The following is a 72,089-nucleotide window of genomic DNA, read 5'->3' as shown; positions in this document are numbered from 1 at the left end:
AGCAGAGGAAACACTAAGCTTAGACCACAGAGTCAGGCTTACTTGAGCTTCTAATAACATGCCACTCACAATATCCACTCCTAGCACAAGGCAAAACCATCACTCAGGACTGGGAAGATGAGCCATTTTGTCCCATTGCCGGGAGTTGCTGCTTGGGTTTTGCACACATGAAGATATTCACATTTCCACCACTCATATTTATCAAAATGAGGCATTTACTCTTTTGGGTACTCTCATTGTACAGGAAAATTGCATCCTTTAAAGAGGCTATTAAAATCAAGACAATATTTTTAGCAGAAGGGACGTATCTCTGTCTGACCTCTGACTGCCACTGCCTTGTGATATCCCTAAAAACTCCCATTTTGCCTCAGAAGCAGGAACTTTATACCTTTCTTGTACAGACACACTATGCTTAGAGTGGTCAACAAAACACCTGAAAAGATCTATGATAAGCTTGTTTTCACCACCCATCCCCCTTACAGACATCTGTGCCAAATGCAAACACACTCCCTCAGGCAGGAATATTTGGAAACAGAACACCTGATGCAGCTTTTATTCCAAAATTGTCTCACGTGTGCTGAGTGTTAAAAAGAGCCATGTTGTGCCATGGCACCCGCTTGTCTCAGGAAAATTGAAATCGTTCAGTGTCTAACACTTTGAATGATTTCCCAACTTCTCACTTGCCCCATCTGCTCCTCTCAGTTCATTCTGATTTGTTTGAGCCTTTGTGTCTGCAGTGGCACCAACAAAACTGTAGCATCACTGCAAGTTCCTCTGCCATGGAGCGCTGCCAGGTTTGTCTCAAATTCTGCCTCCTCCAAAAGAAAAACACCAAAAATCAAGATCACTGTCCAGCTCTGCTGTCTCTCCCTTCCTCTAAATATGCACAAGCAGCTATCTGGCTTCAAAGCCAAGATCTACAATAATATGTCACCTATAGGATAATCAATGTTAAAATTATAAATCAGATGGCCACAGAATACAACCAAGTACATGAATGTCGTATCTCAGCCCCAATTAACTAAGGAATTGAGTCAAAATTATGTCAGTTTTTCTAGCATTTTGTTTCTTTGCTGTTAGCATGCTATTTGTAGGATCTTTAAGGCAAAAATACCAGCTGCTTTTCAACATATAAGAAACTGGGATTATAAATGAGACACAGAACTTTTAGTTAGATGGGAAAATTGATAAAAACAATCAGGAAGATAGACACATAAAGGGGGTTCTTTGTTAAGACAGTACACAAGGCAGGCATAGAGCAATCAGAGCTCTCCCTGAACTTCCAGAGAGTCAGGATACACCCACCCAGGGATCTGAACAGGCCCTGCATCTGCTGGAAGAAAGATGTTGCAAATAAGCACAAAAAAGTCACTGCAATCTGCCCATACAAGTCTCTATTGAAAGACTCAACTCTGACTGAGCAGAACCTTAACAAAAGAAACTAAAAAAACACAGTCACACACTTTTTCACCTGCCCACAGGCTTGAAGTCAGTGATCAGCAGATTAATGAGGGACCACAAAGACGCAGGTGTAGCCGTGGAAAGGAATTAGTCCAAGACACTCACTCTGAGCCACCAAGGACTGAACAAACAATATTGCACAGTGAAAAACAACTGATGGGGAACAGCACTCACAGCTCACACCCCTAATCTGTGTTCAGTGCCTCTGTGAAATTCACGCCGAAAAAGAGGTCAGAACTCTAAGATGACAGTGGTCTCAACTTGCCTCAGGTTTACTCTAAAGAAGGTCTCAAGCTCAGTGGAAAAAAATATTAAAGCTCTCCAAAACCTTGGTGCACACTTCTTCAAGGGCAAAGTACCAAAGCAACTCAACATGTGGTTTGGTTTGGTGTTTGTAATAAATGTTCAGGATATATCAGGATATTATCAGGATATATCAGGTAACCAGCTTTCGCTCCAGCAAAGCACACAATGAGTGTACCAGTGCTTACCCATGCTTGGCACTGGCTCCACCTTGCTGAATCATTTAGCTAGAATTTCTTACAGTAGCCTCAGTGGTATATTTTTTCCTTAGTGTTCATTCCTTTCTTCTGGTGAAGCTAATGAAATTTAGCTTTACAATTCAAAAGATGTATGGCTATACATCTTTAAAACTAAGTCACTAAATACACTGCTGCTGCGGCAGCATCCTGAGCAGCCAGTCACAAAGTTGAGCTGGTCCTGAATTCAGGGAACATCGTCGTTCAGCAGTCATTGGGGAGTAAATGAGGCAGAAAGCAAGTTAGCCAGGCAACTGCAGAGCCCAGAGCCCAATCAGATGTGGGAGCTGCAGGGGAAGCAAAGGTGAACAGAACTAGAGAGCCAGCATCCGACATCTGCAAGGTAAAATATGATGTTTGCAATGAATAGGCAGAAGTAGGAAGAGAAATCTCACTGGCAGAAAAAGGCTGGCTGGTTCATAAACTGCTCTGGCGAAATTCTTTGGAGGACTGAAGTGCACGCCATTGAGCGTGTTCATACTGCTTCTGCAATAAAGGGGCGGGGGGGAATAAATCAGGATACACACTGAAAGAATGAATTAACTAGCTTAGATGGACACGCCACTCTCCTTCAAAAAGCACAATTGCTCCAATCTCTGTTCCTATCTGTTGACATGTGCTGACAGGTTAAAAATGCTGTTCCATTCCCTAATTTGTACTTTGGAAATAAGGGCTATATGATCTCCTTGTCACTGGGAAATTCCTAGCAGCCATGATCTACAGCGTAACTCCAATGATGAAATCTTTGTCAGTTACCAATTTGTTTCACAACGTACCAAAAAAAAGTTGTCAGCCAGATGTCTCCAGACAATTGCAAAATACATTATTAATGAAATTAGAGTAGAGGAACCTTTTTGTATGGTTCTGTTAATAACTCAAGGCACAATTACAGTATCTGAACTTTGCTTTTTAAATGTTGCCACATGAAAACTCCACCATTTATTTGCACTTGAAGTGATAATCTGAAGGCAACAGAGTCTGTAATAAGTTAAATTATTAATAAAACTCTACTCCAGGTCCTCCCACTAAGAAACGTCATCATACCCTAGAACCCTGCAACAGGTGATGTTCTTGCTACCAGATTAATCTCTTATTTCTTCAAAATTTGTATACAGAAAGTTTCTGGAAGAGACAAGCACTTCCACTGAAAAACAACCTGTTCCAAAGTAAGATCTCCAGAATCAGAATAAACTGGGCAAACCACAACTTCCAGGAGCACCAGTGATATTCAGCCCAGAGGAGTCCTCCACATGGGAAGAACTCCTGGTCTCCTGTGACAAGGCACAAGGTGACCTGAGCTTGTGCAAAGTAAACTGTGAAAGAAAGAAAAAAATGCCTGATCACCCCATTTCACCATCATGGAGGAGCTGTTCAATGGGAGGAGGGGGTTGTTTGAGGGATTGGTACATGTACCTTTTCAAGCCTAAGTTACCTGTGGAAATCTGGCTCAGGTTGATAATGATCAAATCTAATTACAATCCAACAGCTGCTCAGTGGCCTACACAGTGTTGCCCACTCTTAAGATTTTATCACAAGTCTGATGGTATCTACCGTTCTTCTTAAGCCTTAATTCCTGTCATCACGCAATTACCCAAGATTCTCCACTTCCAATAAAAAAATGAATCGAGTTTCCATCCCATGAGCTCAGAACAAAGCTTTAAACATTACTTAAATGCAATATAATGGTTTCTAAACTAAAAAAAAAAAAAAAAATTAAAAGCACAGATTGTTTAAATTTGCAAGATTTTTAAACTGAAAAGGTGATGTTTTAAAGACTAAGTCAGGAGCTGGAATGGTTGTTTGACAAAGCTGCACATGAATCATCTTATTTCAACCTCTGATGCTCAGGATAGTCCAGCATCCAGTGTCAGAACCAACACACTCCATCAACACACTCTGTCCTTGCTCTGCAAGTTCTCATTTCAACACTTTATATCAGGACACTTTTTTCCCCTCTTTTTTAAAAATATATACATTTAAAGTTCTCCTGAGTCACTTCACAAGCACCTTACAGCTGTACAGCCAGATACAGATACACATAAGTATTTGCTAAGAACAAGCAACTCCAACAGATACATCATCACACTGTCAAACAGCAAGGGCAGAGCATGTGTCACTAAATAAGTGAACTAACAGGCTTAAACCAAAGTCACCAGTTGAAACTACAGCAAAATAAGTCCGCTGCACAAGGAATTACTTCAGTTTTCTATGCCTTTGCAAAACCAAGTGCCTTGCTAGAACTTTCAATCTTTCTTCCAACAGTGATGCCTGCCTCTTAGAAACAACTTCTCCCGTCTCCCATTTTCTAGACCAGCTCAAACACCTTTATCTCAAGAGAGCTGGATGACAGCAGAGGAGAGGAGATGGTGAACTACCCTGCACTGGCCTTTGGCTAAATTCTTCACCTTTGCATAAGATGCCCTTCTGTCTCGGAGCAATGGGCCAGCTGGCCCTGTGTACGGTAACCTTGACTCTTTGGCAATCACCAAGAGCAGACACATATGGCAATTATTCACCAGAGCACATTTCCACCCTCCAGACACCTGTGAGCCTGGCATTCCTACACCAGAAGCAGGATCGGCCCATACAATAGTCCTCAGTTCTACCATAAACTTTTCCAGAAGATTGTTTGGTCTGTGTGAGCTTTTAGAACCCATGACATCCCAAGGCAATGAGCTTTCCTGCATAAAGCCACCTCACATGAAACTTCTTACTTGTTCTATATCTGCTGCTTGCTCCTTCCACGGGACACCTTTCACTTCATTTACTGGAAAAGACAATTCTTTATTCAGTTCTCCATATGATTTTAATAGGTCTCTATCATAACTGCTCTCTTTTCTGGGCTAATCATCTCCTCTTCTACTACCTCTTTTTCATGCTGGGAGGACATGAAATCTTTGTCTAGGGTAGCTCAATCACATTCAAAAAATAGACATTCAGCTAAAAATCCCTCATGTTTCTGTAAAACTATTATTGTCTTTCCAACTTACTTGTCCAACCCAAACCTAATCCAGCAGCCCAGAATCTTAAAGAGCAGAATACTTACCCAATTACTCCAGTTTTCCTCCATATTATACTTAGAATACATGACTATACAAAATGCAAATTACAAAGTTCAGAAGGAAAATCAGATATCGATGACTTCTAAGTGGAGTCTCTCTGGCTTTGGATCAGGGAAACCTTTAGACCTGCCACATCAAACCAGCAGACTAGAACTTTGGTCGTGAAGTGAGACACGGTAACACTTCAACCCCAACCGCTGCGACAGCCAAGACAGTGAACATTCACTGCAACCCTTCTGTTTCCTTTCTACACTTTCTATACTTGATTCTTAAGAGAAAACTCAAATATGCATAATAAAAACTGGGACGTTTTAGACACCAAGCACAGCTGACCTTTACATAAAACTATCCTATTGCAATAATGTGCAAGAAATGATGCATGACTATCCAACACGTCTGTTACACTTTGTAAAGATAGCAGGGATGCTGAAAAGCTTTTTTTTTTTAATAGCTCTAAGCCAATTAATATGTAGGCTGCACCAAAGAGGGATTATGATTTGGGAAGCCAGTGATCCTCATGTCCTGATCTCAGGACACATTTTTCCAAACTCTTGCATGCAATTTACAATTACACGTCCACGAACCACAGCGCAACTCTTGGAAGGTTATTTGTGTGTGTAACTGCTGTACAAAACTTGTGATTTTACTGAAGTGACACCAGCATTAGCAATAAAGAGCAAACTCTCAACCCTAACCAAGGCTTGACTCCAGCTCTGCACTGTCCTGCTGTGGACCAAGCCACAAAGCCTTTACCTCATGAAAAATATTGAGCTGACAGAATTTAAAGCACAAATTTAAGCTCATTTGAAAGGCAAAACCATGTGTAGGCACAGTTATTTCAATAGTAAAATTGCAATTTTCAGTTTGGCTTCAGCTAACTGAAAGCATTTAAACATTAAATGTATATAAGCCAGTCCTAATCTGAAAGATGTTTCTAGTAAGGGCCTGTACCAGCTTAACAGTGTAGAGAAAAATAAATCAATTTAAAGTGAGACTTGTCCAGTGATCATGTACATCTCAGACCTATGACTGGAGGGACTTTGGTGTACTGACAGTAATCACACACTTTAACACAAGCCCAACATCATCTCTTCATCCACCAGACAAACAAAATTTCTACATTGGAAAACAATAATGACAACAAGTTAATATTTTCAGTAATAAGTTATCTTCACAAAGAGCACTTGACCTTCATTGTAATTTCCACACAGCTTGCAGTAAACCACCTGAGTGTGTATAAAATGTAATGAATAAAGAAATATTAAAAATGATAGAATGTTATTAAAGTAGGTCACAATTCAAACAGCACAATTACTGAAAAAATGATGTTTGAAACTACATCAGTCACAACACTTCTCACTCTGGATGAGCCACTCTATAATTTGTTTTGCCTAACAACAGCTTCTGTCCATATTCCCTCTCTCTTTATCCCCAAAGACTCCATTAACGCAGCCCACTGTGCCGCATGACAGAACAATGCCCACACGAGGCACAAAATGCCACAGATCACAGCCTTACACCTGGCCAACATAATATATTCATCAAATTCTTTCAAGCAGTGAAAGCATTTGTTGTTATTTTGTGGGTCAAGCCACACAGAGGCAGATGGAATGGGCACTTTATTTACATGTGAAGTCCCTAAGCCCATTCACTTTATTTACGATGGACAAAATCTGGCCTTACACAGTCATCTAAGCAGCCTTGGACCAAAGACACTGTTATTTTACAAAGATAAGGAAGAGCGGTTTCCTCCCAGGCTTCTGGATAACAATGAAGATTCATTTTATTCCTTAATGTTACATTCCACATACTCTGAACACCTTAAAAAACTCAGAGTTGAGGTTTTGATTCACATCCTAAGATCAGTTCAGTGTAACTAAGACCCACCTGTATATTGAAGCAACTCAGAGATAGTAACAGAATGAGGAGACTTCCCAAACGCAACTGCCCCATGAAACCCCCCCCGTTTTGCAGAACCTGCACCACAAGCCTGGGTAACACAGGTTGGAAGGGTCAGCACTTCCCTTTTAACCAGAAATTCAAGACCCATGGACGCAGATATTGGCTTTACCCATCCTCACACAGACTACAAAACAATCTACACTGTCCACAAATACATGAAAATGTAGAAAGGAAACCCTTGGCTGCAAAATGTATCACTTTATATGCTAAGTGTATTTTGAGTGACTTTGAAACAGCATTTTAAATTATTGACATTGATGTTATCATGAAAGTTTGAGGGGAAATTTCTATACAAATAACAAAAATCTTTCCTATGAGAGTATTAACCCTTTAAGACTTATTTTTTAATTATCTGTGTTGCACATGACTATTAGTGACAGGCAGCTTAGAAGTGCAGCATCCTCACGTGTCAGTTTCCAGGAAAGAAATCTCAGGACAGATCTTCCAATACAAAGAAGAAAAAAAAAAAGTATCTACCATTACATTGCTCTTCAATATATAATTTTATTAACGAAATGTGAAGTCTGGATGCATATCTAATTTTATCTCTCAGTATCTGCCACTGCTTCCTGACCTCTAAGATAGACTGCAGGCATTTTGACAAATGGACTAAAAGATAGCCCAGCAGATAGAGAGCAATCCTCCCAGTTCCCAGAACCACAGCAAATGCATAATCACTAAACCTCCAAAATAACATGACACATCTTCTGCCCCCAAGAAGCTCCTTTTCTACGCTGACTACCAAAAAGCACTGTCACTAAAATATATTTGCTACCAGACAATGACTTTTTACAGAGAAGATGTGCTGCTGTTTTGGTTTTTTTTTGAGAAGATTCAAGTTCAGATAGCTAAAAGGAAAAATCATCATTATGGAGAAGAAACTACTTTACACATCAGTTCCTTTCTCCTCAAACACCAGTTCCTTTTCAGTAAGATTTGTCTTCTGTTCACAATTGATGACTGATTCTTCTGCCCACTGGTCCCCATTCAATAAGGGGAAGAACCAGCACACCGGAGCTTAGGGAAGGAAAGGGAAATACATCATGGGGAACCCGAACTGAAGGGGGACTTCTCCATAGGAAGACTTCAGCTATTTAAATCGGAACCAGGCTTTGCTGTGTGCTCTTGCAAAAAATACCTTATCAGTCTCTGAAACATGTAATTGTAATGATTTCTATGGATTGATACAATCCAGTATAAAGACCACCCAGAGTTACAAGGTGCATTGTGTCATAAAATACTCAGCCACGATAATGAGGGTTGATTCCATTCAGAAGAACCTGTGACTAATAACACAAATGCAAACATGAAAAAATTCCAGGGAAGGGAGAAGTGATGGTGTGAGAGCACCTTTACCTACTGCTCCAAAATAGGAATTTAAGCAGAAAGGCAACACCAGGTAATGCCGAGCGTCTGGATTTCCAGGCTCAAGGCGGAGAGAAGCCGTGGCCATGGGGAGCTGCAGGGCAGGTGTGCCCATGGACCAACACAGCATATCCTGAGGGGAGGAAAAGCATTTCCTTCATCCTCACGATGAAGTGAAAGCTCAGTCTTTCAAATGAGATGTAAAATAGAGCCCTGACCATTCATCGTCATTAAAGATCCCATGACAATTCTTGCAAGAGTAAAAATGTTAACTAACATGTCCTGGCCAATATCCAACTCGGATAATTGCATTCTGCTTCGAAATTCCCCTTGTAGTTTCAATTGGATTAGTTTTTCTTCATTTCTCTTCCCTAAACCTCTCCTGCGTAATGTTTCCAACCCAGAATGGCTGCTGGATTCCACTCCAGAGGTGCGTGAATTATCAGTGCTGGGCAATCCCAAAATACATTTTGTGTACATTAGTCAGAGAAAATGCTCTGTGAGCTGGAGTAATACTCTTACCTCTCACTGAGGAGTATTTAACTTCTCAAATGAGAAATCCCACTGATGTTAGTAAGATTTTTTTTTTCTAAAATATTGCCCTGCATGGAAGGGTAAGGCTACCAAACCAAGCCTCCTGCCAACCAGAAAAGCCCTTTGCTGGGCCATATCCTCAGCTTAAGAAACTAAATGGAGTTGCTTTGACTTCAATAGAACTCTGCTATATTAAAACAAGAGTAAATATTCATACCGTATTTTTCCACTACGTCATTCATGTTTAAATGTTGCAAGAATCAAATAAGTTGGCTGTTAAATGCATCAATCTGCAGATATAAAAGAGGAATATAGGAACATACTCTCCTCGCTTTTAACTGGCTTGCACCATATTCATGCTATGTTAAAGGAAAGCTAGAGGTTCTCTAACTTGGCATACTGATGAAAAATGGAAGTGCTGTGAAATCTGAATCTCATGTTGTTTGTTGTGTGTATCTACTGTAAGTTCTCATAATACTATGGAGGCAAACTGAGAGGTCCTGGCCCAACGCATTTTACAAAACAGGAGGAACAAAGGTGATTTATGTGTATAAAAGCAAAAACTGACAAGCCTTTGATTTTCTTGTACAACAATCCCAAAATGATTGTCAAGACTGCTTAGGTTTCTCACCCTCTGTACTTCCTGCTATAGGACCATTTTATCCAAAATGCTGGTTTACAGACTCTGTGTAAAGGGTCATTTCCATCTCCTAGACAGGTTACTCAAAAGAATACTTCTTATTCCCTCTTCTAAGAACTCTTAGCAGCAGTTGAGAACGGCTTGTGTTCCTTTCCAGTCTGCTTCTGCCTCCCTGGTAAAGCATAAAACCACAATCATGCCACCTACTTGGTTCTTTAGAACATTCTTTAGGGCTTCTTAAAAATCCAAGAGATCAACTGTAGGCAGCCTGCAGTCAGATGAAAGGGGAACACAGAGAATATACTCATTTTGTTTTTTCCACCTTTCCTCCTTGTAGATGGTGAATTGACTTGATAGTTGTCACAGTGAACGGATCCATATTTGCCAGCTCCACTTCCCCACACCAAGGGTGGAAGGGGCTAATGTGGGATCTCCAAAATCCTGCTTCTGTGGCCACTACTCCCAGTACTAAGGGATGGAACCGATTGGTGAAATTAAAGGTTGGTACCAGAGTGTGGATATCAGGCACAAGCATGACTTGGGCTCAGCTCATGAGCACAGATGGATCTGCAAAGGAATTTTACAGCAGAATCAAATGGTTATAGAAACACAGTGCACATACAAAGTTGGCAAGGAGAAAGCTGATGGTCAGAAGTGACTGACTCTTTTCTGCTGCTTATGTACTGCCATTCTGGGTACCAGCCTTGACTCCAGCTTGGATCCTTCTGCACACAACAGTTGGCACCAACACGGGAAACCGTATCCATTCTCAAGCACATACTCAAATGTTCCCACAGTTTTGCTTCAGTGGGGAAATGGACTGGAGCTGGAGAACACTAAAGTTCGCATCCTTATGCTACATAGTGTTCATGATTATCTGGATGTTCTACAGTAAATTCAGGATCGAAATCTTAATCCTTTAAGCAAAATTCAATTTCAAAAGTGTACAACAGTTCATCAATGGCCTCAGTTTCATGAATAACCTAAGACTGGAGTAAGATGTGTATTTGAGCCAATCCTTCCTTCCCATTTTCATTTTGTTCCAGACTTCTCTATCTGGAGTGGAGACATTCACATTACTGTGCTCTGAAACACAGTACTTACTGCCACAACAATACTAGCATGAATACAAGAACAGAAGCTCAGGATTAGAGAGATCTAAAATTGGAGAGATTTCCCTGCCCTCCCCACTTCATCCTGATGAACCCTACCAAAACCTGACTGTAAACATTTTAATTCTCTGTCCCTTCGGAGGAAATCATTACAGAGGCGAAACCAGAGGTTCTGCTGTGCAATAAGCATCTGTCAGTCTAGCAGGCATCACCCTGCAGGTCACCCCACGCACGTTACCCCCCAGAGCAGAAGGACAGTGCTGGACACGGAGGGGTTTGCTCAGAGTACTGCTTGAGTCACCAGGCCAAAGCTGCACACAACATATTTTATTGTTTTATTTACTATTTCAAACAGACCTGTTCTCTCTTCCCTCCATGGTTCAAGCAGTTTATACATTTAATTCAATTTTAAGAGATACACGCTTGTTTACTAGAGCAAACAGAAACCAGTAATGAAGAGCTGTGGCTAGAGAGAAGTAAGCAACCTGCTCATCTTCCACTCCAAATTAAATTTTTAGCCCCAAATATTGACATTAGAAGGTAAGAAGCTTAGTTCCATGGCTGCTTTTCACACCTTCCAAGTACATACGGGAGAACTTTGTGCAAAAATCACTGAAGGATACATGTTGACCTGTGCTGTAATTTCAACATTATATCCCACAGAAACTACCATCTAAAATGTGTTGGGGTTCCTCAGAATAAACCTTCCTCACTCGATTTGCCAACACTATCAAACTCTGGAATCTTTTTCCCTTTTATCTCTAGTTTTCCCTGCCTTCATTCGTTGCAGCATCACAGACAGAGTAAACCAGATGCAGAAGAGAATGATGGTATCATGTACCACTGCACTCTAGTTAAGAAAATATATTCAAGCCGGAGACCCCATTGTCAATTAAAGAAAGGAGGGGAAGGAAGGAAAAAAAAAAAATAATAAAAGACCAGAAGAACCTGTTGCAAAAAAGAGAGAAAAATTATTTAACTCAGGTTAAAGCTTTGGGTCTGAGGCTTTTCTTTTTTTTAGATTTTGGGTTTACATTTACCAGTCACATGAACACCTACAAGCAGTTAAACACCACAATTTAAAAAGGACAATCAATTTAGCCCAGATTCCTCAAATCCAACATAATTATTTCCCATAGAACTACTGAAGTCTACTGAAAACGTAGCTGCAGCATTGGAGCGTTATTTGCTCCAAGGACCTTTTTAATATGGCTGTATTGTAATACTGCAGTGCAAAAGCCTCTCCAGTCAAAAAAGAAATTTAGCTCACAAACACAACTTGTGGGCAATGAATGATACATTTGCTTGAATTTGCACTCATTTAATAATAGCATTATTTAACAAGATCAGCTAAAATGACTATCCTCAAAAGACAGAGCAGTGCACCTCTTCTCATGAGACTCCATGGGCAGCAAAATGAAATTCATTTCTCCACACCAAACATTCAAAGCAACCAGCAGCACTTGAAAGACCATATTTAAAAGGCAGAAAAACATTTTGAGACTGACCAGATAAAAACAGCCCCTCTCTATACTACCCCCCCATTTTACTTTAAAGCTGCATTTCACTGGCAAAGAAAATTCTGTTCTTCCACTGAAAGAAACAACATATTTGTCATTACACTTTGATTTTCAGGTGAAATCAAGAACACACTGAATTTGCACACATTGGGAAACAGCTACTAAAACCTGGGTGTATGCTGTATCACATCACTAGTCAAACTCCATCTATCCTTGCATAATTATTTTTTCTACAAGGTTATGCCTAATTGCCCACTAACCTAACAGATTAATCATCTACATTATATTAAGGCGTTGAGAAAAAGGCTGAAGGGCAACAAAATATTTATTTGGGTTGCAAATACTAAACCAAGAGGGGACTGCTGGTTTGAGTTGCTCCTTCCAGGCTGCGCAGGCAGAGCTGGATCGACAGAAATCCCTGCTTCAGAGTCACAGACACAGAGAAACAAGAAAAAAAAACCAAACGGTGTCTCACGTTCATTCCCACTACGGCCGCGAAGATGCTCAATACAGCTCAAAGTTGCCTTTGCCCGGCTCTGGAAGTGTTAAATTATTCCACACGCCAGCAGCACGGCGGGTACTCTGCGCAGAGCCGCGGTTCGCATCTCCGCGCTGCCGGGTCCCGATCGCGCAGTTCCCGCCGACTTGGACCTGGCAGGAGACGCGGCGGCCCCGGGCTGGCCGGGCATCCCCTCCCCGCCTCCTCGGCGGCTCCTTCGCTGCCGCCCGCTGCGCCAGCGCCTCCCTCACGGCGGACAAAACTTTGCGCCCAACTCCGCCGCTACGCGCCTTGCCCTCCGCACCGAGTTACGCGGGCGCGGCCACCCCGGCAGCGGCACCCGCGGAGAGCCGGGACTCCCGCACCTGCGCAAGGCGGCAGCGCGGTGGGGTGGGGGTGGCACGGGCGACTCCCCCCACGCAGGGCCCGCGGCCGCTTGCGCGCAGCCCCGCGGTTGGCTCCGCGCCTCTCCGCCGCCGCCTCTTACCTGCAGCCGGCGCCGCTCCCCGCAGTGCCGTTCATCCTCCTCCTCCGGCGGCGTAGGGGTGCGCGCCCCTTCCCGGCCCTTCCCTTCCCTGCGCTCCCGCTGCTGGGCGCGGAGTCTGCGCGGGCGGACACGGCTCCCGGCGCGCAGCCCCCGGCGCTCTGCGCGCAGCGGCAGCCCTCGGCGGCGGCAGCGCCGGTCCCCTGCAGCCACCGCGCTACCGCATTCCCCCTAATAGCGGGGCGCGACGCACCCGCGCCTGGGAGCCCCCCGCCCCGCCCGGGGGCAGGAGGCGGTGCCCGGTAGGTTCCCCCCCCACCCCGCCCAGCAGCACCGGTTCCCCCTGGGCGGCAGCAGCCGCTTCTCGGCCGCCCTGCCCCGGCCTGACTGCTCAGGGACCCGCGCAGGGCGCTCGGGGAAGGAGGGGAGGGGGGCGAGTGTGGGGATGCGGGTTCCAACTCGCTGCCCGCCCGACCCCCCCTCGTTAGACCCTCCTGGCCCCCGGCAGCACCTTTCCTGTACCTCCGCTCAGCGTCTTCCGCTCCCCGGACTGCTGCTGCTTCCTTCTGGCCCAAGGGCCGGTAGGTGGTTTGGGAGAAAGCTGAAAGAGTCATTGCAGCGCACAGGTGGTGATGGTGGGGGGGCCGGGCTGGCCATCAGCCCCGCGTTCCTGGCAGTGGGGGCTGCAGTCAAGTGATTTTGGGGAACCGGACACTTGAACCATCGCCCAGACTGGGCAGTATCAACCCTCTCACAAGAGGCAGCAACTATGAGGATGTATGTGCCTTTGGCCAGCAGAGATGGGTCCCTCAGATCAAGTGTAGGCACACAGAGGCGTTCTGGGCCCGATGGGATGTGGCACTGCACTTCTTTCCCATGGAGATTCCTTTTCCTTGGCCAGTTCTGCCTGGCTGTCCCATAAGAGGTTTTATTCTTGGCTGCTGTCTCTCCTGTGTGTGGAGATGTCTGCTCGCTCTTGCTGCTTGGGAACGGACTTTAAAGGCAGAAATACTTTTGAGTGTCAGCTTATAGCCACAGCAGATCAAACTCCCCTTTCTATTCACAGTTTGATGTTAAGTATTTATCTTGGGAGCTCTGACCTACCCCAGCTCTGTCAGTAGGTGACTGGCCGGCTGGGCAGTGTTCAGGACAGAATTACCATCTCTGCACAGATATCTTTCTTGCTCTTGTGTGCTCTTTCAATGGGATGTCACCAAACAGCAAAATTAATCCCTGACAAGGAAGAAATTCATGTGTGAGCTTGCAAGCCGTAACAGTGAGACAGCGATTAAAGTTTTTGTCTAATTCTAGGAGATGAAGCTTGTAATAGCTAGAGAATGAGACTTAAGCTGCTTTACATATTCGTTGGTATGTAAGATCATTAAAGCATCTGTGGATACTGTACCTCACAGGAGAGGGAGCCTTGCTGCAGGTGTTAATCGTTGTTGAATTTGGTGGCTACTGACATGTGACAGGGTGTTAACCTTTAGTCAGTGTGACCTGACATATTTGACTAAACCATTTTTCCTGGCCCCAATCTCTTACCAGCTCTCCCATGTCACATATTTATTACACCAGTAATAGCTCTTCCTGCTTAATAGGCTTCTTTGATGCAAACCTTGGGCCACTTGACAATGGCTGCCTCAGACATTTTGTTATCCTTAACTTGAGGGTGATAAAAGATGAATAAAGCTGTCAAATATCCTATTGATTATGTGATTGAGATGTACCCTGATCGCCCTCCTTACACTGAGTTTCTTCCACTCTGTTCTTTTCCGGGGTTTGGGTGTGGATTGGAAGAAGAATCATGCCTACAAAACAGCACTAAACTTGCAGTCTGTCTGCCCAATGTTCTCCAGTTCCACTGTGTCTATGTCAGGAATTCAATTACTATCAAAAATCTTCATCAAATCTCAAGCCCTGCATCCTTTCAGTGTTAAATTATGGTGTTTCTGACTTTGAGGCCCCAACAATTTCCTCACTTTTGTCTTCTTGTCTGGTTTTGGAGGGAGAAGTTTGGTAGGAAATTCATCAGGTTCCCACAGTGACTGGATTAAGCCATGGCTGTAGGTCTGTGATTTACGTACTAATAAAGAATTAAATATATCATGGTATTTGAGAGATCAGGCTTTAGCTTCTAACTCCACTACAGATTCCTCTCTGCTTTTAGCAAAAAATACTTGCTAAAGACAGAATGATCAGTTGAGTTCAAAAGCTTGCTGCTGGTATGATTAACCCCCTGAGCTTTGGGAAAGCTCTCAGCTTGCATAGTAAGAGCATAATGATGCATATCTGTACCAAGAATATCGAATGTACGAACGCTTATCTGCAATTCCATCCCAACACCGAGATACAGAATCAGGAAATGCTTGCAAAAGATCCCTGAAAGAGATCTGTGTGCAAGTGACATTAACTTCCATTCCTTAAACGCAGATGTCCGAGCAAAAAAAAAAGCCATATAAGTGTCTCTGAAGAAGAGAGCACTGGAGTGCTCAGGCAGAGCTGAGCTCCAGCGCCTCAGCGTCAGCTGGGAAGCCAAGTGCCACAAACAGCTGGGTGAGCAAAGGAGCAAGCCCTGGGAGAGGGAGCAGGAGCAGAGATGCTGCAGTGCACAACTGCAGCCAGGGACTGATTATACTCATCTGCGAGCAGGCATAGTATGAAATGGAAATGAGATTTCCCTGCCACACTACCCAGCAGTTACAGCAAATGTTGCTCTAAGACAAGAGGGAAGCAGGCAGCGTGCAGCGTGGACTTGGGTTTGTTTCATCGTTATTCAGCTCATCTCAGAGGTTCATTTAATTGTTACTCAAAAAGTCCCATTCAGTAATGAAACATGAAGAAGAAACTATTTCTACTTTCACATCTTGACGTTGATATTGAGCTCTCCCTCCATGTGGAGACTTCAGCTTTTGTACTCAAAGCAGAGAAAATATCAGGTTTTTTAATACAAATCCCATCTTTATGGGCTTGGAAACAAAATATCGCCTGTGATGTAATGCAAAGGCCTCTGGAGCCAAGAATTCAAAAGGCCTCAGGTCTGAGCTGCACAATAAGTGCAGCCAGGCATGTCCGAGGTTATAGTGCCTACTGAACCCAAAATTCCTATGAGGAAACCAAACCCACCTTGGCTGATGTACTTCAGTTCTCCAGACACATAATTTACAGACAAGAATCAATGCAAACATCTAGCAAACTTTTGCCTCTGCCAAAAAGAGAAATTTGACTTGCCTTGTCATCATCCTTCATCACAGCTTGGGTTTTTTCTTCCCTTCTTTTTTATGACTTTAGGAAACTCCTGGCCTTCTCAGGCAGGACATGCATCTTCTTCTGACACCTAAAAAACCAAACAAATAAAACCCCCTCTTGATCTCTGTTTGAATTGAGACAGAGCTACTGAATCAAATACATGCCCAGGAACACCACAAGTCTCATATGCATAGAAAAAAGTTCTGACTTTTCACGTTGCACTGCTTTTACTTTACACTGTGGCTGGAGCTTGATACAGGTGTCACTACCCCAACTTTACCAAAAAAACCAACTGACATGAGGTAGCTGCTGTCTGAGTAGTGGCACCTTCTAGAAGTAGATCAGGTGGAATGACCTGACTTTACATCTTTCAAACACACAGAGAATTATTTGGATCCTTAGTTGGACCACAAAGAAGATCTTTCTTTCTAGACGTTTTGACCTATGTTATAAAAAATATCCTGTATTCAACAATCAAAACCAGGAGACTCTTTCATTGGACATTTTTGCTGGGGTGATACTAAGTAGGTTATAGGCTCTTACACTTCCCAGTGCTCCAGTTTCCCTCCACTCTGAGCTGCTCCTTTCCAGGCGTTTCTGTTTTACTCCCGAGGTTGGAAGGAGGGGGAGAGGAGGCACATTCAGGGATTATTGGTACAACAGAGCTACCACTTCTATCACAGACAAATGATCGTATTCGTTATGATTTCCAGACCCACACAGGAAGTTAAAAGGGATTTCTGAGATCCTTTCCAATAAAACGTATCACATCACTGTAACATCCACTACATACTCCTACACTAAACTCCAACCTTCAGACTAATATTCAGGTGTAAACATTAGTCTGGATTTACAACCACAATATACACACCCACTCCCTTCATCCACTGAAAGAATAATTCAGTATTTTTATGCAGTTTTCACCTCCAAAAAATACCACTTCCCAAAGTAAAAGTGATTAATAATAACTGCACTATTTCTTCCTTAAGATACATTTCTCTATATGATTTCTCTAGAGGAAAACAGAAAAATCTCTCTTGGCTGCCTCACGTTCCCTTTCTAAAACATTTAAGAGATCAAACTTTAATAGCTTAAATATTAATCAAGAAAAATAAACTTAAAAATTGAGATTCACATTGCCTAATATTGTGTTGGGACATATTTATACCAGTAGCAATACTGTAGTCAGCCAAGCAGGAAACAAAACCAATACATACTTCTCCAGTCACAAATAAACTAATTTTAAAAATCAACTCTTTTCAGACTACACTTTCTATTCTATTCATAGAAATAGAAGGATGGTGGCTTACAGGGAATTCACACTTAAAACTAATTTAACAATAAATTAGTGCAAAACATACAGAACATGTACGGCTGTTTTACAGAAATAAGGATGCTAAATTCTGCCAAGAAGTTATTTGCTGTGAATTATTCACTTAGTTCTGTGGGTTCCTGAACCTTTATGAAGGTGGAAAGCAGAAAAAAAAAAAAATCAAGCATATGCAAAGCAAAACAGCATCAAAAGTCAAAGAAGTTTCCAAGGGAGATGAACTTCAATGCCAGAGTAGGGTAAACAAATGGAATTATTTACAATATAATGTTATCATTCGCAATGATATTTTATTCAATATTTAATGGCACAATTGTAGCCTGTGGTAGACGATTTAGCCATTTTGTTCTGTCTTGCACCTGCCATGTGTGCATGTAAAGTATATAGTTTATTTAACATTTGTATACATCACACAAGGTACTGCCTCCTGCCGGTGTGTAAAACAGATCTTCACGCAGATCTCCAGGTGGCAAGAAATCGGTAGATGAAATGATCGACTACAGACAACTCCGTGTGTCTTTGATCCCCGATGGCAGGCGGGCACAGCTGCCCCAGAGCTTTTCCTCTTGCCCAGCAGGAAAAAACCCTCCGAAGAAATTCAAATCAAGAGCCAGTGCGCTCGGTGGCACATTGGACTGAGATTCTGTTCCTTGTCACCTGTCACCTTCCCTGGCAAACTGAACCATCCACAGCAGCACAGCAAGTGCAGGAAAAGAGACAGATGTTTCTATTGAAATAGATACTAGCGCAAACAGCAGAACTAGAAAATCCAGTACAAGAAAAAAATCATCCTGCTTATCAACACTTGCCATTCATTTCGGTTGGTGCAGAATTTTCTTATTGGCAAGCTGAGAAGGAAAGGGAGCATTTGCTTTTCAAGAGTGGCCTTGCACAACAGCCTAGAAAGGATGAGGGTTTTGTCCCAGCACAGAGTTAAACTAAATGGGCTCAAGATCATGATTTTTTTGCTATACCTGGGCCTTAGTTTCACTGTCTATTGCTATTTTCTATATGCTATCACGTGGAAGGCGTCCAATATTCAAGCTGAGTTTCAAGAATCTCATCATTTCCTTCCCAATTTGCATAACCATGTGTATTAGTTGAGTGCTAAGCTTAAGCACCTCTTCGCTTAATCCCCTAATTTGCAGGGATGGCGGAGGGCGGACAAGATGGGGCGGTTCTGTTCAGCAATGCAAATCAGCCAAAGGAGGATCCCACAGGATTAGCATAATCCAACGGCTACAACTATTCAATTTGGAGAATAAGAGTGCTAAAACATATTTGCCTAGTCAATCAATCATTGTGATCGACTTCCAAAAAAAATGGGGTACAAATCAGTGTAAGTTAATGAAATCAGCAGAACTATGTCAAATGACACTGCTGAGAATGAGGCCTTGCGTTAGAAGCATCCCATTATTGCTGTGAAGTCAACAAATTATAGGAAACCACATAATTAAGAGGTTATCAAAGCACTTTATCCCATCAAGCACTATCTTACAGATACCAGGTATTACTTTTATTAACACTTAAGGAAATGAAGAGCAATGAGGATGCTTGAAACATCACAAGGCACTTGGAGTGAGCCAGGAACGGAAGGTGACATGGGACTGCACATCCTCGCTGATGAAGGAGGTTACCCAGGGAAACAGGAGAAAGAGTCATTGCTGGCTGAAGCTGATCCAGGGTCTGCTGCTGCTGCCAGTTCCATCTGCAAGCAAATCCCAACTGCAAGATTTTCAAGGTTCCTTCCTAACTACTTCTGCTGGCAGCATCATCTCACAACCTGTCCCTATGTGAACAATTACACGCTCTGTCTCCTTTCCTTCCTATTGGATTGTCTCAAATAATAAAGGTGTTTGCAAATATTAATTATCTTACAACAAGCTAGACTCTTCAGATGGCGATTGCTGAAAACACAGGCTTTGCACTGGAAGAATGAACAAACCTCACCAACAAATGCAAACCTACAGGCTGTGAACAGCCCTCTCTGTGTTACAGGGGATGTTGCACTCAGGGTGACTTGACTTTCCAAACTCATTTCATCCTGGTACCGCACGCAGCCTAATGAAAACAGTATTAGCTTCACTTAGTGTAGGTGATTTCTTAATAGCTGATTCACATTCCTCTAATAACCCATCCCCACCTTCCTCATCCAGGGTGCACACGCAGCCAGGCAAGACCTTAACAGAGACTCTGACACTGACAAATGCCTCTTTTTGATCACTTGGGCTTATATGAAACTATGACATACACATCAAAATCCAACACAAAGAGAAGCATTAATTAAACCATATCAAACACAGACCTGACAAGACTATGTTACAAGTATAAAACTGCCTGAAGAATTGTGACTCAATATTTTAGTTTGTAACCCACTTTTTATATCATTGTACAGAACTGAAAAAAGGGAACGCTTTCCCCCCCACTCCCTTCATCTGGTTTATTTTATCTTTCAGCTCGAGCTGGCAAGTCTGTCTCAGCATTGCCTATGAAAAAAGGTGACATAAATTTCTCAGAGAGTTGAAAGAGAAGAAAAACTTGTAAACAAGTTACTTATTCTCCTACCCTGTCCCCTAATTCCAAAGACAGAAACAGAACCACTTATTTCAGAGAATGCAGTTTCTTCTCCTCTAGCTCCCAAGTCTGAGCAATGCTCCATGAAACTTACGCAGATTCCCCTGTGATTCTTTATCTCTATAAAGATCATCCCAGATCACAGAAATGTTAAAAAGGAGCACAGCCATTGTAAAAAAGCTGGTAGGCATAGGCAGTTTGATCATTAGGGAACAGTGAGGGCTGACTTAACGAAGGTTTCCTTTGGATGTTAATCTGGTGCAAGTACAAATGCTTTAGACTAGAAGTCTTGAGACTAAAATCTCTTGTGAGATTTCTAACACTCCCTGCTCAAAGTTCAGCTAGAACCTGAAAGTCTAGGGGGTCATGAAATCTACGAAGAATAAATATTAAACAAACCTTTAAATCTAAATACATATATATATCCACATAACGCAAATCACATAACCAGTAGTACTGAACTATCATGGAGGAGTCAGCTGTGGGCAGGAGAAAAAAGACGTGGTACGACAGAGGTAACTGCTGTACTAGTAACCCACAAGTGATGCAAAGGGCTCACACTGTATGTGGGCAGACGTCACCTCCCGTATTCATTTGTTAAGTGCTTTCCAGCCTATCTCACATACTTTAATGGCATATTAGAATATTAAAAATGTCAGTCAGGCCCAACATTTGATATGGGGGGTCAGAGACACGACCTCCAAGCCAGAGCCTGGGAGGGTAACGCTAACTTTCATACCTTGCTGTTGCTGTTTTCTCTTTGACTCTAGAAATATTCTCGTTCTTCCTCTTGATATCACACCTCTTGATATTTCCTTTTTACACCTCTCTCTACGTAACCCTCTTTTGTTTGCTTCTCTGGCTTCATATGTAATAAAGAGAAATAATGCCTTTTTTTCAACAGGAATTCATCACTTGTGCTTTTTGATAAAAATAGCTACTCTGACTATCTTATATTTCCACTCATATATCACTGAAATCCAAACCCACCTATCATCTGAGCCTTGGCACTGTGAAAAGATGATCTAACACAGGAGTAAGATGCAAAATTTTCTCACAGAGTGGTAAGAAACTTCCCTGGAAACCTCCTTGTTTGCTGCTCACTTTGTAACCTTCTGCCATAGCCACAGGCTGAGGCCTTTGCATTTCTTCAGTTTTACGATGAGTTTACTACCAAGCTATCTTCAGTGTGCTGCTCTTCACTTGGATGTCGCAGGGAATTAAATTTCATTCACAGCAGGATTATTATTATTATTATTAAGCTGGATAGATCTGAAGGAGCACAAACATCATACCATTGCTCCCATGCATCACTTGCCCTTCTTTGCCAGTTTAATTTCAAATTTGCATCCTCATGTTACCCAGCATGCCATCTAGTGAAGTTTGTGTGTGTCATTTATCTTACTTTTTCTCCCCCAAAAATGTGTACATTTGGAAATTTGGTACTCATTACTCTTTTGGATAGATCCTGGTAGAGCTTGAAAATGCTCCACAAGACTTATCTGCATTGGACACATTGATTTATCAGATTAATGTAACTTCTTTGAAGAGGCTTTCTGTAATAATCAGCTCTATTGTGTTCACAAAAGTAATTCTAAATGAAGAACTGTTAATTAAGATCCAGAGTTCTGATTTGGCTTATTGTTAAGATAAGGACAGCTCTGAAGTTCAGTTCTGCTTGGCTTCCAAAACCTCAAAGAAGCTCAGGGGTCCCAGAAGCAGAAGATCAGCCCAGCCTCTCCTCTTTCCAAAATATACGCAGCTTGTTCAGATCTCTGCCCTCAGCCTTCCCCCGCATTATAAGGACAAAGCAACAGGCAGCGACAACATTAATAAGACACCTGATTTCTTGGCACAGGTAATATAATAAATATGAAGGCTTCCATAAACAGGAAACTGCACAGGTAGAACAGACTAAAACTAGACGATACTAGAACATATGTGGGTCATTTCATGAACTACACTAATTGTATTACAATGTGTATAATACACTGCTTTTTCAAAGTTTCCCCCCAATTCTCAGTTAGTACTGAGTTACAGTTAGACTTCTAGTGCAAGTGGGTTTAGCAAAACTGTACCGAAATGTCTACAGACAGTATCCTTGCAGGGGTTTTCCAGCCCCCGCTGGGGAGAAAGGGCTCGGATATTATACTTGTTGCTATGGTAGCTACTAAAACTGCTGCTCACAAGAATTTTTGAATTGCTCTCTGTATTCAAACATGCTTTGAAATAAGGTTAAAAATCAACAGTTACAGCACTATTAAAGAGCCAATTACTGATTTATGTTTCCCAAAATTAAAAAAAAAAAAACAGAACAAGAACTTAATGTCTCCTCTGCATCTCAGTTGTGTTAATACTAAATCACATGCAGTCTGTAAAGATTTTTCAGAACAGAGATTTGAAGGAGCCCTTATAAATAATTGAAATGATTTATATAATTAAATTAGAATGCACTATACCTCTTTTTCTTCATAATTTCAGACTCTGAGTGCCTGCTGTAAATGTGATCCCTAGTTGGAGACAAGCTAGATATTGAACAACACTTGCAAAAAAAAAAAATGAAACCAGATTTCTGGGCACCGTGTGTATTTCTGGGTGTGAAGAGGTGCTTTTCCCAGCATGTCTGACTGCACATTGGCTGCTGGAGCAGAACGTTGCACTGAGGCTCCACGTCTGCCATGTGCTTGTTCTCATCTTGCCACCCAACGCAAGCAGAGACCTTCCCAGGCCATTGCTGCTCATTATTTTGGACTCATCTAATTGCATTTTCGGAGACACCCTCCATCGTCACACTACTCACACAAGTCAGTATGTCGGACCACACAAGTATAGTTGTCACAGCCACGGGTGACTATGGATCCGAATGAGTCTCTGGATAGGCAGCCACATCTCTCTAAAGTATCTCTGAAGCATTTTTGTGTCCACATTTTGGTATTAATTTCATTATTACAACTGATCATTTAAAAAGAAACATTAAAATTGGTAGACAGCCTCTCTAGGCTAGTATATCCAGGATCCTGCCCACTTTAGCCAAGACAACACACAGAGTTTTGAGATCCAGTTGAAAAGGGAATGGCTGATGCTCAGAGAAGAGATAAGGAGATTGAGAAGAACATGCATTAAGGAGTTTTCCTCTAAAACCAGCCCTGTAGAAGAGAGATAAAGAAGAGGGCACGGAACAAAGGCTGTGGTGCTCAAGGGAGGGCTTTGTTTTGCATTACTCTCAGAGGTTTTTGTCTGAATTAATAAATAAGGCCCTAAGGGAAGAGGTTGGAAGAGACTTTGGCAAGATGTTAGCCCTTCCTTAGCTGGTGAGACAAGCCAGCAGCCACACGGCACTTCTGGAATAATCTGCCCGTAGGGAATCTTCTTCTTAGCTGTCATTAGTTAGAGGTGGGGTTATACCCTCAAGCATGAAGCACAGATCTAGGAATTTTAAAAGCATTAGTAATAAGAAATCCACTATTAGCATTGTTTCAGCTTGTTTTAATTGACCACAATGCAAATATATTAGAGATGTTTAAAAGATACTCGACAGGAATTCCAGAAAACAGTCTTCCCTGCTGGTATGTTTAAATCTGTTACAACGCCCAAAGAAAATTAGCTCATGTCTTCAATAATTCACGCATTTATTGGGTCAGAGGCTCTTTCAGATCTGATGCTTTGCCAATAGAAACGGCAGAGAAATCAGACAGGAGCATTAGCTGTAAACCTTGAAACTGGATCTAATCCCAGCCTTCTTGAAATAAGATGTATTCTGATGAAAAGCTGGTTTCAGGCTCACTCCTTCTGAAAGCAATGAAGGTTTTCCCAACAGGTGCTCTGCGTTCAGGTCTTATTAGTTATAACCGGAGCCACAGAGTTGATAATAGTAATGACAAAGAGATTGTATAAGTTACCTGAATGCAGACAAGAGTTTGACCAGCCACAGCCATGTTAAATCTTTCTGCAACATCAGTAAACAGGCAGCACTGACTTTCTAGAGCTACAGAGAGGATCATATGAACAGTGTGAGGGTGGGAGTACTGTTGTACCTTTATAAAAATCAGCACAGAGCCTTGTGTGCCCAGCACTATAGGTGCATTAAACCCCCAAAACTTCAGCACCACACAACATTGGCATTTCTCTTGTTTCAGCTCCCTTTAATAGTCTGGTAACTGTTTAACATTCATAACAATGTATGAATGGAACCTGTCTGTTCTGTTATGAAAAATGTCTGAGTGGAACCAAATGAGATGTGCCCAGGAATCAAGCTTGTGACATAACTCTGCTAATTCCCCTTGGCCATGGCCTTTAACATCCCTAGGCTGGTTTATATCCCAGCCAAACATCCACTAGAGATGAGGTCAGGGCCACGAAACCCACTTTACTCATGACTGTAAGTCTGTTAAACCTTTGTTTTAGGAGATGAAAAATGACTGTACTAACCCACACACTGCAAAGTGAGATACAGCTGTTATCCCACACCTGTAAATCAGCACGCCATGCCCCTGGATGAGCAAAACATGCGAAGACTGAGTTAAAATCCTAGAAGGGAAACTTTCATATCAGTTGTTACCCATGAATTGTCTCTGTTGGAAGCAGTCCAGGGAATAGTTGAATTAATTCAGCCACAGTGTTGCAAAAGATGTGGATAAGCAATCCAACATCCATTTGGGAGAGGTGGTAATGCGGCACGGCGCTGTTCGGAGATAATCAAATGTCAGCCTGGCAACTCTGCTGATACGGTCATTAAATGATGGGCTCAATTCCATGAACACTCCCAGGTTTTTCATCCCTTGAGATGGAAACAGCTTTACCCCACTTAGAAGAAAAATGAATATTTTGCATATATAAAGCTCTTTTATCCCCACAGACTTCACTCAATATGAACTAGATTTATAAATAGACTCCCAGCAGGTGCCTTTGGAGTTGTGATCAATTACTGGTAGTCTGGCCCTACGTGTTCAGTGGAACTTGCTTGTAGACAACCTCAGTATAATCATGAATACACACAGGGCAAAGGGTTAAGGTCCCCTTGCTTGACATGTGCAAGTGTTAGGCAGGCGAGAGGGAATGTTACTTAAAAAGTTGAACAGACTGATGTAAAGCAAATTTTCACTCAGGGCTCAATTCTGCACAGTCTTTACTTCCCCGTAACTGAGCAAAAGAAGACACGTTCAAGTCAAAGTAGAGGTCCAAATATAAGGTCACACACTTCTGATGCTCCTAATAAGATTTCTGACAGTGTCTTAGATAGAATTATTGTGTCATATGTAGCTTTTTCCAAATAAAAAGCAAGAGTTCAATTAGAGGACTAATTGCTCCAAAGAGAAGCAGGAAGCCTCCCAGGAAAGTCTTCACATCTGGGATCTCCCCCTGTTCTCATCTGTAAAACACTTGCTGCCATCCAGTTCTACTTCCCATTAGGAATAAATACACCTGAGGTGACCTGATTCAAGCAGCTATCACTCCTGTGGACCTACGGAAGCCAAAGTAGTGTTCATCCTAGCTCTCTAAGAAGTCATTGGCACCAAGGCAGGATGTTGTAAGAGCATTAAGAGAATGCCTGGAATACCTAAGTTTCTAAAAAAAAAAAAAGGCCCAAAAGACTAAACTCTGGGATTAAAGTCATTAATAACAAAAGCAAAAGCTAATTATAACATGTACCTAGCATGGTCATTTCTTACAAAAAGTTTTCTTTAACCCAACCACTTGAACTAATCCACGTGCATATTAAAGGTTTATCACTTTAAAGGGCGACAGGACAGCTTGTTTCTCACTCTTGAGTTAGTAGATAGCAAGTGGTGAGTTCTTTTGCAGTGAAGCAAGGAAGGCACATCTACTTTGCATGCATGACATACGCTCAGTGAGAGCACACTGGACAGCAGCTACATTACCATTAACCAGCATTTATAAATGAAGGTTCACAGGAAGAGTAATGAATGCCACAGCATTTCTTTTAACATATTCTCCCATTATGCAGCTATCCCAATAACCTCCCAGGAAAATGAGGAGGTCAAGGGAACAGTCAAAGTTGACAATGCTGAATCTCAAAACTACTATTATTAAACACAGCAATTCGGAAACTGAGAATTGCTGAGAGAACGACAATGTGCCAGTTAGACCAAAGGTGACTGTAAGGCCAACAAAGTACTTGAGCAGCACCATCAGCTGGGGCAAAAGAGCAAAGAAAGTCAAAATTGGTCTGAGGCAATCTACACCAATGGTATATTTACACAAAGGGAGGAATGAGTAATATGCCAAGTGAAAAGTATATAAAACAAAAAGCAAAGTAAAATGAAATGTTGCATCACACACATCCTCTAGCTCATAAATACAGATGCTGGAAATCACAGAAGGCTGCTGGTCTGAGTCATTTCCCAGTCTCTTGGGAAAGAAAATTGATGTACAAAACATCGAGGCTTCACGCAGAAACTTATTTATAAGGACTACTAAGAAAAGTGTAAACAAAATTTACAAAAACCATAGATGCAATGTGTGAGTGGAAAGAGTCGATTTTTAAAAGAGAGAACTCTGCTGCAAGAATTTCCAGAAGCAGATGGCTGTGGTGTACAAGGGGGTCTCCTGGGACCTTCTCTCCAGCACTGGTTCTGATGACTGCACCTCCAGAAGGTGCTATTTGTGGTAGAGTGCTAAGTCCTTTCAGGGCTGGTTCCTGACGATGTCTTGACGAACCAAGAGCACACACATATCCATAAACAGCAGCAATAATGCTCTACTATAGGCAAAGCAGAAATGGGGTTAAAAGTGAAAAGTGCCCTCTTCACATTGTATCAACATGTCAAATAAAAGTTCCTTAGCCACCAATTTTTTCCTTGGCTGTCATTTGTGACTTACCACAACAATTTTACGTAAGCACAAACAAGTAAAATATGTCTAACGCTTCTTCCACAGCTTGCAGCCCACTACATAACCCATCCAGTTTCCTTTTCTTTTGCAGATCCTCAGAGCAACAGGAAAAGAGAATACAATTTATTGAAGCAGGTCCAGAAGCCCCCAGATGGCAGGCGATTGCAACTGTCATAAGAAAGAAATAACAGAGCTAAGTAAAAATAAAGCTTACACAGCTATTGCTAAACTTACCAAATAACCATCCCTCTCAGGCTTGAGCCAAAAAAAGGAAGAACTATTCAGCAGCAATTGAAATGAAAACCCTAAAGACAAACTCGGAGCAAGGTCGTTGTTCACGTAAAATACAGTCTTAATGTATATTCACAGGGGGAGCAGGGCAACGTGAATTCAGCATATTCTGAATTTCGGGGTCTTTCCAGAAATGCAAGTGATCTGTTAAGACTGAGTAGAGGTTCAGTTGTGCTCTACAGCCCATCTAGAATTATGATAAAGAAAGAAATGCTGAATATCTCAAGCAGGGTCATATCTTCAGGTTAGCATAGAAACTTTGCTCCTACAGAGCCAGAAGCTTCTAATGTCCACACCTGCAGAAGGAGGAATGTCAGGGGGAGGGAGGAGGCTCCAGACAAGGTCACCAAGTGATTTTTTCTTTTTAGGATGTAGGAGAGTTCATATTGGAAGGAATCTTAGAAGGTCATGTAGTCCAGCATCCCGGCCAAAGCGGGGTCAGTTATGCCTGTCATGTATAATATACTGCTCTTCCACCTCCTACTCCTAGACAAAAAAAAAAAAAATCCATGAGGCAGCCCCCAGCAGGGAGGGAGACTGCTGGGGTACCCTCAAAGCAGGCTCTTTGCTGGCAGCCGGGGAGCGTCTGCTCCCTGTCTGGCACCTCAGGAAAATCCCTTTTGCCAGCTGGGACAGATCTGGTCAAACTTCCAGCCGCTGGGACCTCTGAGCAGAGATGAAGAAGCTACACGGCTTCGGGATCTCCATGCATGCCTGTGTTGGAGTCATTCACCTGTTCCTACAAGGTAGCATCTGGCTCAAGGACCAAACACTAACCACAAGCATTTCATGTTTTAGAGGGCAGCACAGTAACAGTTTCAATATTTTAGATTTTCTAGATATGCCCCAGAAAATTCACTCCTTAAGTGTCTTTAAAAAGAAGGGCAGGATTCACCACTGGAGATGGAGTCATGTCTGTACTGCTGTAACAGCAGGTAGACATTTGAATAGTACATCCTAAAACACAAACCTTTCATTTTCCGTTCCTTTCGATTGAAAGGCACAGGGGTTTTACAGCATGGCACGATGGATTGCTTAAACAAATGCTGACTTCTCTAATCTTCAGAGGAAAGGCAATTTCCCTTTCTCAGTGTTTGCTAAACCCCTTTGTTCAAGCAAACATTAAAAAAGACTTCTCAAAGAAAATTTCACCCTGTTTTCCCGCAACCTCTATCCTCCAGCCTGTATTTACAGCACAGAAACATATCATGCAAGATATATGAAAGTAGTTACTGTTATTAGGTATGGATCTGTATTTTGAGTTGTGGTTGTGGCAGCATAATACGTGATGGCCGAGATAGTTCAAAGCATTAGTCACGCAGCTCACAATGACTCACGATAAGGACACACTGAAGAAGACATGAGATTAACGCTACACATCTCTGCTACTAGATTCCCAGATCAGTGGTCTTAACCTTTGCAAATCAAAGGAAATGCTTGTGAAGCTTTATAATATTTTCAAATTAGTAACTGTGTCCCACTGTGCCCCCACTCCCCCACCAGAAAAAAATTAAATCTAAATAAATGTTGTTATCCCAACAGTCAGTCAGGATATTACCTGTTCTGGGACAGGAATGGGAGGACCTTCCAAGTCTCTGGGAGTTTGGTTGAGCTTTTTCTATTTCTCCCATGCACCAAAGATGTTCTGAACCCTTCAGCGTCAATGGTGCACCAGCACTGAAGTCTGAAATCTGGAAGTCTTCAAGGATAGAAAAGCTGCTCTGCTCCCAGTCCTGGTCTGAAGATAAGATGCCAGGATCCGACAGCAGTGAACCTGCATATTCAGGAGATCTCTCAGAGCTCTCACATTTTCATGCAACTGGCACCACTGAATAAGCACTATAAGTACTAACACAGCATATCTGAGCTTACATCTGCTCCTTATCCAGCCCATTATTGGCTTTAACTAAGAGAAAGGCAGAAATGAGATGTCATTTAAGATGGATTCTCCTACATTTATTAACTTGCAGCATTATCTAGGACTCACGCATATTCAAATCCAGAAGATATGTGCTTGTTTTAGTAGGTCTGACATCCTGATAAGAGATGTAACACTTAACACATTAGCCAGAATGTTACAGTGCCCTGAGTTTAAGACAACATCCAGGAGAAAATTCCTTCTGCAGATTTTGAAATCTCAGTTCCAAACAACACATCCTAACACCTCCCATCATTATCATTTGAGAATGGTTAAAAAAAAAACAACCCACAGCCAAATCTCAGGTACTGGATACAAACCCAACCCATATACAGCTTCTTTCCCTTGAAAACTTCCTTACCTCCAAATGCAAACAGCTTTGTTTAATCACCACATACATTTCCACCCTTCTCCCACGTAGTATCTTGGTTTACACCATTCATTCTGCAATAATGATTTCTTCTCAAATATTCATTTCCTTATTCTAACATACTATCAAGAGCCAAACAATATTCAAAATATGGGTGAATCCAACACTAATACATGCAAGTGATTCTCCATTTTGTCTCATGTATTTCTAACTCAGTTAACAAACATGGTCAGTTCTTCCTTAGCCTGATGCTCATGTACAAGTCAACAGTGATAAGCAAAGTATCAAAATCAACCAAACCTCGAAGGAGGTAATTTCTCTCATCCAGGAGCAAATTATTACCAAATATAAAACATAGCATTTTGTTCACACTTCCTGCATTTACATGGGGTAGCTGAAATCTCTGAATAACCAGAGCAGGGAATTATTTTTTTAGAAAATTTGAATCTGACATACTGACACGAAGGCTTAAAAAATGATGTTTCTTTCAGAGATAAGGAGAGACCGATAATATGAGTTTGTTTGGTTTTAAGCTAAATTCATGGTTCCTCCCCTTCTATTTACCTCACATTATAAAACTCAGCTCCCTCCCAGCTACCCCAGATTTAGTGGGAGGCCTGCTGGTTCAAGACCAAGGTAGCGTTGCTAAAACACGGAACCAAATACAAGAACACCACGAAGGAGGAATATGTCGGTCTCACATTTTTTCCCCGTTAATATATCAAGCAAAGGCAGGATCAGATAAGGCTCTATCTGAAGTCTGGGTCCCAGTTCGGCTTATACATGCCCACACTCTCAGGTGTGGACAATGTTTCCTGCACTCTAAGCCCGGAGGGGCAGAGCAGCCCCAAAGATGCCTGTCGGTGCCGGGATGAGCCAGCAGAGAAGAGACAGGACTTACTGGGGTTGTTTGTGTCCTCATGAATGTGAACAAGCAGCACTGATGCACGGCCACCTCGCTCAGGGAATCAGCAGAGAGAGCAGACACCTGACCCTACAGATGGAACTGCTGCAGCTTCACAAGAGGTGAGGTTGCATAGTTGTATCAAGTCAGATCAGAAGTCAGTCCAATTTCTCCATGCTTCTAACCAAGATCTTTCCTATAGCTGAATTATCCCTTTCTCTCAAGATGCTTTAGTGGAGTAACATGAGCTAACAGATGCAGCAAGGTAACACTCATCTTCTAGGTTACCACTGCTACTGCACAACCTTTGCACAAACAATGGGTGCGATTCCATGCACAGCTGTAGGTAGTTTGTGTCTAGAAGAAGCAGTTCAAACCTGATCACTTGATTTGCTAACATTCCACCAAGGCTTCATTTATTATGGATGCACGGTTTATTATGAAGAGCCTTGGAAAAATGCAGAAGAGTTTGAATAACAGCTTCAAAAACAAATGTGACTTTATAGGATCCCTTAAAGCACTCCCTCCCAGCTCCCATTTCTCTTTAAGAAGCAGCAGTGTCAGAACAATTTCTTTATGTCTATCTTTATGTCTATGTCTACTTTCACAGCCAACTCTTAAATAATTTCTCTCTACTTCAAAGGGACAACCATACATTCCTCATAGAGGGACTTCTCTGACTTCAGTTATGATGCTTTGGACTTCTCTAGGGCCAATGGAGTGAGGAATAAACACAGGCCTATTCCTCTCCCTCTTCCCACAAGCCTTCATGCATCCTTTTCACATGGGGCGGAAATGCCATAAAAACCTCCCCGGTTCAGAGCATCTTCTCAATACAACAAATATCCCACAATCTTAACATCTTCTTTACCAGGTGGAGAGTAAAGGCAGTCAAGCGTTGGTTAGGGTTGAGAGTTTGCTCTTTACTGCTAATGCTGGTGTTACTTCAGTTAGATCACAAGTTCTCTATAACAGTTACCCATGCAAATGACCTTCCAATAGTTGCTGTGCCTACACATGGTCTTGCAGCCTTTCAAATGAGCTTAAATTCATGCTTTGAATTCTATCAGTTCAATATTTTTCATGTGGAAAAGGCTTTGTGGCTTGGTCCACAGAAGGACCGTGACTTCTGGGAAAGAAGATCTGGCAGAATCCTCTCGTGTAAAACCACATGTTGGTTCTGCAAACTGTTTGCTAAATAAATTCTCATTACTGCAGGAGACCATGGCTTTAGTTAGCGTTAGTTAAACCAGGACCATTTCTTGGACTTAGGCTGCCTGAGTGCAATAGGAGCACATCTGCAGAACATCACAGCTGTGCTGAGGGCCCTGCATTTTGGGGGAGTTACTTCAGATTAGCCTGAGCTTGATGTAAGTGGGCTAGGTGCCCATTAGTGGACAGATGAGAGGCACTCCTGGAGCATCTCTTCTGACTTAGTTTCATCGTAAAGAAATCCACTTTGTGCACTCCAAGAACCACATTGCAGTGAATGAGAATTACCTTAAAAGCTTACCAGTGACCTGAATTAAAACATCAGGGTAAATATCCACCTGACAAGAAGAATTTATTTTCTGTATCCAAGTGCTGTTTTGATGTGATTTATAGCAATTCCAGCTCACTGTTGTTAGTCATTATTCACTAATTGAAGAAATAATACATGTAGATAGCTGATTAAATGAGGTCGATGGGTAAGTAAGAAGAAAAGGATGAAATCAACTTATAAATTCAAAATCTAAGGGGCCTTAAGTTACTTTCATTTAAATACATTTCACTAACAAAGAAAGAAAATCAACATTTGAAACAAGTTTTTAAAGTCATAAATCTCCATTCTTTTTTAAACTTTATACTGGCTTTTAAGTAATTTTTTTTAGAAATTAGTGCTCCAGTGACAGCTGTGATCAAAGCTTCTCTTTCTGCAGTCAGGAAATAAGGTTGCTAGAGCTCCCCCAATGACAGATGTGTTCCTAGTGCTCCCACACCCTGTTCCAGCCTGCTGGCTGCAATTGATTTATAGCCTTTCTAAAACACCTTCAATATCTGTCTTTGCGTTTTGTTTAGTTATTTAGCACTCAAAATTTCATTTTATTTGTATGCATTAATAATCCCTGCAGAGGTGCTTCTTTAGCACCTTTCAGATGTGGTTTGCAAAGTAATTTACAGATGCTAATTACTGCCCCTGAGGTTCTGCTCTGCCAGCACCTTCTACCTGCTCCGTGTAGTAGCTGCACAAAGCTGTAACTCATTCAAGCTGGTGCTGGATGAACCTGGAAGACACCAGTGAGGCCTTGACCCCAAAACCACTTGCACAAGCTGCAAATGGATTATTGAAATCAGGAAAGAAAACAGTCCCAACCATTTATTTGGGTCATTCCCAGCACAGGTTAGAACAATCCTGTGAAGGTTTTAAGAATATGCAGTGTAATAGTTGTAGCTGCGCAGCTGGAAAAATAAAGGAGCTTGAGAAGGACTGATCAGCAACTGCAGGACAGGCTTGTGAGGGGAACATCCGCTGTCCGAGGAGTAACAATGGTGTGTGCTACAGGTTGTGGTGTTGTGTATAAGGAGAGATATAGCCTGGGATGTGTGCGGCTGCAGCATATAGAGACATACAGCATGCACTGCACACAGGGCATGCAATATAAATGAACACTTTGCAAATAAATAAAATATACAACCACTTAGTGAGATAAGAAATAGGTGGAAGCATAAGAGGATTTTTCTGTATAAAGAGGAACTCTAGCTGGAACTGGTTTGGGGTTCAACTCCTTTCTATCTGCTTGATCCCAAATCCCCAGGGTTATGTTTGCTTTCTGTCACATGGACTTGAATAAAGGTTAGTTAAGCCAGTTTCAAGCTGAGCAGAGTGTCTGGACAAATCTCAGCCAGTCTACTCCCCACTGTTAGTCCTTGGACAAACAGCAGCACCCAGGAGTGGCTGTGGGGAGCAGCAGGATGCGCAGCCCATGAGGGAGGCACCTTGGAGCAGCTGGCGATGCCACTGGTAGGTGTCACAGGACAAGCAAGCAAAGCCACAGATAACTCAGCATTTTCTTGGCCATTCGATAAACTCAAGTTTTAGAAGCAAAATTCAACCTGGAGTCAGAATATTTGCTGTAAGTGTTTAAAAAAAAAAGTTTCCATTCGTCTATATGTTTCCAATCTATATGTATTTTTAATAAATGACAACTGTGGCACTGACATAACTGGTAGATACATTTTAGCTGCAAATGCTAAAAATAAGAACCTTCAAAATAAACAGCTCCTGTTTTCACTAACCACAAAGAAGGCAAGAAAACATCTACAGAAGTCTTAACTATCAAAAGCACAGCTAGTGAAATGCCAGATTTTGCTCGAGTATATAAATAAGCAGTTATAAATCTATTTTAAATGTATATGTAATTTTAAAAAGCAAAAAGAAAGCTGTCCTGACATAGTAGTGTTAGCGGATTATATCCATTACACTTATTTGCAATACAACTATATGTATTTTATGAACAGCAATTTGGTTTTGTGCTGAGATCTAAATTTGTCTATTGAAATTTATACTGGGGAGGTCACAGATGAAAAAAACCCTGAGATACAGAGGACTATTTATTTAGTTCGTACAGCATCTAAAAAAAATCAGGAATTTTACCTGGTTTGGGTGGGTTGTTTTTTGTTTGGTTGTTTTTTTCCTTTTTCCAAACAATGTTCAAATATGTCAACAAGTATAAGAAAGGCTCTGCCAAAAACACAGCAAAATGCATTATGATTGGAGCTTACAAAAACTGTGTAGACTAATAAACATGGGTCACTGAGATGCATGATTTTAATATAAGTGCTCAGATCAAGCAAATGTCACTTCAAAATGGCAAAGTACAGAGGCAAACACTCAGCCTGCATGCGTGCTTGTTCAGACAGCTGTAATTCTTCCCAGCCTGAGCTCAATTTATCACTCTCTTCAGTTTCAAGGTGTGCTAAAAGAGGGACACAGGAGGAAGAAAAGGTCTCATTTGATAGAGCGCAGACAGCTCGGCGGTGGGTCACCGCAGCCAAGGCATTAGCTGGGCGGTCTAATGGCCAGAGCTGGACACCAGGGGAATGGAAAGAAAACCAAGGTTAGATGGAAATAAAACGCAAGATCCAAGAAGAAACTGAGAGGGACAGCAGTTCCACCTCAAAGTCCCAGTTCCCAGCCAGCTGAGGAGCAGCAGTGACACCTCCCAAAGGCCACGTGTGGCCCTTCACTTTTTCAAAGATTGGTAAAAGCCACAGCTGAGAAATAGCTCCTACCCACATCTGTGTATCTCAGACGTTCGCCTCCACCCCACCATCCTGGAGATGTCCTACAGATGCCTCATAGCACAGGGCCTATTAGAGAGTGAGCAGAAAGCTCCAGCTTTCCATCCCATTTCATATCAGCAGTTACCTTTGCTTCCCATTCTTTAAATCGATCCCTTCAGTGGCAGAGCCAGAGATCCATCCTGCTTCCCCACTCAGATTGCCATGGAGAAGGCACACATGTTGGTGTCTGTTAATTAATTTCCACCTCACCCAAAATCAGCTAAATGAGACTCTCAGAATACACCGCAATATTCAGCACAAGGTCTATGTCAAATCACAGGGCTCTCTTTCTCATCTGGAATTACCACCCAAATGTAAATGCAGAACACAGACAACTTTATCATATAATTTCTGTTGCTTATCCACTTGTCTAACACTTGGTGACATGAAAGCCAAAAAAAATTAAAATCAAGGCACACTTTAGCAGTAGACACTGTGCTGTTTTCCTCCTATGAATGCATTTTTAACTGGATTTTCCCCTTAATTTCAAATGATACCTTGCAATCAGCTGAAGATAAGCAGAGGAATGCTCAATGCTCACATACCGCCTATAGTCAGTTTAGGCTCTATTATTGACACATCTTAGGTTACAGGCATTTTAACACTGTGTTGTCCAGCACGTAGCTTATAACTGTTGTGACAGCTGTTTTTCGGACTAGGTGTAGGAAAAACATTTTAAGCTCTTGCACACACAGAAATGTTGGAGCGGCTCATTTGATAGCAGCGTGCTCCAAGGACGTGGCAGGGTTAATGAAGCTGCTGCTAGAGTATGGCTACACCAACAAACTGCTGCAGGGCAAAGGAGTGTGGCTCCTACAGCGCTTTAGCTGCTCCGCAGCCGGCTCTTACCTTGTGCTATAACTCTTCTCCATCTTTCTCTGTAGTGACTCGTTCTTGTAGCCAGAACCCCAGAAATATGTTGGCATGTTAGCCACAATGCACACTTACAGAAAGGAGCAGATATTAAGAATACTTTGAAAGGTTAAGAATCGCAGCATGCCTGAAAAGGGAAAGGAACTACACTGTTTATCCTTTTAGTTAGCAAGATGAATGCTTCGTCCCCTCTGAAACCAAAGTTGTATCCCACACACTGGTGTGTGCTGGAGAACCAAGGCTGCAGCTGGGAGACACTGGGGCAGGAAGTGATGTAATGATGGAAGGAAATAAATTGTTAGGATCTTGAGGCAACCCTTCACCAAGTGACAAGAGTGGGATCAGACCCTCTGGAGTTCCACCTCAGGATCTCAGTAGGAGATGTTAAAGGCAGATGGATAGAACAAGAGGTGTCTGTTCTTATAACATTATTTACTCCTTCTTTGGGGAAAAGGTAGCAAATCACATAGAAATATTCCTCAGGCTATGCCCACAGGCTATATGCTGTGTGAAGTACACTTCCACATCAAGCTGCTACCAGTAACAGAACACTAAGTGCAGCACAAGAATTTACCCTCATGGAAAACAGAGTAAAGGTCTCTGAACAGGAACCAAGTGACAGATGAAGCCACCTTTTCTGCCACGTTACCTCTGTGTTTCAGCTTCCCCACCTCTGGCACAGCTCAGCAAGGACCAGGGATGACCTGCAATGGAGCCCGGGGCAGCAGGTCCCTGCAGGGAGTCCCTGCTCAGGGCAACCAAGAGCTGCTGGTCACTTGGCCATGGGTGAGCAAACATTTCCCTTACTGCCTCCCTGCAAAGAGGAGGTAAGCATCATCTCACTGAAGTGCTGTGAGAAGTTGAAGTTTTAAAGATTTCTAAAACTTTTTCAAGAATGAGGGTGACATACAAGTGCCAATTAGCATAAAACCCACTCATCTAAATACATGTTTTAATTAAAATCATTTAAAAACCCCTTCAAAATAATTTTTTCCTGAGGTCAATCAACATAACAGCTCTTCATCCTGACCCTACAGAGACTGGTGTATTCTTTATGCTCTCTTTGCAGTCCCACTGACTTTAACACTACTACTGCTAGAAGGAATTACTATTAAGGCAATGAAGTGCTGTTGCTTTGCAGTGATCAGGTGCACCCTTCTCATTGCACCCTGAATAATAAAGCAAACTCTGTGCAGTTAAGCAATCATCAGCAATACAGGCAAAGTGCTGCCCATCCCTCTGTGCTCATCCCAGCCTCTCAGCCAACTCCTCTTTTGGACCAGTTTTCCCTCCCATCTTATTTTTCACCTGGGCTGATCCCCAGTGAGGGTCACTGCACAGCTGTGTCCCATCTGTGCTGAAATACTAAGAGGTGCAAGGTCAAGTGGAAAGGTTGAGGGCTGTTTAGCCTGTGCTGGATGCTGGGGGAAAGTCCCTGTTGTTGTATTTCATGTGTTGGCCTTGCTCTCTCATGCAACTGAAATCCAAAATGTTGTGGGTGTAGAGAGGATAAACAAAACAAAAGTTCACCTTTAACCATAGGTGTCCATTGCAGACTTGATTTTTGTAATTTTAATCTGTTAATTAAACTGGGTAGTTAACTTTTCTTAGGTCACATTCTGCAGGTTTTGCTATAGTACTATATCTATCTATCTATCTATCTACATGATGTTACAGTGGGATCTCTCAGGGGGTGACACTGTGGTAGCAAATGCTAGCAGGGTGATCGGTCTTTACTTTCAAAAGAAAAAGAGCCTAACACAAAAATAATACTCTTGCTGTACCGAGTAAGCTTCAGTAATGAAATTAGGACTTTAACACAAAGCTATGGAGAGTGACAAGTCTCTCTTGCAATTCTTAATTTGTGTTAACCCCTTGACTCGAGCAGGTCTGGAGCTCCTGACATTAAGTGCTAATGCATTTAGCATTAAATGTACACACTAAATGCATTAGAATTATGCCATGCTAATGGAAGCATTCATGGCCTGTCAGATAGGCCAAGTATTTGCTTCACTTGGGTGTTTACTACGAGTGAGGCAGCAATTTAGCATCAAAGCCTTGTCAGAAACTTTAATGATCTTTATTTGGAGAAATTGCATGGCACTATCCTGCATTGCATTGTTTTTTCTCCCATTCTTACCAGCTGAAGATTGGAGTTTGAAAGGGTACTCTAATTAACATCTTAGCACTAGCTCATTGACATGTAATTTACGGAGAACAAAACTTTTGTTTTGTTACATCTCTGAAGAGGTATATTTTGGATTTAAAATGCAAGGAGCTTACTGAATATTGAATACAACCTATCTTAAGCACAGTAGGAGAAGAGAGTCCTGCAGTGAACCTGCTCCTTTTGGTATTTGAGTTCAGAGGTTTAAAAGAAAGAGGAATAGAAGCAGAACAAATTAGTATCATAGAGTGTTCAGTTGGTAAAATATTACTCCTATAACATATTACGAAGTGCACTGTCAAGCAAAAACTTGGTATAATTTTTAATACCCAGTGATACCAGAATAAGTGTATTGCAGCGTGCAACGTACTTCTATAAACCTCTAAACATTGTCATTCCAATGAACAGATCTATATATTGTCACATATATCACTATAGCAAGCAAACCTCCCAAAATATTCAGGCTAAGCAATTCCAGATCATATATAAGCATACACAAACACATCAGAGTAACATACACTTAGAGCATTACTCACAGACTGTAATGGGAATGATGCTTGACTTGAAAAGGGGCAAATTATTCATTATATGAACCAAGAGTTCAGGGCCCTTGGGGGTGGGGAGGTCACTACCACGCTCTGCCCAACAGCTGCGGGTCTCATCCTCTCCGCCGTTGGTTTATTTATCAGCGTTGCTACGCAAAAGCATCGTGCTCTAGAGAGCTCAGGTTTGCTTTTTAACTTCATGCAATTAGTCACCTAAACTGTTAAGAATGAAGTACAAGTCATCCTGGTAGCCACAGAACATGTTCAATATTGTCCTCTGGATTTCAGGTTACAAGGACAATGGAGATTTCACTCCAGAAATAAGCTGACACCTGATTTAGAGTTGCCGTACAGACAGATCAGGCAAATTTCTGCGTGAGCAAAGTACAGGGCACAGCAAACATTCTGCCCATGACATATTCTGAGGTTTGCCCAGGGCAGCAGGCGCTGAGAGCTGACAATGGATGGCATCTGGATTTTCAGAACAAACCCCCAAACGTTTCTTGTTATTCACAGCTGACAAAGCATCACTAAGACATGCTGCTTTTGATTTCTACCTGTCAGGCTACATTCCAGCCCCCGTGATGCATCCACCTGGAAAACTCAGAGAGACAATTTTATGATGGGAGAAATAAGACAGCAACTGAATCTTTGCAAATGAGAAAGCACATGGACTAGTCTGCATTGTTTCCTCCCAACAGCTTTCCTCATAAGCCATCCAACGGCAGTGCCTTGAGTAACTGAACTCCTCACTTTCTTTTCTAAAATGTTCTGTTTATGGTGAAATGCATGTCCAGGTTCAATAATTCAGCATTAAAAGGCTGTGACAGAAACCATAGAGCTTGACTCCCTTTGTTTCCTTGCCATCCCTCACCCCACAACGCCGTGACACCCAAGGAAAGTCCACAGAGAGCAAAGAAACCCACAGCCAGGAGGAGCAGATAAAGGCAAACACAACGATATCTGGTGGGAGGACTCTACCCCACCCCACACACTCCCAGAACAGCACAGGGGAGAGATGCTCTCTTTTCTTCAGACAAACCGGCGTATCCAGAGGAAAAATTATGTCAGTCTTCAGGATATTCTTTAGCAGGAAAGTATCTGCTGTGTGAAATCATGCTGTTTGTGTGCTTTATCCCTGGCCCCACCTTAAATACATAAATTTTTAGACAGACACTCACTGGGGCAGAGAGCATCTCGCATACAGTGCTTGGTACAATGGAGCTCCATTCTTGGTGCGCTCTTAAGAACAACTATAAACACGATCAGTAATAATAATCCTCACTTAAGTTACTGGAAGTATTTTTAGGCTAATGCCCAGCTTAAAAGCATAATTCATTCACAACAATGAATAGAGCCAGCAGAGCATCAGTAATAATCCTCTCACATTACAGAAAGCATACTGAGACATTAGAATAGCACGGGGCCGATAACTCTTCCTCATTACCAAGTGCAAGCTGCAATCTGTGTGAGATATCTTTTTCAACATCAAAAAGCACACAGTTCTGTGCAGGCAGGGGTAAAAGATGGAAACAGATGCCTTACATTACTGAATTTAAAACTAGGACGTTTACTACAAGCAAAGAAAGCCAGCCTTTGGAAATGATTGGTTAAAAAAAAAAAAAAGGGAAAGAAAAAAATCTCCTGCTAGTTTCATACCATGGCAAAGAATAACTCTGCAAACTCCATGAGTCAGCATATCATCAAGTAATCTGAATATAAAAGCAAGAGCTCTGCAAAGAAGTGTGAATGCTTCAGCAATAATCCCCCTTCATGCTCCCTCATCACTATTTTCCCTTTCATTAGCGGTCATGGTGTTTCCCATTAGCTTATTGCTTCTATACCTGCTTTAGTTTCTTCCAGGAATCTCCACTGTCTGCCTATCAAGCAGCTCCTCTGTTAGCCGGTTTCATGGCCTCAGCTTCATTCCTGCAAGTCAACCGCGTTAGTAAATACTGGGTGTGCTGGAAAAGGAGGCTCCATGTTTAAAGAACACACCAAGATTCACTCCAGAGAGTCACGCCATAACATGCAACACTCCTGCTTTCCCTCCTAAGGTATCCCCAGGAATCACCCAGTATCTCTGCTCTGGCGCTCTGCTCGAAATGACTTTGTGCTCTAAGTGCAATCAAGTAACTCACATGTGCTGCAGAAATATAAAATGTTAATGGAAACAATGCAGTTGGAGAAGACTGCTGTTTTCTCCCAGTCACAGTTGGTTTCTGCCTGCTGCCTTTCAAAATTCTGTTTCTAAATAATTCATAGTTTTCATGATAGACTCTTCACCAGACAGAAAACCCAGAAATGTATAGACTAATGGCTAAACTCAGCCTCAAGTAAGTGGGTTTCAGTAATGGTGTGGCACAGTGAGATAAATGACATGTGATGATGAGGTCCAATGAGTGGGACATGTGCTAATAGAGCACTAGGTAACCATGGGAAACAACCTGCACCCAAAGGAGCTCACTGCAAAAAGAGTGGAACAAGATAAAACAAGTTGCTCTCCTTATTCGTAATACCTAGAAATTTATGCTGCATTATTTTACCATGTATGTTAGCAGTCTATAATCTTTTTAAAATGAGCTTCACCTTCATTAATTTTTCTTCTTCCTCACTTACCCTGGACCCCAGAAGGAGGACAGAAGTAGGAGGTCATTGGAAACTGTGGAGCTCTGAGGATGCTGTGCGGGAACGGACCAGGAAGGATAATGGGATGCAGATCCGGTCACCAGCCTGGCAAATGAGGTGGCAACTCCAGCAGCACTCAGACATGCAGCCAAGCCTGCCCTGCAGCACCAGGGAATTCTGCAGATGCTCTGGAGAAAAGACACAGGGATATCCAGCTACAGTGGGACGCTCGGCTGCTTGGCCAGGGGAAGGAGGGACCCAACACCCAACCTTGACAAACTCTTGTCCCACAAGTGAGGCAAATCCCAGCAGTCAAGAATACCTGGTTTATAACATTTCTGTGCAAGAAACATTTCTGCCAGGAAGAAATTAGGAAAAAAGTGCAAACAGAAATGCTGCTCCGCATAAGAGGGCATTGTGGTTGCTCATGGCAGGTCACCCATGTTACAGAATAATTGGAAAACTCATGTTAATTGATTTGTATCATTTACGTAAGTCAACATCAGCCATTTTTGTATTAGCGTCAAACTGCTGAATCTGGGACTTCTGTTAATGGCATCTTCTTGGATATGACACATAAACGAGAACCATCCTGCCTGCAAAAGCAGCAACAATAGACACCACAGTCAGCACTGTCACAGAATCAAGCATCTTTCAAGAGTAATGAATAGCTTTTGAGAAATGTCATGTAAGTGAGTAACTGATTAAACTTCATGACGAAAAGGAACATGAGCTGCTTTGGCTAATCACTCTCTCTACAAACCCCAGTTCTTCTTTGGGCCAATGAAGATATATCTGAACGTATATCTGAAATTAAAGTGATCTAATGTGTACCAGTAATTGCTTCCCCTCACTTTCAGCAAGAAGCTATAGATTAACTTGTTAATTCAAAATGTAGCACATTGAACAGTCTTCTCTCTGCAAGGATGGTTTCAGAAAGCTCAGAAAGAAACCAGGACAACATTTGTTATTAAATCTTTAAGATTTTCTAAAGTAAACAAGGATCTGTGCAGGTGCTCCACGACTTTCTGTTTTAACTTCCTAAAGGCTCTGGACTGAATTTGATGAGGTCAATTCCACAATACAGATGTTCTCAGCTTTTTGTTGTTTGTTTGCTTGTTTTTTTCTCAAAGAACAAAGAGATATGCAGCAGTAAGGGAAAATTTAAGAAACCATGTGGATTCACAAACGCACAATAGAAAACAAATGCAAAAAAGATAACAGACTTAGAGGTTATCAGAACATATAGAATCACAGAATGTCCTGAGTTGGAAGGGACACACAAGGATCATCAAGTCCAACTCCTGTCCCTGCACAGGACAGCCCCACAGTTCGCACCACATGTCTGAGGATGTTAGCTTTATTTCCTTTCACTTAAGAAGAAGATTCAAGTGTAACTGTCCATTACATCTTGTACTCTCTGAGCTGGATGGTTTAGAATGATACCAATTTTTGTATGTTTGTTTGTTTTTTCCACAAAGATTCAAATGCTTATTTAGAGCAAAACTAAATTAAAGTCAATAGAAAGATGGTGACCACTGTCTTTAGTTAAAGAAGGTAGTAGTTAAACAGTGTTTAATTAACCTGCTGAATTGGAACCTATGGGATGTTGAGAGCAGAGCATGGTACTTAGAAAAGCTCAGTGAGCTGTTTAGTGTTTACTTCATACACAAATACGTGAGCTAGAGTAGCATCACAATAGTGACTGATTAGTATTTATCTTTTAGGGACAGAAGACAAACACTGGCTGGAAGCAACCTAATCTCTGTAGTTTTAAACTGTTAAATGCATAATCAAGGATTTCTGCCTTTCTCTCCAGCATCAGCCAGTGATGGAGACTAAATGGATCAAAATGATTTGTTTCAATATTGAAAATTGGCCCAGGATATGAAGACTGCCCTCTTGCTGAGGGAAACATCTCAATACCTTATCTGCACAAGAACGTAAGTGAATTTCAAGCCCTGCTTGTTAACCACATACACTGAGACAAAACTTAATCTTCCACCCCCCTTTTTCATATATCTTGATTTTCTCCCCCATTTGTCTCTGGAAATTTCTGAATTCATCTCTTCAGCTTTATGAATCAGACCTTAGAGGGCAAGAAGATGAAACCTTGATGATCTAAATTAACCCCTTTGATATTGCAGCTGCTGCTAGAAAGTAGAGCAGACCTTATCTCTAGAGTTGCCAGTCATTTTGTGATATTTGCCTAGAATTAAAAAAAAAAAAAAAAGACTGCTAATAACAGTAGAATCCAATTAAAAAATCATTTATAAATTCATTGCAAACATGGAGATGACAGGGAAATGGTTAAGCAGATCAGTGCTGGCTGCACAAACTCAAACATTCTCACAATTTCTCCATGAATATCTATAAATGAACATTTTCTCTGCACCTTCTCCCTGAAATATGTCCTGAGGGTTTCTAATCATTTGATAAGCCAGTGCCAGCCTTCTTCCCAAACAGGCAAGATCATTTACCGCAGAATTTAGGAACTATAAAATCATTGTCTGCACCATTTAAGAATATACTTCTCTTTCCCTGCTTTTATACCTCACTCCTCTTGTCCTCATCTCTTGCTCTTTGGCAGGGCAAACACAATCTGATATCCAAAAAACCTCTTCTAAACCCTTCCCTTTGTCTCATGCCTCCCCTCCTCCACCCCACAGTTTAGCATTCTGCATTTGGAGCAGAATTCTCCCCTTGCTACACATTCTAATATGCCCTGATTCTTCCATTTCTACATCTGATCCCAACTGGAAACAAAAGCAATTTTAAAAATAATAGGAAAGCCTGAGGTTTGGTATGGAAAAGCTGAAATGGGCAAGGGGAAGATGTGATCTTTCTGTGATGCAAATAATGTTCTGCATTAAATGCGTAACCAAAAATAAAGCTCCCTGAGGTATATTTGCTAGTTCAGACAAGAGGAAACATCTTTAGCATATAAACACAGTGTAGATTGAAATAATGCTCTGTGTGAAAATAACCAAGGATATAATTAGCGTGGTTCTTGGACTCAATTGTATTTTTTAAAATAGTTCACTTTTCTGCTGCTTGCATTGAAAATATTGGCATATTGGGGTATTCACACAAAGGCAGCACTGTGTACAATCAACCATATTATGTAACTAGGAAAAATGTTAAACCTTTTAAATGCCTTAAACACACGAATATAAGAAGTTTATGGTAAAAGCTGAAAATCAGGGCCAATTCTCCTCCCACAATGCAGACGTCCAGAACTATCACGAGAGTTCGGTAATAGTGGGTAGAGGTTCACAAAGACCGCAAGGCAAACTAAACCTGAGCTCATATTTCTAGCCCTTTGCCTGATCTTATGGAGCTTTAAAATAAAAATCAACAATTTAATTTCATTAAATTTTACTATAGATAACTCATTGACTATGGGGAGGGACAGGTTTAATAAATAACTACGTTTTGGTGTTTATCTTAGTGTAAGGCCAGTGTTACTAGATTTGATGACTACAGCTGAATCATGTGAAGCTACAGGACTTGCTGGACTGAAGCACAAAAGTAAACGAGGTGGCTGTGCTGTCCTGACTGCTTTGGTTGATTCAGTAGGCAACGGAATTCCACACGCAAGACTTGGAGAAAGCTAATACCCAGCAACATGACTTCAGCACCTCTCAGATGAGTCAGGCAAGACCTTTGGAATCTCAGACTGTAACTGCATTTCTCAGGGCTAGAGAATCTATATAGCCTGCTCCTATAAATATTCCCCAGAGGCAACCTGTTTGTATGAGATTTGAGAGAACTTAATGGTCTGTCAGATTTGGGTGAAATTAGTTGAAGGCTTCTAAAGTTTTCAAAGAAAGACAAATAGATCTAGACTGAGTATCAGGAAAAACGTCTTCACGGAAAGGGTTGTCAGGCACTGGAACAGGCTGCCCAGGGCAGTGGTGGAGTCACCATCCCTGGAGGGGTTTAAAAGACGCAGAGATGAGGTTCTTAGGGACATGGGTTAGAGGTGGACTTGGCTGTGCCAGGTTAACAGTTGGACTTGATCTTAAAGGTCTTTTCCAACCAAAACAATTCTATGATTCTATGATCATGCACACAGATGCCTCATTTTCTTACAACACTAGACTAAAAAGTAAAGTCTCCACCCTTTCTGATCACAGTCAGCCCTAGAGCCCAGAAAAACAGTCTATGAAAAGAGACAAAACAAGAGCTTAGAAGTATGAATTGTCACAGTCAGCTCATGCAGAGTCTAACCCAGACAGCCGGAGCTGGCCATTTAAATTCTAAGACTTTTGAGTGTTTAATTATTCAAATAATGAAGAAGGATGTGAATCATGCTTCTGTGCAATTCAGTCTGAGTCAGTCTGGTACAAGAATAGCCTGTCAGTCCAAAACACTTGTTTGGGACAAACACCCAAACAAGTTTGTGACAGTCCCATACTCACCCCAGCAAGGCAAAATGAGCAGGAGGAGGCCAGTGAGTCCCCAGCACAACAAACAATCATATTTTGACTTCTGTGAGCAGCTGAGCAGCAACTTACCTGGGCAAAGGTTATCTGGGGACATGAAATTTTGCTGATTGACTCAGGGATCTTATAGGGAACTATATGCACATGCTCACCTTCAATTTTGCAGAAACCTTTTACAATTTATATGTTGGTTTTCTTAACAAAGTTACTGACTGTACACACAAGTGAGGCTGCATTACTATCTCATATATTTATATTAGACAGATGTGATGTTCAGCCTGCAAATTGTGCATTCTGCTTTATGGTAAAGAGGCTTTTATCTTAATCACATTACTTATAAAAAATCAGTGTAATCAAAGACAACATATAGGTCACAAAGGATATAAATATTATTCAAACTAATTTTTAAAAGAAAACTGGATTGTGGGTAGTGGTATCTAAAATAAATGCCTGTTGCTAGGTAAATATAAGTAAATGTAGAGGAGACTTCTACTAGTTTTGCCATAAGAGAGATGACTACTATGAAACTGATGGAATTTTTGACCCCATTTCCAGCTGCCTGGTGCTCCTGCTGCCAGGGAGGGAATTCTGGGTGAGAATGAAGACAGAGCTGAGCAAGCACCGACAGTTCCTGTACTCCTGCACTCAGGCTTCAGAGTTTGGAAAAAAAAATTCTCCTTAAACCACTTGGTTTTCTTTGATGCATACTCCCCAATCAAAACACCTATTGTACCATCTGTCTCGCACCAAAGGGTATCTGCCACTTCCTCATTAAAATAAAGTGGAATTATGAATGAATGAATGAGTGAATTCAGTTAATATAAAATCCAGCCCATTTGTTCAACAAGGCACCTAGATTATGATACGACATGAATTTAATTCAGCTGTGGGTCAGATCCATGGGACTTGGTTGTGTATCTTTATTTTAATTCAGATGTAGCGAGCATCCTTGGCTGAAAGAAACTCCTTTTGCAACATGTCAGCAGGAGACAATGTATTCAGCTCCATAATTATGTACTTCGGTACAATCACATAGCATTATATACAAAATCACCACACTGCTGAAAAAAAGCCTGAAATGCTAATTAGTCCACAAATTAACACTGATTTGATTTAACGTTGAATAAGGGTTTGCAGCTTATACTTATGAGAGAACTTCACTTTCAGGCATGCTCAGACACTCATGTTTTAAATAATCTTGTGCAGCCTGTACCAGGTGCACAGTGCGTTCATTATTGATGTATAAAGAGGTATGACTTACTCAAAATAAAATCAAGCACAGAGACTCCAGCACAATGTCATCCAGCAATACAATACCCTTTGGGCCTGAGCTACCATGTAAACGCAGAGCGTAACAATCACCTGTCTTTGTGCTGCCATCATGTTGGGGAAGTAAGCAGATCGTATTTCCAGTATAGTGCCCTTTCCTGTCACTGGTGTCAGTACTGACAGGTGAAAACCAAAATAATAATCTATATTCTAATAACATTTTGTACTCCTAAGGCATCTTCATGGAAATAACTCGCCTTTCAAAGAGGACTGATGATTTCAGTCCCAAATGACTCCCATGTAGGCAGGGGAATAATGCCCTCCCCATTCTGTCCTAATTCTGTTCATTCAAGGGGTGTTTTGACAGTGACTGAAACACAGTGATGGCTTCACCCAGGGAAAATGAAGCAGAAAGGAGTTCAAAGGAGAATTTTTAAAGGGAGCTGTTGAAGCTGGGACAAAAATGAACAGTAATATGGGCTGCTCCAGCATCAGAACAGAGGCAACACTGATGATTTCAGCTCCTGCTGCTGGAGTTCCGAATCCAGCCATCCACACAGGTCACCCCGGTTCAGAACGGGGGCTGTCAGAGGAGTTAATGGGGCTGGCAGCTGCCAGTCCTTCAGTCCTACTGGTCCCAATTGCAAGGGTGTCTCTTTGGATCCCGCACACCCAGGCGCTGAAAGAGAAGCCAAGCAGGCTGGGCACAGATCATTAAGAGGATGAGCACTGCTTAACAGCAACATGCTCTGGTCCAGGAAGGGGTGAGACATCACAAGTGCCAATTTCTGTCAATGGGAAAGCAAGGTTCCTCCATGTGCTGGTTACTGCAATTGCTCTGGCTGCTCACAAGGAAAATATTGCAGAAGAACAAGCTGTAGTTAAAGAAAACTCCCTTATATTATGCTTTGGATATGACTATGCTGCTAAAGGGAGCAAGAAGCTGCTTTCTCAAAGGTGGTGGCCTGGGGAGGCCAAGACAACAGGGTGTGGAGATACGAGTAAAACCAGACCAATCAATTGATTTGTTCATTCTGGTGAAGAGTGCGGCAGGAGTAAAAGACGCCACGGCTGAAGGGGAAGCAGAAGAAGGAGACTGACTGACCGAGCTGGGCAAAGCAGCATCAACTTGTTTGAAAAGTTCCAACTTCCAATATGACGTGATTTAGAGAAAATACCCCTTTAGGTTGCCTAGGTAGGGGAGTGAAAGACTAATGTATTTATCTTCTAGATCAAGGAATGGGCACAGCTGCAGAGGAACAAATGAATATAACTCAAATGATCAGTTTCTAAGATCCCAAGAGCTCTTTCTCTTTTTCTTTGCAAGCTTCTGTTGGTATTTGCATTATCTTCTTTTGTGCAGCTTATAAGCATGAACATCCTGTCCTATAACATCCCAGTCTATCGCCAAAGCTACAACAGCAACCAAACCAGCCGGCAGACAGCCGTTTCAACAAGCACCAGGGAATGGGGGGCTACAACAGGTCCATGTCCCAGGGGAATAAGGCCCAGAGAGATCTCAGAGGAGCAGTAGCAACTTTTCTAATAACTATTGTCTTCACCCAAGCCTTGGGGATCCTGCTTTCCTGAAGGACTGAAAGGTTTTAGTCTGTGTGCTGAAGAAGACTCACTCATTCTGCTGTCTGGGCGCAGAAGACAAATCTCATCGGCCGCTCAGCAAGCTGCATCTCTCCTTCCATCTCTTATCTATGGAGGTGCCTCCCCCCCAACACAAGTAGCCCAGTGGAAAACACAAGGTTGTGCCACCAAGAAAGCAAATTATTTGTCTTCCATCTGAAAATATAGCTAAACACAAATAATGTAGTTTTAAATCCTACTTGAAAACATGCTTCCTTCTTTCTTTATGCTAACTCAACACTTATTAAGAAAATACGGACTGGGTATAAAACTATATTCAGTACAACAGAGCAAATGTTAAAATCAGGACAAAAGAATCCAGGGATAAATTTATATTTGCTGGGATGAAAATCTAGATGCAAAATAAGTGTGACATTTTTGCTATTCACAGCTGAGGATTAATTTTATTAAATAATTTCGCAGTTTTCTGGTTCACTGAGTGCATATTTTCTGATAACTCCCCAAGAAGGAAAGTATTTTGTACCTAGCAACTAACACGAATACATTGCTTCATTCAAGCAGCACTTGACCAGCAATACACTTATTCTGTTACAGTTCATTTTTTTCACCCTGTTTGGTTCGATCTCTTCTGCATTTGCTTGACCCAGTAAACTATTCAGTTCACATATACCTTACTACACATAATGTAATTGTTGAGTGTCACAAATGAATACCTTCAAGAGACCACCCCTAAAAATACATAAAAGGGGGTAAGTCATTATTAAAAAGGTTAATCTGCTGCTATCAGTTTGAATAGATAAATTCAGGACCTCTTTTTGTTTCTTTTAAGCAAAATGTCAGCTTCTGTAGACTGTTGCCCTCTATGCCCCATGCTAAACATGTTACAATTGCATTACCATAAAGCATTATGTAAAATAAAGTGAGATTAACTTTCAATTATTTGGGTCAAAATTTATTCCAAATTGAATCTCATTCTCCTGCAGTGAATCAGGTCAAAGAATAAAAGCTCTCAAAGGCAGGATTTCAGACCTTGTCTTAACCCACAGACAGCGTCTTCACAATTTGTGACCAGCACCCCTGGCTTCCAGATGGCTCAGCCCATATCAGGCTGGCTGTCACCTTAATGTACACACAACCTCTTCCCCTGTGATAATTTCATATACCCCTCCCATATGTAACAAAAAGCAGCTCATACCAATGACAGGAACTAGAAGGCATTTGATTTTTTCATTCGCTACACACTATAATTGCTAATGCAGTAGTAGCTGTTGCATTAATAAACCACATCAACCGATCAGAGAAACTTCTTCACTCTCCTCTCTCTCAACCTTACTGCAATGAGTCATTCCTTTAAGAGTGATCTACAGTTGTACTTCCTGCCAATAGACTCAGGACTTCAAGAGATGTTATTTACTGGATGGTCACCAGAGATTTAGAGGTGAAGTAACCTTGGCTCTGATTCTATATGTGCAGCACATGGCTAGATTTACATCCAACAAAACAATATACTTACCGACCACTGAGAATGATTTTCAAGATGGAATAACAAACTTGACATCAAAATATACGTACATCTGGCACAGAGCAACATGCACAATCCTAGTCACTTCATCCAGCAGCAAGGTCTCCTCAAGATAAAGGGGTAACTATAAACTGGGAGCAGTGTGCGCTGGAGTTATTGACTGAAGGCATTAGAAGGGGAATATGCTGTATTCTCTGAGCTGCATTGTCTGGCCAGCTCAGGACCAAATCCTGCCCAGCAGCTCTTGGGAAAGGCTGCAGGAGCTGCACTAAGGCAGCTCCCAGAATAGTTCATCCACTGGAAACTCCCTCCCTCGGCATCCACCGCAGAGAAAAGGACCACAGCTCAGCACATGGCTAACAGTAAAGGCGGGGTGGGGGCTTTTTTTCCTGGCAGATGCTTAGCTGAACCCAGATCTCTTCAGACAAGTGCTCCAGCTTTCCTGGGGTGCCAGTTACCACAAACTGGGAAGTGTGAAGAGCAGAGAGACGTTTTAATATGCTTGGCCTTCCGTTCCTCCAGCAGAGCAAAGCCCTGACACATACTGTACTCTGGGTTGAATGTAACTTGTGATCCTGGAATAAGGGCAACACATTAGCAAAGCTGTTGGAATTACTGGTGGACAGTAATCTGCATTAGTACCCTCCACTTACAAGGAAGAGCAGCAGCACATCTCTGTGCTAGCGGGAAGACAGAACAGCCTTTAATTCCTGCAGAAGGGGCTCTTCTCAAGGCAGAAGAGGTCAGTCATGGGACAGAGCACAAAAGAGCTTGTATTCACACAGCTGTAACTCTCAAGGGCAGTAGGTGCCTTAACCTTCACAGGTGCATTGCCCAGTTAGTCAGAAGTTACATGATAAATACAATTTTAAAGAAGTAAGACTCAAAGGAGTCCAGTATTTGTGTAAGGAGCTTGGTTCTGTCAGCGTGGCTGCATCACCCTTCTGTCCTCTGGCTGGCATTCCAAATACAAAGCCCCAAGAAACACTTCTTGAACCAAAGAATTAATAAGATTGCTGGCATTTTTAAATGTCAGTCAGTTTTTACACAAGCTTTCCGCCTGTGGAAAAACAGGAGAGTCACAATCCATAATTGTCCAGCAGGAGTGTCTCTTTTTAATGAAAATGTTGAGGATTCATTTAGAGGATGCTCTGGAATGGACATCTCTTGCACTGCTGTCTGGGGGTTGCCCCCAGAGCTCCTCTCCAGCATCAGCAGGGATGTCAGCTCAGACAGATGATAAGATTAAATGTTATCTCTCCTCCTCTTCCCAGGGTAGGCATCAGCACCCCCCCTCCCCAGGGAGACTCGGCAATGAGAGTGTGAGGATCTCCAGGGCTAAGGAAACAAGGAGGTCAGTGACTTCTCCCTGACAAATATCAGCCTTGGAGACATCACTACATGTGCACGCTGCTGCCCCGTGCTCAGGTGCTGAGAGGATGGGGGAGCTCCTGAAGCAAATGTGCTTTTACCGCTTACCCAAATGTTGTTGGAATGGTAAAGAGAAAAGGGGAGAGTAAATTTTGCCTGGTCTTTAAGTCTCAAGTTAAAATTTGTGTACTAAAATTCTAGATATGGTGCAAGGGGGTCAGATGTACAGCTCCTCTTAACCCCAACCAACTTCATGGCTCTAAACCCCCAAATATTTCAGAAAAATTCAGCCATACTTTTTAAAAAAATAATCTGATAATTGCAGATGCTTATCATTAGTTTTCTTGTTGAATCCTTCTTAAAGTCATACCATCAGCAAAGCTCTCAAAGCAGCCTGTGAGATTATGCCTCACTCCTGCAGGGAAACACGTTACCAAAATAATCTAACCTTCTGTTTTAATTCCTCTTGGTTTCATTTTTCAAAAACCCAGCAAAGACAAAAGCCAGACAAATGGCAAGAAACAGCCAGCATTGTCCAAGTTCATCACCAATACGGGCACAGAATATTGAATAAAAAACTGCCTATAACAGAGTGCGGACATTTAAAGGTAAATATGTATTCAAAGCCAGCTCAGAGTCTGCAGCTAATCCTGCAGCCACAGGGGTCCCTACCTGAGGAGGGAGATGCTGATCTTGATTGCTCGTGTGACCTTTCCTGCTTGTGCTCCAGTGCCACATGGTGAGCAGAACAAGCTGCTCTTGCGCTACATGAAAGCTGCAGGGTTAACCCTGGAGGCAATCAACACATTTCATCCTTGGCATGACTGCCATGGAGAATATCACATGCTACCACTGGTTATCAGGAAACCCTCTCCCATTCCTAATTTACATATGCACAAATTAATGATCCTTATAATTTTTATTCTGATAAATGGGCAAGCTCTTGTAATACATGAGAATTTAAATTTTCACACTCATTTTAGGCTTAAATCCTATCCAAATGGGCACAGTGAAGCAGTTCGGCTGCCTGTGTAAAAGAAACCACAGCCTCCATTCCCAGGCTCTCAGAGCAGCCAGGGAAAGGGGTGGAAATCAAACAGCTTCTCTTTGAAGTTTCCCAGGGAAACTTCTAGCCAAACCTGCAGTTATCAGGTAAGCTAATTGCTCTCAATACAAATGCTCAATAGGAAAAGGAAATTTGATCAGTGGTTCCTGCAGTCACTTGGGAGTGTAACACCCCCTCTCTCCACGGAATTCCTTCATGGGACCTGGCAAATCACTTTGCTTGAATTCCCACACTATAAACAAGCTACTTTTTTGTCTTTAAGACAAACTAGTCCTTTGGCTGTAAACTCTGGGCCAACAAAACTCCTATAGAAATAGAACTAGACGAAGCCTGCCCTAAAGACAGCTTTGCTTAGCTTAGCGATGATAAATCTGCAGCACTTGGTCTCTGTTGGGATTTTACACCATGAAAGCTGCGTCTGTCTTTGTATGGTGAAAACCATGATTGTCTTCCCCACTGCCAAGCAGCATAAAAACTAAGTGTCTGTATCTCATTTAATAAAACTAATATTTGTACTCTGTTCCTGTACACATAAATAGGAAGAGGTTGTGCAAGGCTTCTACAACAGCAGAGACATTAGAGTTAGCTTTTTCCTATTCATTATCATTGGAGCTTTTTCAATATCCACAGCAGCATCTCCCTACCTGACAGGCAGCTACAACATCTAGGGAAAAAGAGAAAACACAAAAAACCACAAAAGAGGCTGGGCAGAGACAAGCCAAGGCAATAATGTTTTATAGAAAATACAAAACATTTCTGGGTTTGAATTTAGGAATACACTTGTCCCCGTTTACAGCCCAAGATCACAGCAATGATTGCTAATAGATGTCTGTGGAGAGTAAAAAATTACGTTGATTAGCTTCCAGCAGAGCCATTTGCCTTTGCAAAAGAGCCTGAAGTAAAATAAGTGTGAGAGCTTGTCCATGCTGTGTGAAGGGAAGAATTCAAATTCCACAGCGCGCTGGGGCAGCAGATCCAAACCCAGAACGTGTGACAAGGGCACCCAGCTGAGCACATGTGCACTGGCAGCCTGCTTCCTCTATGCAAACTCCTACCTACATTTCTTGTCCATTTTAACCTGGGAGGGTGTTTTAATGATGTTCTCCTCTTTTTAAATGATGGCAGCAAAATCTGCTGGTCATATGGTCAAATGCTTAATGCAAAACCACTTCTTGCCAACAGTGATATGCTAAACACAAATAAATCTACTGTTCATGTAATTCTGCCTAAAAGAGACAGACTGAAATTAATTTTTATTAACATACGTGGGAAATTGATAAAAGAGATCTCTTCTGATTGCCACAGATATATTTTCACCTCAGTCAAATAGTTACTGACCACTCACTGGCAGAACTGGAATAGCAATTTTGCCAGACTGATATCAGGGAAAAGGATGCTGAAAGTTTCCCAAAGAGAATTCCCTCAGCTAATGCCTTAGCAAGAAGAAAAGTAGTTGACCACATGGTGCGGGAGCTGAAGGGGACTTGTAGGATGCAGAGACATGACAATCTCATGTGGCTCTGGATGTACAACTTTGGACTTGCCTTCAAAATCTTAAATTATCAGTTTTCCCACCTCAACACTTTCGAAAAATCTGTTCTTTGATTGTCTGTGAGGAAAATCTCACCCCAAAAGAACAGCTATATGCTATCTCAGAATAATAGACAAGGGTACACGTATTAATGTCTGAGAAACGCTCAGGTGCCGTGGTGATAAACAGTATTGAAATGCTGAGGTAGGCAACTGGGTATTAAATACTAACAGAATGCAGAACAATCTCACTGAACATGACCTTTTTTTAACTCGTCTTTGCTTTCATTGCAACCTGCTGCCATGCAGTGGTGGCCTCAGCCACTTATTCAGCAAAAAAAAAAAAAATCAAGACTTACTTCTCAAATGTCAAAAAGTGGTAAATACGAACCTTTTTCAAAATTTGCAGAAATGCTTTATCCACTGTGTATAAGTCATGTAAAAGGCTTTTTGGCTTTACTGTTAATTTTTAAAAGAAAATATTCTTTAAAATATGTACTCACTACAGCAAACCAAGAGCACAAAAGGTCCAACAACTGCCATAATTGTGAAATATTTGAAGAATTATAGTTGTTGTACAAACAGTGCCAGCAACTGGAACTACTAATGTCCAGCCTCGGTTGTGTCACAGACACTGGAAGGAACTTTTGTGACAAGGAGCAGCTGAGGAGTGATCTTCATTCCTATCATACAGCTCTCATGCACTGGGATATGTTAATTCAGCCCATCTCACTCACATAAAATTTAACGATAAAATGTTTTATTTCTCAGCCTGTCCACAGAGTACAGTGAGACTCTGACAATCCTGGATCAGATGTACACACCAGCAACGCCACATCCAAGAGCTTATGCTTATCGGACAGTCTTCCTGTGCTGGTGATGCTGATGTGCTTGTCACCCTGCTCAAGAGGAATATGAGTTTGACACAAAAGAGAAATGACATTCACAAGCATCAGGGAAAAGCAAATGATTTCTGTCCCAAAGCTGGTACAGTTGGAGGATTCCCCTTTCTTATCCGTCTCTTGTTCTTTAGCAACCTGAGGGTGGATGGAAACAGCGCCCTACTCTAGTTCTCTTCTCCCTTGCCTTTGACTTTATCTTTCTTTTACTTCCAGCTTTCCTGCACAAAGAGCACAGAGCGCAGCAAGGAATCGAGCATGGAGAACATTCCCCTCCATGAATGAATCAGCCACTCACATGCAAGGGCTCAAGCCCAGATGAGAATGGAAAGAACAAATCTCTCAGCACTAGAGGCTCTGGGTTAAGAAGAAGGTCTAACTATGTCTTTCCTCTTTTTGTTGCCGTGTGAATGGTTCTCAATCTCAATCTTAATTTCTGGCACTACCAAGTACATTTTTGTAATAAGCCCTTTCTAAGAAGTGTTGCCTTCACACATACACACAAAAAGAAGCTAAATATTGGTCTATTTTCCATCCTACTGTCCCTGCCTAACAAGGTAGTTTGACAGGCAGTCTGACAATAAAACTAATCCAGGGTTTTTCCTTCATGCCTGCCTACACACCAGTCACTTCCATGCTCTGGAAAAGGACATTTGTCCCCTGCTGTGCTGGTCTGCCTCCTTCCATGGGATAACCACCGTGGAGACAGCTCATGCCTCTGGTTTTGCTCTCACCTTGCCTTTCACATCGATGGGGTTTGATTTTAGGTGTATTTCTGAGCTGGCTCTGGACAGGGCGCACACACGCAGGCATGCACATACATACATTGATACACACATTTATGTGCCGATTTGAGCTGAATTCTCCACAACTTTTCAGGATAAATATATACTTTGAGTTTGATTTTCAAAGGCAACTTGTCTTTAAATTCACATTCGCATTCACAATCAGCTAAACACAACATAATAGTGTTCATGTTTATAGCCACTTCACTAGATTTAGACACTAATGCTGTGGCAGGGAATTGGGTTCAGTCAATAGTTCACTGCAAGGAAAATACAACAAAGCAGCAGTTACATGTGAAGTCAGCTAAAAGAAAATAGAGTCTGAATATGTATCACACACTCAATCTAAACTGCACAGCTAGGGACGAGAACTTTCGGAAATCTTTAAGGAAAGATTACAACAGAGTTATTTTCAGGGAGATTTAGGGCTTAAGGTTCCCCGCTTCTAGAGAGAGCAAAAGAAAAGCCATTTATCTTGACTGGTCAGAACTACATGGGGACACAGAGATCAAAATGACAGGGAAGCACATGGAGAAAGAAAGCTGGGAGACTTGGGAGAGGAAGAAGTAGGACGGGGGTTCTGCGCTGCCCGGGGCTGGTATTCCTGTTATCTTTGCAAATACGTGTGTTCAACAGATAAGCAGCCAACTGACTCTCCATTTAAGAATGGAGCCGTATGTTTTCACATTGGACTGCCTGAACTCAAGCAGCCAGGCCACAATTTTGAACTTAAATGTGTCTGGCCTCCCTTTAGGACACCAGAAGAGCTGGGAAGGAAGGACAGCCAGGGTGTTGGGAGGCCAAACCCATAAAGCTCAAAGAGTTAAACAGAGATGTGACTTAGATGATGATCTGTGCTGGAGTCCTGTCCCTGAACCAATTTTGGTAAGGTTTATTTTATTTTTAGAAGTATACGTGGTTATGGGGAAGGTCTCTGCCACCATGGGGACTGCTACCAGTTGTTGGGCTGGCTCTAAGAACCAGTAGCCAAAATAACCTCTCCAAAAACCCCCACAGTCCCTCACAGAACTGACACCAGGACACACTTGCTCTCTGACCCTTACTCTTCTGTTGTCCTTCTTCATGGCTTCATTCTAGTAGTTTAAACTTCAGGGGTATTTTTTAATAATCCCTAAGATTATTAAAAATCAAGGCCTGATGTAATAGGTGGCTTTTGCAAATGCTGGTCTTTGCTCTCCTGGTTCATTCTTTTCCTACCTGCGAAATGGGAATAATACTTATCTCACAGAGAGATGATGCATCTGATGCATCAACACTGCAGTTACCTCACTTAGGAGGCCACTCCAAGGGTGAAATTTGTCCGAGTGTAAACACTACTTTCTGAAAACATTCTTTAGCAATGTTTAGTCTAAGGAAATCTCCCTGGCCACATGGGCTCCAATGGCCTTATTAATCTGCTTCATTAGTGTCAAGAAGAAAGTTGCATTTATTAGACTCAGTCTGTGCTTCTGTTTGCAGGATTCTCTTATGTCCCATGTACCTGCACCTCTTGCTATGGACCTTCCCAACCACACTGATCACAGAATGGTGCTTGATTTCATTCACCTCTCCTTTTCTAATGCATATTGTCAAACATGTTTTTCCCTGCAGCAAGGCTTAGTTATAAAATCATCCGGAACTTTTGACAGTGCTGTTGCATTTGCATGCTGATCAGCAAAGCATTCATCAGCCTAGCCCAGCAGAATGATCAAGCTGCAGGCTCACAGAAACCCTTTGCTGGCAGGGTTAGGAATCCCTTATTACTCTCTGAGTCCCTCTCTGAGCTTCATTTAACCTACCGGATTCAAAATCTGGCCTTTAACCTTGTTCACCCCCTCTCCCCCAGTCCTGGCCAGTATCACAGTTCGACCTCCCCAGGTCAATGCCATGGATTTTCTGCCTCCAGATGTTTCCTTCTATTCCCCTGTGCTAACACTGGTTACTACAACAATAAGATTGGATTTCTCAGCTCATGGGTGAAGCACTGAAAAGAAATGACCATTTTAACAACTCCTGCTCACTGATGTTAAAGTGATGATATCATTTTACCATCATTCAGACCTCTTTTAGATCTTGGCACTTACCAAGCTAAACAAAACCCATTTTGATGATTCTTAACGAGATGATAAATACATATATACACAGATGATGCAAAATCCATCTCTTTGCCCAAGATTAATAAACACTTTGTTGAAATGTTGTTCTTTTTAACCTTTTTGCTGATAGAAATAACTCAAAATATTTAAAGGGAAAGGAAAATTTTCCATGCCTGTAATATAAACCTTGCCTGATTTTGGTTCAGTAGCAAATGTTCATGTTTGATTTTCTTTAAATATTTTTGCTGCCTACATTCAACCACTATTTAACAGCACTTTTAAAGTGTATTCGAACCAGTCATTTCTGGCCTTGAGTTTCATAACAACCGAGTTCAGATTACAAGATCTGAACAGAGATCTGAATTTTTAGAAGACGCCCACCTTCAGAACTATGAGGTTAGGCTCACCTCCACCACCATCTCATGTAAAGAAAAACAGTCCTTGGTCCTTACAACACAGAAAAACTGGCAGAGTGCAAGTTTCTGCTGCTTTGTGCTTCCTTCAGTTCGCAGAACATACACAGGCTGCTGAGCACTGGCTTTTCTGAATGCAGCAGCTAAAGCCACCATTGGCTCCCCAGCTTAACACCATCTGCCTTTCCAAGCTACCCAGATTAATAATGTGCATGAAGCTATTTGCACATCTTTGTTTCATTAATAGATCAGGAATTTAAATAAGGGAAGATGGTCCAGCAGTCCAGCTGTCCAGCAATCAACTTGGGATTCTCCAGCTCCTGTCTTCCCCCTGCTAAAGATTCTGGTCGGGCAGGGTGGCACAGCCATGGCCTAACTCTAGGTGTCCACAAGTTATTTGCCACAGACTTTGAAAGAAAATTCATCTGCCACTGGTTCACCCTCTGGAGGAACCAGTTATTTCTCATTAACTATAAAGGGTACCCACAGCTACTTTCTAGATTAAGTCAGTGGGATGAATCTCACCTTTGTCATCCAGGCTCCTCCTATAAAACAATAATATTGTCCTACTATCAGCATGCTGGATAGGATCTGAAGTTGAATGAAAAAGGTGGGGTTAGACATTTTTTCGCACAAACTTCCACTTCATCCAGTCTCTGATCTACAAAAGAAAGTAATTTCGGAAATAACGCTGGAGAAAGGACCAAGCACCGTCAGCACTAATGTAAATTTTCCTTCTTTTCTGTTGGAGGAAAAATCTTTGTTGACAAGGAAGCCTCTTGCTCCCCTGGGTGAACGTAGTTCTGGCTTTGTTCAAACTGACATAAAGATTATTGCTTGAGATCCCACTCTTTGTGCCGTGGACATCTGGGACAGTGATTAAAGCCACTGAGCTCACTTGACATACAAGAGACCACTACCACCTTGGGAAAGGGTGACAGACACCAGCTGAGTGCTTTCAAACCAGCTGCCTTAAGGGTGGAAGTTAGTGAAACCAGTTTGTGGTTATTTAACAAACAGAACTATAATTTCAGTGGGACTGAACAGACACATAGAAGTTTCCTGTATAGAAAATGAAACCTTTAAAAAGCTATGATTTTATACCAAAAATGTTAACATTAAAACAGATTCATCTTAACAGACATTTTCCCTTGGTGCTTGTTCAAAATAGCTTTTGCTTTTAATATATTTTTGTAAGACTTTACAGGTGGCTTCCATAGTAGCTGTCCTACATAATGTCTTCCGCTTTCCTGATTTCTGAGAATTGAACCAGATGCCATTTTAAGGATTGTTAAACCATACTTGTAAACAACAACTGACCCCACAAAAGAGCCCAGACTCTGTGAATCACAGAATCACAGAATGTCAGGGATTGGAAGGGACCTCAAAAGATCATCCAGTCCAATCCCCCTGCCGGAGCAGGAACACCCAGATGAGGCTACACAGGAAGGTGTCCAGGCAGGATTTGAATGTCTCCAGAGTAGGAGACTCCACAACATCCCTGGGCAGCCTGTTCCAGTGTCTGTCACTCTCACTGAGAAGAAGTTTCTTCTCAAATTTAAGTGGAACCTCTTGTGTTCCAGTTTGAACCCACTATCCCTTGTCCTACCATTGGTTGTCACCGAGAAGAGCCTGGCTCCATCCTCGTGATACTCACCCTTTATATATTTATAAACGTTAATAAGGGCACCCCCTCAGTGTCCTCCAAGCTAAAGAGCCCCAGCTCCCTCGGCCTTTCCTCACACGGGAGATGTTCCACTCCCTTAATCATCTTTGTTGCCCTGCACTGGACTCTCTCCAGCAGTTCCCTGTCCTTCTGGAACTGAGGGGCCCAGAACTGGACACAATATTCCAGATGTGGTCTCACCAGGGCAGGGTAGAGGGGAAGGTGAAGACTTGGACCAGACCAGGCACAGGCCATAAAAAATGTTAATAGCCCAGAAACAGGCCAGGAAACCCATCGACACCTGACTTGGGAAGCACCATCCTCTTCCTCTCTTCTGGGGTAAGAATTCCTGACTTCAGCCTTCTCAACACACAAATTTATTTGAAAATGGCTGCTTGAGGCTTGAAAGCTGGTAACCTTAGGGCAGCACGGAGCTTTTAAGTAAACCTAAGTATTTCTTCATGTATTTTCAATCCCAGTAATTGACAACCTTAACTGGTGTGTAAAAGCTAATGGACCTCAGTAGGCACCCAGCTGAAATAATAACCATCCCTTGAATATAAAAAAGCAGGAACTCAGAGCATCTACAACAAGAGATTTACCTTGAAAATTAGAATTCATGTAATTGGCATGCTTTCTTCCCACACAGCAGACCCCCAACTCTAAAAACATTGGGTCCAGTTCTGCTTTCACATACTCTATCAAGCTCAGTGGATTTATACAGGTAGAGACATGGGAAGAATCATACGTGCTGCATTTGGCTTTAATTTTAAAATAAATGAATTTTGCAGAACAGTGACAGTATTGACCTTACATATTATCCAAATAGAAATTTTAATGAAACAAGTATAACACTGAGTATAGCCATAATAGATATGCAAATATTGGTCTTTTCTTAAAGGTCTCCCTATCTGGTCACATGGATTTTTCTTGCATGTGTGGGGGTGAACACAGAGAGTACTTATTAGAAGCAGAGAAGGAAAGGACGGCTGCACAGCCATGGAGAATCAGGCCATCAATTAGATTTTCATTCTCATTTCATAAGAATTCTCCCCTGAACAATGATCACAGGAGAGCTGTAAAATTTGCTCCCTTCTTAAATTCTTCTTGCTATGTGACAGTGGCACTCAAGAGCAAGTGCTGCTCCAAGCCAGGCTAAAAAAAATATGCACTTTTTATCTTCATTGTGTCTGACTAAACAAGGTAGAGGTGCAGGGAGCAACATGGATGGTGACTCATCCAAATTTATACAAGTCAATTAAAAACCCAGCAAAACCACAAGAATTGTGTCTCCCAAGATTCCCAGCCCCAGCAGACCAAAATTGCATTTTGCTTACTTTAAAGCTCAAAGACACTGGAAAGCGAACAGAAGGCGGTTACTTGGCCTAGATTCATGCATAAGAGTACAAAGGTTATTAAATAGAAGGTTTGAAAAGCAATCAGAGTCACCAGCTGAGAGAGGTTTAAAATAACAGCCTAAAATTGCCAGCTTCAAAATAAAAGTCAAATAAGAAAGACCTATTGAAAATAGCTAAAAAAACATATATTATCTGGAATCACATTGTCTACTAGCCAAAACTAAATTACCTACCTTCTACATGTGCCTAATATTTTGTTAGACCTTATTGCATAAGGCCAGATGGTTAAAGGTATGAGGTACCTAAAGATGCACAGAGATGCCTACTTGGATTTTTTACTCTTCCTACACATTGAGTTCCAGTTCTGTGATTTCCATGCACTGTTGTGACTGCACGCAGAGCAGTTGTATCACTCGGCACCTCTTACAATAAGGACTTGTGAATGAGATTCCCCAAAAGCTCCTTTCTCCAGCTTTCACTCTCTACAAAAACTCTGGGTGTACATTTCCTGGTGGAACCTGTGAAGGCCACAATGCTCCTGAAAACTTGGGTTTTAACTACCCGAAGTGGTACCTGAGTTGTCTTGAAAACCATCTTCTCCCAGTCATACAAGTGTGGCAGTTATAATATTTCTCTTCAAAAGAGAGGAGCTACTATGTGTTAAAAGATGGGTATGTTAAAAAATTCAGTGGTTATTTATACACATATGTATTTAGCAGGTGCATGGAGTGAATCAGAGCAATAACTTTATCTGTTATTCACAAATGACAATTGTCACTTGCAAATGATCGTCAGGGTGCAGATCTTAACATTTTACAAGTCTGCTATGGACAGATGCTTGGGTTAGAGAAGAGTTTACACAGGAGTCCATTAATAACCACATCACTGATTCTTTCTCCCAGAATTCGCTTCTAAATGCTCTTGCTTCCTCCATACACCAAACTCTCCAGCCATTTCTCAACTAAGCTCTGAGTCCCTCCTGCCGTTTGCTTCCCAGTGAACATCCTGCTCGCTGGTGAGTTTTGTGGTGATGTTGCTCATTCCTGCTCCTTGGAAATCTCCCAGGGCTCATTTCTTTTCCCTTCAGTGCTCAGTCTCATGGTGATCCGGCTGCTCCACTATCACCTCTATGCTGACAACTCACAAATCTGCCTTTCCAACCCTACCCCATACACATAAATCTCTCCAGCACATCACCCAGCATAACCCCCCTGCCAGCTCAAGGGCAGCTTGGACAAAATTGAGCACCTCATTTCTTATACCCTCCACCCTCCCCCTTTCCTGCCTTTCTCCATTATTTTCTTAATTTCTCCTCCCTCCCTGCTCCCTCCCCTTCTCCCAGGCTGGCAATGTCAGCACTGCCTTTTATTCTTCTGCACCTCTTCACACGCAAGCTGACAAGATTTAATGAACTCTCTTCTCCATAATATTTGACCCTTTCTTTCAGTCATATCAACTCAAACTTTGCCTATGCCCTTTTCATCTTCACAATTTCACTATTCTTCAACTACAGCCTCCTCCCTCCTTCCAGGCTCTATAAGATCCATGATGTTTCCCCTCCAGCCCACCAGTCAGAACTTGGTGCTCCTTCTCTATATTGTTTCATTGACTTGTGTTGTAACAACGTCCTAGTTGTGTGTCCACATCTCTGCCTATACAGACTCTCTCTTCTCCTATATTCCTTTCTGTTCCTTCGGTTTGCCAGCTGGGGCAATCCTGGCATCCTTCCTCATTCTATCACAGCACATTCTCTGTGCTTCACAGATTCCAAATAACAATGTGCCTTTGTCTTTCCAAAATAGAAAAGCCATAACAAAGAAAATTTTATTTTTGAAGTGTGTGTTGGATGGAGCTGTTTACTCTCTCCAGAAATCCTTTCCTGAAGTACAACAGCCCATGTTGTACAGAAGCAAATGTAATAATGCTTGCAGGTAAGTTTTATTGCAAGAATTGTTCTTTACTCCTGTAAAATGAAGGTAACAATGCACCAAGACTTTTTTAGCTGCAGAACTTCAGGTGCTTGGTGTAATTCCATTAATATTTGAATTTTTATTTAAACATGCCGGTTCTGTCACAGCATTCTTGTGTGGGAAAGGGGAATGGAAACACGCAGGGTGCATGAGAGTCAAAAGAAGGGCTCCAGCACCATCCCTGGGAATGTCAGCATTGACAAAAGCCACACTCGGCATCCCTTCCAAAGGCAGATTGCTCGTGTGAGGCAAGGTACCAGAATGACATCCCTTTATCTCGTGGAGCAGGCAGACAATAGCCTGGGTCTCAAAAATGTGGGTTAAAAGGGACATGACATAGCTCCTCTGCTTTGGTCAATCGAATCTTTCATTTCTTTGGCTGTTTTTACAAGATGCTGAAAAGAAAACATTTAATTCCAAGGTCAAAGGGAATACTTTGTATTTACTAATTAACTTCCTGGTTTTCATTTCAGGATGAAAAACATTAGATGTACTTTGGTTTGATCCATACCAAATTTAGTTCCTCCAGATTTACTCTTTGATTGCCAAACCGAAAAGCAAATCCTCAGCCTGCTAGATGAAAGCTGATGTGTTTTGCTCCCATTCGTCACTAGGAGTAGTTTCAGTTGGGCCTTTTCATCCCAATGGTATAAAAAAGACTTTTTTTCAGTTCTGTCTGGATCCCTTCCAAGTGTCTTTCATTTTTCGGTCTGTCTCTGAAAAATCAAAAAGGACCCTCTGCAGAAACCTATTCTCTAACCTCTCCTTTGAGTCCCTTCCCAACACAGTCAGTTCAGTGGATTCTCTGTGTTCTTTCTATTTCCCAGCAGGAAATGCCTTGGAGTCTCATGTTCCCCCCAAGTGCCCTAGGAATTCCTTCTCCTTACTCAGGGCATTGAGCTGAGTTCTGTGCAAATTACCCTGTCCCACACGCTAGAAAAGGGCCTGTTTTGCCCTTTACAATTCCTTAAGACTCTTCCAGAATAAAGCAAAAAATAAAAAATCTATTGCATTTGCTCAAAAAGGAAAACCAGTCAAAGCCGCAGTTCTGCAGCGCCCTATAAGCTTGCAGCAATTCAAGACCTATGAGGTTTCCCGATGTACTTAATGCACTTTTGAAAGACCAAGGCATTTTGGCCATATCCAGGGGAAATCCTCTGAACCTTCCCATGGATGTCACTGGGGCTGATGGGAACCCATTTCAGTGGAAGGAACGGTGTTTTAACTCTTAATGCAACCAGGTTTTAGCCCTTTTTCAAGTCCCAGGAAAAGCTTTCAAGTGCATATCAGCCTCTCCAGAAACATCAGCAAAGGAAGAAACCCCCATTCCCATAAAACAGGCATCATTTGCTCTGGTCAGAACAGAAGCAGAACAGCAGGGAAGAAAACAAAGCTGGGTGCTTCCACAGCTCTCGGAACACGCGTTCCCAGATCCTGCACGGGTCACAAAGCGAAAATGAAGATGTTTTGCACAGACAGGTGCAGGCACTGCTGTGATTAATCAAGCCATAATTAGGGACCTGTCGGCAGGCACTAAATATATGTTCTAGGGCTTCAACCCTCTTAGAAATCTGTGGATGGAAAACTTGCCAAGCAGGAAATTTATAAAAACAGTGAGTCTTTGGATGATGAATACATACAAGAAAAGAAACTTTCACCAGCCTATGATAATGATGTCTCTCTATTGCTTCACATTTATAATTCTTTTTCTTTCTATTTCTCTGAGTTTATCCAAGTATTTTACTATCAATTGACTACCTAGTTTCACAGACAAATTCTACACACTTCTGAGTAAAAGAGGCACAATTTCAGCAACTATAGAGTAGTGGTTTTACTGTTTTGCCTTGAGCCATGTACCTGAATGGTCTGTGGAAGCATCAGGGGGTTCAAATACACTCAGAGAACAAAACAGGTCTCCTCTTCCACTGCCCTCACCTTACATATCTCTGCATCTAGGCAAAAGTGAAGTATCTCTATTCGACAGTGAACAGAGGGTAGAAGCTCAGTGTCATTTTATAATCAGAGCAAAGTCGAGATTTGAGTTATTGTATTTATTTCTAGGCAAATGTAAGATGAGGGCCCCCCTTCACAGCATACGGCACCAACCTGGGGCCCCCACTGCAGAAACTCATGTGGTTGGTACCCATGGGGGAAGGAAGGCAACTAAACCTTGATCAGATTTGAGAAGTACCATGAGACAGGTCTAGGGGAAGCCCACCAAATGAAATAAGGTTATCTGGGGTGTCTGTGCCAGCTAATGCTGCCCTGTTCAGGGTAAAGCAGCTGTGGGGCTGATGCCACAGGTTTACAGCCACCTCTCTGACAGATTTCAAGTCTTCATGTGGATATTCTCCTCTCTCAGTTCCATACAACACATTTCTGTCTTGATATGAACTAGTTCCTTATACTATAAGACATTTCTTCCGGATTGCTCTGAGATACATACGTCTCAGTTCAGCAGGTCACTGATGAACTGTCAATAGCACAAAGGTATAAAATGATGGAAGTCAGTGCTTAACAGAATGTCCAAGCATCAGCCTCTCAGCAGGGTTTCATAGCAGGTGCTGACTTTCCCACTAATGCATGTTGCTAATTGGGGAGGACTCATTAGTTTGAAGTGAGCTCAAGTATGTTTTTATGAGCTAAAGTCACTTTTGCATAGACTTTTGATATTAAAATATATGCTATTGTATGTGCTGACACCATGATTTGCAAATAGAGAGGCTGTGGGTGATACGATTAATATCATTCTTATATTACACAATGCTCTACTATGTAACACTACAATATAAATAAAAAGGGATTCCAAGAACTAAAAACACTGCTCTGGACAGAAACCTAACCTACAGACTCACGACCTGGAAATTCCATAGTCTGAATCTTTGTGTATTTGTTCGTCTCAGTGATCAATTGCTCTACCAAATTTACAGCATTTTATTTCAATTGGATATTGGTTAAATTTTTTTGAGGAAGACAAAGTATTAGGTGTCTGATTGAGCTCAGTGTTATTAAATGCGAGGGGAAGCCATCTAATGTCTGTTTAATTGTAGCTGCCTTTGGTGAGTAATATTGATGATTAATCAATTGACCAAAGGGGACAAGCTGAGAAGGGGAATAAGGCTGAATCGATGTGCAGGAGAGGATGTGAAGTGAGATGGACTCTGAATCGATGGTGTTGCTACTTGTGCAGTTAGGCTGGCGATTGGGATGTGCCCTCTGTGTGAGCTCACGAGCAATGCAAAGAGGCTGCTGCACAACAAAGACATTGCACTGCTTTTTATTTATATTGATTTCCCAGTGAAGTGTGTCTTGGCATTAGGGATTCCCACAGAGCTAGGAAGAAAGATCAGCTTCTTTCCTCAGAGGGTCAAGAAATCCTGAGTGATGAACCTTGTCTTCTCAGAAAAAGAAGCAGGAGCAGAGGTTGGGCTCTGAGCTGCCTACTAGAAAGGAAGAACATTCAAAGAGAGGAAAATGTAACAGTATCTGAAACTGAAAAGCTGTGATTAGGAGGGAGGAATAAATAATAAATCTGAATAAATGAAAGACTGATGAGGCCAGTGTTGTTAAAAGAACCATTATCTGATATGGTAAAAATTATTTTTGTATTTATTTAGGGATTTTGTAGTTAAGATAGGTGCTTTCTATAAACACCAAAACATCACCAGCGCACAAGCTTTCTCCACAGCCCATCATTGCCCAGCTAAGAAAGCCACCCATGAACACAGCTGGGAGAAGTGCTGTCCTCTGCTGAGAGGAATTCACATGGCTCAGCTGTCTCAGAGTCTCCACCTTCATGTTTGAAATGTTTGAAAAAGTCCTGTAACCAAGTGATCTCTAACTCAGTGCCAAAGCAGAAGGGAAGGGGGCTCCATGGGGCTGTGCTTCAGTTCTGAACTACTGTGTTTTAACTCTGAAAGATGTGAAGCTGTACGTGGCTATGAAGTCATTTCAAGACCATTCTCTCTTACTGATGGGGAAATGGGATTAAAATCAGAATAAATGGCAAAATTAAGACTAGCTCAGGCACTTAAGCTGCTGGACACTAGTCAAAACAGTCAGTGCCTGCAGCACTAGGTTGAAAAGAGCCTCAGTAACACTGAGAAATCATTTAGATATTGTTAGAAATGAAGACATTGTTAACACTGAACTCTGTCTTGCTGCTTTCCTGAACTTACGAAAGACTTGGTTGGTTTAAAGCAAAATGTGTGTTATATTGCAGGTAAAACAGGTTTGTGAGTAAATATGCTTCCCAGAGGAGCTCATGAGAATAAGCAGAAAAGCTTGGGGCTTTTCCTAGATTCTATTCCCAGGTGATATTCAAACTCTGGATAATCCTGAGGGCTCACGTGTAACTTAAATCTTGCAGGGTTTGTGTGTTCATGCCCTGTTAGTACTACATGGAACATCTTCCATACCGGCATGTGGCAATAGACACTAAACTTCTCTCTTTAAGCTGCTCTTGAATGTCCTAACACAGCTACCTACCTTACCAACTAGAACAAATGAATATGGATATTTTTATCTCTTTTCTGTTTCCCATCTGCATGAAACATATGCCATGTACAGTGATTCCAAGAGATCAGAACAGGGTCTATAGTCCACATGCTAAAATTCGTAATAAAATGTGCATGATAAAACCTTGCAGAGGAAATCTCATTTCAAACCAGGAAAAAAGCCCTTGCTTTTAATGAGGGTTTAATTAATGTCAGCCGGGCTCAGTCGGTAACATTCTTGCCCCTGGTGTAGAAGGTCATGGTTTTGAGCCCTACATTAGGCTCTGGGCTCATAACCGATGCTGACACTGCACTGTACTTCTGCTACACCGTGAGAGGTTCTGACCTTCAAATGAGGTGTTTAAACTCAAATTCCTCCTGCTGGTCTCTGGTGGTTCCTCCAGCTGGAAGCTAAAGATGTCCTGGCACTTTTTAAGCAGCACAGGGAATAGCCCTTGCATCCTAACGTACCTTTGCTGCATAAAGTAGGTTATAATATACAAAGCTGCAACTGTCAGCCATTACTGACAGTTGACATTACGCACTAATGAGGCTGCTCTGTTTATTTATGTGCTGACTCCACTTACCACACAGGGAATGCTCACTGCTTTGTCATAAAATGGCGAAGGACTTTTTCTCAGTGTTTGAAGAGGAGCAATATAGGGAAGATGTTAAAATAACATTAAAAGGGTGGATTTTCACAATGAGAATACCCTGTGTATTTTCCAAGAAAAATGGTACCACTTACAACAGGCTAATATTGTACACAAGGAGAGACAGAGGAGATACAAAAAATGTGAGGCTTATGAAGCAGATAATGGCCATTTCAAGACTTCTTGCAAACTCTGAGTTACATTAAAATCAAGACTGACCTTCAGCAGCAATAGGGTTAAAAATCTCAGGAAAATTATTCATGAAGTAGCAGTCAAATTGGTATTAATCTATGTGATCCTGTTAATCAGCTGAGTCATCACAAAAGACATCATATGAACCCATCTGGAAATTAAGATCTTTATGATGTGTCCATTCAGACCATCACATATGATTTAGAACTAAATATCAGCACTGCTCCATTTCCAGTCTTGCCAGCCCTCCTGGCCCCTGCCCTTCTCCCTCCTCCCACCGCACATATTATTTTAGAACCTAAAAAGGTTCTGATTTCTGCTCTAAAGTAACTCTCTAACCTAAAGAAGCATTAAATTTGCATCTTAAGGGAGAAGGCACAAATACAGTTCTTAAAAACTAAGTCTCTTTATGCAATGTATTGAGCTAGTAAGATAGAAAAAGCAACAGCAAAGCCCAGAGTATCATCCTGGTGTTTCTCACATCCCTTGCCTCCCACAAGAACTTTTGCTACACCCACTTAAAAATATTAGATATCTAAGCTACTGACCATTCAAATCGAATAGAGGCTTTCTAACATGAACCTGACTGTGCTTCTGAAGCACCCTGGTGTCCCCGAATGGCAGCCACAACGGTGTGCTGTAGGACAAGTAATCCTAGCAGAATACCTTGCAGCAACAGCAAATGTTTTCTATTTATTCTAGCTTGGCTTGGAAGGAAAACAAAATGGGTTAGGAAATAAGCTCCTGCACACTGTGCCTCCCACAAAACAACTTGTTGAGAATAGCTGAATGCAGTGCAGCAAGCCAAAGCTTTGATTATCTAGAATCTGCTTTATGTGTGGGGAAATAAAATGCAATCAATTCACAGAAAGAAATTTAATTGGATTTATTTGTAAGACATCCTATCTCCTCCCTTTGTTCACTCTGCTGGGCCTACTGCCACTTGAGCAGAGAAAAATTGAAATGATGCCATTTACCTTTATGAAATGACATCTAAGATATTTACAGAGGCTCACTTCATGAAGATGGACTTTTTTATTCTTCAGCAAATCATTTCTGGTCTTCAGGTAAGAATTTTAACATTAGAAAGGCCTGAAAAGTAATTTATGGCTCTGAAAATCGGAGAAACTTGAAAAGAACAAATGTTTTTAAAGAAGAAGGTAAGCTATAGTCCTATGGAGCCCAGCCGAGCTCCCAGCCAGCCTCCCATGGGTATTCAGTCACAACGCATTTGTATGGTTGTGTTATTTGAAACCCTGAGCAGTGATAGTATTCTAACTTCTGACTTGGCTGATAGCATTTGTATAATTCTAGTTGTAGCTGGTCTTTTCTTGAAGCAGGTAAAAGGGCTTTTGTGGTTGCTTCCCACTATATTTCCTGTGATTTTATATGCACTGTTATGTTGAATCAGCTTCTTCAAAGGTACAGGGTTCAAGCACGGAGATGAACTGCATGAACAACAAACTTAAATGTCCAATTACAGAACAAAAATTAATCCTTGACTATTTCATTGAAACTGGTCAAGTGCAAATGGCATTATTGTTGTCAGAGAGGAAACTAGAAAGCAGGTTGCCAAAGCACACACTGCGATCAGTGAGCATGGGCACCTTGTGTGGGATTTATCTCACCTAACATTTTCAGTCTAACTTCAGCAGGGCATCAAGTCTAAATAAGTTGTTGTCCAGGCCCTCGCTACACTTAGTGAAGAGAGGAGAGGCTCCTCAAAACAGTCTTAAAATGAGTGGGATGAATCATTCTACGTAGCTGCCTGTTTCCTTGCACAGATTCTAGAGGGAATTCAAAGGAGTGAATGAAGACCTTAATGCGAAGTCTGAACACAGCACATGTCCTTCGTCCAATATTAAAGAGATGTTATTGAAGGTAAGACGGGAAATTAACAGTAGAAAACATTGTCCTCTCTTTGTACTCTTTACTGTATGAGGAATTAAGGGTAAAAATGAAAATAAAATACAGGAAACTTACAGGATTCTCAGATTTGGACACTTGCCCATTTCACCAGTGACTCTCAGACTAACGCTGATGGGATCACTGAGGGTTCACAGATCTCCTTGAATCCTTCCAGTGGAGTCACTTTTAAGCAATGTCCCATCCCGTTAAACTCCAGCCAGGATTTCTCAAGGCTTTTTTTTTTAGAGACATCGTAGCTATAGCAACAGGAACCCAAACAACTCTGTTCCCTACATGACATGACTTTGTTGGGTGTTTCTCACAGTTGATATTCAACTGTGATCAAATGTAGAGGTGGCAGCTCTGCTGAGCAGGGATAACACACACTCAGCAGGACCTAAACAAGCTGCAAAGTAACCTGAGGAGATGAGATCAGTGGGAGCTGCAGGCAACACAGGCCAAATCAGGAGCAGGGCCAGCCCCACACCACACGGTGAAGAAATCAATCGCACTGTCACAAAATAAACATCAGAAATAGAAATTTCTTCCTCCATCAAAGCGACCAACATTAATCCTTTTTATTGCGTTCTTTTATTGAAAAGTGCTCTGGCTTTTAATGTGCATAGGTGCTACACTTGTTACAGGGGACATATGGAAATGCAAAATGACTCAAGGAACTCTGCTTTGGTGACTTTTTCTGAAGCCACAGTCCTCACCCCGCTCTCGTGGCTCACTGGCACTACCGCCAGCAATGAACAAGGCAGTGTCGTGTATTCATCTCTTGGGAAAAGATATTTATACAAGTATTGATTGAGCAGAGTGAAGGACAGGCAGGCTGAGAGCTGGCCGCAGGAGGAAGATTGCTTTTATAGTATGGCTCAAAAGCACAACACTGAAATCTTTTTTATTCCTTATCATCAACTCTGGCAAGGCATTTTAAAGCAAAGTTACAAGATCTAGTCTTTGATTGTCACAGTACATTTCATGTCTATACGCCAAAATAAAAATATATTCAAATAAACAAAATCTCAAATTACTTAATAATTAAATGATTCATTGGTATCCCTCTAACAAACCTACAGCGCCTTTTCCTCGGAAATTCTTCTGGAATGGAACCCATATTGCAGGTGAGCTGCGGGAGCATGGCAAAGAGCCTCTCTGGAAGACGTAGTCACCGCTAGACAGATTATGGGGTGAACAAATGAAAGACTGTGTTCTTTTTTCAAGAGAAGATTCTGTTCTCTAAGTTGTTTGTTTGGTTTTTTTAAGGTTCTTTTTGTTTAGAATCAAATGGCTGCACATGCAAACACCCAGGCCTGGCCTGAAGTCTGGAAAAGGGTGATTTAATTGTTTGCCCACAGCTGTGAAGAAAAGTCAGACATATATCCTTGGAAATGGGAAAAAGTGCAAAGAAGGTGTTATCTCCAGAAGGAAAAGAGAAGTACCGCAGAAAACCTGCTTGTAACAGCAACATTTCTGAAGCTGGCTTTTCAGCCCCAGGAGAATTATTTTAGCTATCTCTTGAGTGAAAATAATGCATTTGCTCCCTGGGTGTGTAGAAAAGAGGCCTTTGGAAAAGTGCATGTGCTGGAGTGAATGTGCTGGGAATGGACAGCCAGGATAACGGCTGCAGCACCTGGAAGAGC

This window comes from Streptopelia decaocto (assembly GCF_964273445.1).
Source record: "Streptopelia decaocto genome assembly, chromosome: 5".
Taxonomy (NCBI): domain Eukaryota; kingdom Metazoa; phylum Chordata; class Aves; order Columbiformes; family Columbidae; genus Streptopelia; species Streptopelia decaocto.
This window is presented reverse-complemented; position numbering follows the sequence as displayed.